The 72,089-nt window shown below is 44.8% G+C and overlaps 3 protein-coding genes and 1 pseudogene across 3 annotated transcripts; 3 read left to right on the top strand and 1 right to left on the bottom strand.

Moving 5' to 3' along the window:
* Positions 1 to 30,467: 30,467 nt before the first annotated feature.
* LOC136449909 (serine/arginine-rich splicing factor SR30-like) lies at positions 30,468 to 39,078 on the bottom strand (annotated as a pseudogene).
* A 16,066-nt stretch (positions 39,079 to 55,144) lies between these two features.
* On the top strand, positions 55,145 to 60,356 carry LOC136452102 (uncharacterized). Its single transcript, XM_066452743.1, has 2 exons — positions 55,145 to 55,799; positions 59,989 to 60,356. The coding sequence occupies exons 1-2, from the start codon at positions 55,145 to 55,147 to the stop codon at positions 60,096 to 60,098; spliced, it is 765 nt and encodes a 254-aa protein (XP_066308840.1). The 3' UTR covers positions 60,099 to 60,356.
* A 3,358-nt stretch (positions 60,357 to 63,714) lies between these two features.
* LOC136454594 (uncharacterized) lies at positions 63,715 to 64,089 on the top strand. Its single transcript, XM_066454967.1, has one exon. The coding sequence runs from the start codon at positions 63,715 to 63,717 to the stop codon at positions 64,087 to 64,089; it is 375 nt and encodes a 124-aa protein (XP_066311064.1).
* A 774-nt stretch (positions 64,090 to 64,863) lies between these two features.
* LOC136454593 (uncharacterized) lies at positions 64,864 to 65,394 on the top strand. The gene has a single exon (XM_066454966.1). It carries the CDS (start codon positions 64,864 to 64,866, stop codon positions 65,392 to 65,394), a length of 531 nt encoding a protein of 176 aa, XP_066311063.1.
* Positions 65,395 to 72,089: the final 6,695 nt, after the last annotated feature.

Here is a 72,089-nt window from a genome sequence, read left to right as displayed (position 1 = left end):
AGACTTGGGACCTTCCCCTCTCTCGACCGTTTATACCCCCTACTGTGAACCTTTTTTGGTACTAATAACATGAGCAGCAGTAGACTGGATATAGGGACATTCAGCCCAAACTAGTATAAACCTTGTGTCCTTTAGTGCACCATCCGGGCCTAACACGCAACAATTATAAATTTACTAGCCGGTGTTTGTTCGAAACACCAATAGTTGGCGTGCCAGGTAGGGGCCTTTGCGTGTTCCAAATCAAGCCTCGGATGGCTAGCCACACAATCAGCTAGGTCCTAGGCACACGCGTGTTTTTTAGTGACCTAGACTTCATCATCATGGTGGGAGGAGAGTTGGCGTTGGCTCACGCCGCCATCCAGTCTCTCCCCTCAGTCAACTTCAACTATGGGAGGCTTGAGTGCTAGCCCGGCATCTCCCCTAGACCCCAGCCATCTAGGGAGGACCCACACCCCCTCACCCCCTCTCTGGAACACTCTACACAGAGTGCCTCGACGACACTTCCATTTGGTCTCCGCAACACCACAGCGACCGTTAGCCACCTTATGCACATCGCACGATCCCATCCCCCGCGAACAATGAGTTCATGGGGATGATCAAAAGCATCACGAAATCCCTCCACAGCCTCCTCAGGAAGGGACCAAGGTTGGACTCTGGCTCTAACTCCAGCAGGGGGAACCATCACCCTTCCTGGGAATATTTCATGGTGGGTACCCCTGAGGGACATGTTGAGATCGTCTCCACGAATGATGCTACCCTGACAGGCAACCTCGGTGATGGATCCAAAGGGGGACAGTGGCCCCACCTCACATAGGGGTGGAGCAACTGAGAGCCTAAAAGTAGGAGATAGATGAAGCCAGACAACAACTTGTTCAGGAGTACGCGGAGGTCGATCGAGAGATCGAACGCTGCAGAGACGGTGGGCGTGCACGCGCTGTGGCCCGCAACGTGAACCGAAGGATCATCGCTGATGATGAAACCCTTCCTCACTTCACTTGGGCAAGCCAGAACATCGCCACCATGATGACTTTGCTCCATGGCCTTCTAGAGGCTACAATGCCTGAGGATCGTTGGGCCCACCGCAAAATTCGCACGTTGCTTGAGCGTGCGGCAGCGCAGCAGACATAAAGCTCATTGTCTCAACGAGGTGAGCCTAACACCAGCCAGCGTACGCTCTCGATGTGTCCCGCCAGGGACACATCAGTCCACCAAGCACCACAAGGCGCCAGGCAGCGCACTATGATCCTAGTACATCAACGTCTCGGCCACAACCACGATGCACACAGCACCGTCGACGCGCGTAGATGCACCTATAGTGACCCAAGGAAAGGAGCCCACCACAGCTATCATCCTCGATGTGGCGGATGCTACGACAGCAGTGAGGACCAGAGCCTGAGCCCTAACCTACTAGGGCCTTAGGCCTTCAGCCAGCACATCCACAATGCTGCATTCCCACCAAGGTATCAACCACCTACCAATATCCCTAAATACTCTGGGGAGACAAACCCCCGGACTTTGGCTTGAAGACTATCGGCTTGCCTATCAAGCCGGTGGTGTGCCCAATCCGAGCGCCTTTCCATGGCATCATGCCCGAGAAGCAGGCCATGCCACTTGGGTAGATCGATCTACCTATTACCTTTGGGGACTAGTTCAATTATAGGACTGAAACCCTCACCTTCGAGGTAGTTGGGTTCCCCAGAACCTTCCACACGATCCTAGGATGACCATGCTACGCAAAGTTCATGGCTGTCCCCAACTACACATACCTCAAGCTCAAGATGTTGGGCTCCCATGGGGTCATCACCATCAGCACCTCCTTCTAGCGGGCCTACGAGTGCGAGGTCGAGTGCTACGGCCATGCCACAACAATCGTCGCCTCCGGGGAACTCGCCGCCCTCAAGGAGGAGGTCGCTGAAGAAGTGCCCGACACAAAGAAGTCGATCAGTTCATTTGAATCGGTAGAGGGCTCCAAGGAGGTCCTCATAGATCCAAGCAGCTCTAAGGGTAAAATGGTACACATTGGTATCACACTCTCCTCCAAATAGGAAAGCGCGCTCATCGACTTCCTCCATCACAACAAAGACATCTTTGCATGGAAACCCTCAGATATGCTAGGCATTCCGAGGGAGGTCACCAAGCATACCTTGAAAATCCATCTAGGCTCCAAGCCGGTGAAGCAATGCCTATGTCACTTCGACGAGGAAAAGCACAGGGCCATCGGTGAAGAGATAGCAAAACTATCGGCCGCTAGATTCATTAGTTAAGTACACCACCCAGTGTGGTTAGCTAATCCCATTCTTGTACGAAAGAAGAGTGGGAAATGGAGGATGTGTGTTGACTATATAGGTCTCAACAAAGCATGCCCAAAGGATCCATTTTGTTTACCGCGCATAGACCAAATAGTCAACTCTACCTCGGGGTGCGAACCCCTCTGCTTCCTTCATGCGTACTCCGGCTACCATCAAATCGTGATGAAAGAAGGGCGCCGGCGTGGGGCTAGTCTTCATATCACCCCTCGGGGTCCACATGAGGTACATGGTTCATCTCTATTTCCCCTCATCAAATAATGTGGCTGAGTATGAAGCGCTCATCAATGGTCAACGAATTGCCATCGAGCTGGGCATCCGACGCCTCGACATCTAGGGCGACTCCTAGCTGATCGTCAACCAAGTCATGAAGGAGTCAAGCTGCCACGACGCCAAGATGGCTACATACTACCAAGAGGTCTGATGGCTGGAGGATAGATTTGACAGCCTCGAACTCAATCACATCCCAAGGTGCCTCAATGAGGTGGCCGACGCACTTGCAAAAGCAGCGTCCGATCAAGAACCAGTGCTGATCGGTGTCTTCGCCAGTGACCAACACAAACCCTTAGTGTGCTATGAAGGGTTAGAGTGGGCCAACGATGGCCCATCTGATCTAGCCATGGGGGCTGACCAACCGATGGCTCCGCCTAGCCTCGGTGTCATGGAGCCTGAAGAGGATCCAGCGACAGAGCCCGACCCTCTAAACGACTGGAGAACACTCTACCTTGACTACCTCCTTCGTGACATGCTACCAACGGATAAGATGGAAGCTTGATGGCTCGCATGTCGTGCCAAGTCCTTCGTTCTTGTAGAAAGCGAACTCTACAAACGGAGCCACACCAGGATCTTGCAGCTCTGTATCCCCGCCAAACAGGGGAAGCTTCTACTAAGCGACATCTAGGGTGGGGTCTGCGGTCTCCACGCCGCGCCTAGGACCTTGGTTGGGAATGCATTCCGATAGGGCTTCTACTGGCCCACTGTAGTAGCCGACGCTGAGCAAATCGTACGCACCTATGAAGGGTGCCAGTACTACGCTCGGCAAACTCACCTCCCGGCCTAGGTACTCCAAATGATCCCCATCACGTGGACCCTCATGGTCTGGGGCCTCGATCTGGTTGGGCCTCTCAAAAGGCGCCCGGGGGCTACACCCACCTGCTTGTCACCTGGCGTGGTCTGCCATGTCAGCAGGGTAGGCTCAAGGGAAAAGGAAGACCCAGCGCCCTCAAAGGACGTTCTCTGCCTTTGGTTTTTTCGTCTTTCTCTCATCTATAACCCTTGCTCCCCCCTTGGTCTATAAAAGGGGGGGCAGGACACCCCACGAAAAGGAGATCAGTTCGACACATCACACACAGAGCCAAGTAGCGACTGAGCTCTTGGCATCCTTTCAACCATTCCATCAAAGACTTGGGACCTTCCCCTCTCTCGACCATTTGTACCCCCTACTGCGAACCTTTTTTGGTACTAATAACACGAGCAGCAGTAGACTAGACATAGGGACATTCAGCCTGAACCAGTATAAACCTTGTGTCCTTTAGTGCACCATCCGGGCCTAACATGCAACAATTATAAATTTACTAGCCGATGTTTGTTTGAAACACCGACACTACTAGTCCATACCCCCTTAATAGTACGGCCAAAGGAAAAACAAAGTCCTAAACTACTCTAAGTGTCTCTTCAACACCAAACGACACTTAGAACTAGTCCATCCTTAACCTTGTTGTCCATCCTTTGAAAACTAAAATGATTTTCGTCATAGGGGCATGACAACCATGATTGCCCAATCAATTGCCATTACCATGACCTAACTTAATTGCCTCTACAAAACACATGTTAGTCATAATAATTACGTATTGTCATTAATCACCAAAACCCAACTAGGGGCCTAGATGCTTTCATTCTCCCCCTTTTTGGTGATTGATGACAATACAACCACGAGTATGTAAAAGAGATGAGGTTTTCAACATGCTTGGTTCATATAAGCTTTTGACAATAAGAACAAAAGAGTTAGGCAAGCTTATATGACCCAAGCCAACATGATGTACTCAACAGATATGAAATAAGCAAGAGTACAAGAAATAAAGCTCATTTGCATTGGAGTAAAACACGGAAGCAAGGCAAATGAGCATAACCAAGTGACATGACATATATAAAGATCAAAGTAGAGAGCACACATGTCACATATCACATAAATATCATGATCACACGTATGTAGTTCAATGCATGAAAGTAAACATGAATGCAAAATAATGTATCACACATAAGAAGCCAATTGTAATAAATAAGCCCCCTAGAGATAACGCTCCCCCTATGTCTATCATACTCGATCCCTCTCCCCCTTTGGTGTCAAGCACCAAAATCTAAGGGTCTATCAGTGGGGCAGCAGCGGATGAGTCGGACGCTAAGGTGTGATGAGTGATTTGGAACTGGGTAGCATCATCCTCTGATCTAGAGCTCTAAGTTGTCTGACCCTCTATCGTTGGAAGTGATGCTAAAGCGGTCTATGTTTGCTCTAGAACTGCTGTGACCTGTGACTTTACAGGTATCACTGTAGCAAATGGCTCTAATGATGCAACTGATGATGGGAGCGTCTCTATAGTCCTAGTAACTGGAGCAACGATGGAAGGTCTAGGGACACATAGCTCTAGTGGTGTAGGCTACCCATGTAAACTCACTGAAAGTAGCACCAAGGCTCCTAGAAATTGGGGTGTCTATCACAAGCTTCGATGAACTCTGAGCCAGTGTGAAGCCCATATGTAGAGGTGTGAAGGAAAGACCTTGGACTAGCAATGGTGAAGCAAACCACTGGGACACCTGCTCTGTAGGTGAAGCAAACATGGTAGCTGGCTATCCCTGACTATGAAGCCCACTGGCCTAAAAACCTAAAGTCATTGTAGTGGTGGCAGGCTGGCCGAGCTGAGGTGTAAGCTATGGCGGTGGAGCCCCAATGGTAGTAATGACATGCTGCATGAAAAAAGTAACTACTGCTGAATGAGGAGCTGCTGCTGCTGCATGGCCTGCTGTTGCTACTGGATAGCCTACTGCTATTGCTGGAACTCGGCCTATCAAGCCTAAACCTATGCAAGGGCAGCAGCTGTCTCCTAGGCCTAGCGAGCATGATCTTGCCTCATCTACTCAAGAATAGCAAGTAGAGCGGGGTTAGTCTGTGGTGCCCGTGGAGCTAGGCTAGAGCCACTGGCCTCACCATCATGTCATTATGGAGGCATCTTAGGAATAGCCTAATAATCATCATATGAGCTATCACTAGGATCACTCTCAACCATACCCTCCTGCTGTGCATCTAGCTCCTCCTCCTCTATCACTGCAATGCCCCTAATAAGCTCATCCTACTAGGCTACAGACTTTGACACCTCTAGGCGATGGCTTGGCTGACTAGGTGTCCTCACTCTACTATGACAAAGCATCTGAGTCATGTTATAAGCTAGAAACTCGGTAGTAGCACCAGAATACTCTGCCAACATCTTAGGAGGCCTCACTATGACTGCCCTGTGAATCAGAAAAGTGATCCAGTGAGCATACGATAGCTGCCTATGACCTCTGAATCCCTCTGCAAGTGTATCCTCCATCTTAGGAAGAATGACATCCCATATATCAAACATTGTCTGCTGCACCAGATAGTTCAGTAGCCATAGCTAAATGTGAGTCAATCCCTCATGATATCCCATCCTCGGAAGTAAGGTCCTCCTCATGATAACATCAAGCAGTCTATCTATAGGAGTAAGATCCCTGGGTGTGTTGCTCAACCCCTTGCCAAATAGCTCTGTGAAGCAAGGTCGAATGAGATCTATGGGAGGCACAAGACCACCATGAGGGCGTCTAGGAGGCTCTGTGTGTCCATAGCAAACCACGTGAAGGCATATGGGTGACTCCTGTAACCTAAGGATCTCTCTAACTCTGTAGCTCATTAGCATGTAGTCACGGCCTCTGAAAGCAAAGTGTATGAACCTATGAGCTAGGTCAATCCAAAGTGTAGCGTAGAACTCACGGACCCAAGATGGAACATATCTGCATGTCCATCCAAGTAAGTCTGTTAGCCCTAGCAAGTAAGAGAGATGAGGGCAGATCTACTCTCTAGCTACTGCAATAATGGCCTCAATAGAGCATACTCTCTAAGATCTAAAAACCACACCACTATTTAGATAAGCATTATAGAAATCCTTCTACAGTGGTGTATAGAAACCCTCTAAAGCACGTTCATCCCTCGTCGGTAGAAACCAGTCCTCGAACTACACAAACCTGAGCTACTGCACCTGCTTGGCCATGGTGGCCCTCAAATCTAGGTGAGTCACTGGAGGCAAACCCTATGGTCTAGGAGGCAGACGAGAACCCCTCCTCTGTATCTCTAGCCTCGGTGTCACCTAGGTACAAGTTTGACTAGAGTAGCGTAACTTTGGCTAAGGTGCCTTCTCTATCTCCTTGGTCTGCTCTACCTCCTAAGTCTGCTCTACGAGCTGAGTCTACTGCTGTGGCTCCCCCTGAGGCTGACTCTCCTCCAAAATGACACATCATCCCTCAAGCATGACATTCCTAGCTAGACTACCATGACGACCCTCTACCGCCTCGACAGCGGCCCTCTGTGCTAGTGAGAGCTGATCTACAATGACAACACCACTCCAGGCACCTTCTCTCTCTGCACGCTCTACGATGGCTGCCACTACTGCTGCTCTCGCTGTATCAGCATCTGCAATCTTTTGCTTCTTTGATGTAGTCTTCTTCGTCACCTTGCCTTTCACCTCAGTAGGCAAGTGAGGTGGAACCTCGAATCCTCATCACCTAGACCACCTCTGGCGTTCTTGACATGTGCCATTGCTAGAGCTGAAAAGAACAACTACCACTAACAAGAATCAACTACCAACTATCACTTCCGAGGCTTGGCCTCGATCCATACTCATGAGCTTGGCCCCGAGTTGACTGACAATAGCCAAAGTGACCTCAAACACACCGACTCGCTGATGAACCGGTGACCAAAGAGAAGAGGAATGGATCACGGGCACCACCAGAATCGATAATTAGGGTTAGGGTTGTGATTCAATGCAGCTCTAGATGGGCCGTGGAGATGCAGGGCAGTGAGCAATGTGGCTCAGGTGCATGGAGCAGAGGCACGTGCATGGTGGCACTAGGGCACAGCGGCAAGTTGCGGGCATGACCATGTGAGCATAGGCGGCGGTGCTGGCGCTAGGCACGATGGCGTGGGGCGTGCAAGATTGCGCGGGCATGGGAGCGTGCGGTGGCACGAGACACACGACGGTGCGGGTGAGATTCGGTGGTGCAGGAGTGGCGCTAGCATGGCGAAGCTTAGGGCACAAGCGCATAGGTAGGCGACGTGAGCAGGAAACATGGCGGCTTAGGCGAGCAACGACAAAGTCGGTGGATTAGGGTAAACGCGAGCACAACGATTTGGGTTATATGGTGGCCCCTCATGACATAAGAGAAAAGGAAAGGAATAGAGTCCTAGATCCGCACATCTTCTACTGACTGGACGCTCTAGTGGTAATGACCAGACGCTGTCACCTAGAGTCTGGTCGACTCTAGAGATGTCCAAATCCCCTTGAGTCATGATTGGACGTGTCCGGTTAACCCTGACCAAACACAGCCAGAGTCCAGTCCACTTGGTGAAAATCTTCTTTGCTTGACCAGACGTAGGAAGGCCATCTAACCGGACACATGAAAGGTATAGTTTTAGTGTCCGGTCACTCCTTCACAGCAACGGTTCACCTCCTGTGAATTGATCGGACGCTGGACTTCAAAGTCCGGTGTAGCGTCCGGTCACTCTTTTTTAGCAAACCTTCAAAGTTCCTTCGCGCTGCCTATTCCCAATCAAGTCCCAACTTCAATAAGACCCAAATAAATACCAATTGGGACTAATGTAAGTGACCTCTCTCAAACCCTCAAAATTTTCAAAGTATTTTGCCTTAGGCTATAATTCTTTTTAAGAAAATAGGCAATACAAGGGTGATTGAAGAGAAACGACAAAACAACATACATACATATGCAATGCAATACTTGAAAGTAATTCTAGTTGCTTGTCAAGTTTGATCCAAGGTTAAGCTTATTCACACGCTTTTCAGTGGTTATCTTAACCATGTTAGACAAGCCCTAAATGCATTACCAAAAGTTAAACATGTTGTATATTACAATGCAATGCAAGGGACAACACAAGCTCATTTTCTAGTGAAGTTGATAAAATCAAGAACATTGAGCTCATTCCTCAACCAACAAAATGTAGCCTTATCTAGTGGTTTAGTGAAGATATTCATCAATTGATCCTCGGTCTTTACACCTTCTAGTGATATATCATTTTTAGCAACATGATCTCTAAGAAAGTGATGGCAGATATCTATGTGCTTGGTGCGAGAGTGTTGAACCAGATTATTAGCAAGCTTTACCGCACTCTCATTGTCACACAAAAGAGGTACTTTTTCTAGAACTGCACCATAGTCTAGCAAAGTTTGCTTCATGTAAAGTATTTGTGCACAACAAGCACCCGCAGCAATGTATTCCGCTTCGGCGATGGACAAAGCCACACTATTTTGCTTCTTGGAGGACCAAGACACAAGTGATCTACCAAGCAAATGGCACCCTTCGGATGAGCTTTTCCTATCTACTTTGGAACCAGCATAATTCGAATCGGAATAGCCAACTAATTCAAATCTAGCTCCTTTGGGATACCAAAGGCCAATGCTTGGTGTGTGCATAAGGTACCTAAGGATTCTTTTAACGGCAATCAAATGAGCTTCCTTAGGATTAGCTTGAAATCTAGCACACATACACACACTAAACATGATGTTGGGCCTAGATGCGGTTAAATATAACAAGCTACCAATCATAGAGCGGTAGAGAGTTTGATCAACCATTTTACCTCCCTTATCTAGGTCGAGATGTCCATTAGATGGCATTGGTGTCTTGATTGACTTACATTCATCCATATTGAACCTCTTGAGAAGATCCTTGGTATATTTTTCTTGAGAGATGAAAAACCCTTCTCTCATTTGCTTGACTTGAAAACCAAGAAAGAATGTAAGCTCTCCAATCATAGACATCTCAAACTTCTTCGACATCAATTCAGCAAACTCTTTGCAAGAATCTTCATTTGATGATCCAAAGATGATATCATCAACATATACTTGACAAATGAAGATCTCTCCATCAAGCTTCCTAATGGTGAAGCCCTTCTCAATGAGGAAATCCCAAAGGCGTTCATACCATGCTCTTAGGGCTTGCTTAAGCCCATATAGCGCCTTGGACAACCTATAAACATGATTAGGATATCTAGGGTCTTCAAACCCGGGAGGTTGATCAACATAGACTACTTCATTTATGAATCCATTTAAAAATACACTTTTAACATCCATTTGATATAGTTTCATTTCATGATGCGATGCATATGCAAGGAGGATACGAATGGCTTCTAGTCTTGCAACCGGTGCAAAGGTCTCTCCAAAATCCAATCCTTCAACTTGAGAGAACCCCTTTGCAACTAGTCTTGCCTTGTTCCTCACAACAATGCCTTGATCATCTTGCTTGTTGTGGAACACCCACTTTGTTCCAATGACTCTTGCACCTTGTGGTCACTCTTCAAGAGTCCAAACTTCATTGTGGGTGAAGTTGTTCAACTCTTCATGCATGACATTTATCCAATCGGAATCTTGAAGAGCTTCTTCTACATTCTTAGGTTCAACACAAGAGACAAAAGAGTGATGTTCAATAAAAGAAGCAAGTTTTTGAGATTGAGTCATTACACCCTTTGATGGACTCCCTATGATGAGATCTTGTGGATGAGCTTGTAGTAGAGGTGAATTTCTTCTATCAACCACTTGAGGGGGAGGTTGTGGAGCATCAACATCTTGTGCTTGTGCCACCATTTGATCATGAGAGACATGAATATCTTCATTTTCTACTCTCCCATCTTTATCACCATCTTGTGGCACATTTGATGAAGAAGGTGGATCAATCACTTGTACATCATCTTCATCATCTTTAGGCTTAATGTCTCCAACTGGAATGTTCTTCATAGCCTCCCTCAATGGTTCATCACCTACATCATCAAGATTCTCATGTGCTCCTTGGGAGCCGTTAGATTCATCAAATTCCACATCATATGTTTCTTCAACCAAGCCGGTGGCATGATTAAATACTCGATATGCTTTGGACTTTGATGAGTAACCAACAAGAAAACCAATATCACATCTTTGAAACTTTCCTAGGTATTGCCGCTTCTTGTAGATGTAGCATTTGCAACCAAACACCCTAAAGAAGGAGACGCCTGGCTTCTTCCCATTGAGCAACTCATAAAGTGTCTTGCCAAGAAACTTTTGAAGGAATAGGCAGTTTGATGCATAGCATGCGGTGTTGATAGCTTCCGCCCATAGAGCTTCGGGTGTGTTGTACTCATCAAGCATTATTCTTGCAAGTGTAATAAGTGTTCGGTTCTTTCTCTCTACTACACCATTTTGTTGAGGAGTGTATGTTGCGGAGACCTCATGCTTGATTCCAACTTCATCACAATAGGCTTCAATGTTTGTGTTGTCAAACTCTTTACCATTATCACTTCTAATCTTCTTGAGCTTCACTTTAAACTCATTTTGTGCTCTCTTGGCAAACTTCTTAAAGCATGAAGCAACCTCGGTCTTGTCATGAAGGAAGAACACCCATGTATATCTTGAGTAGTCATCAACAATCACAAGACAATAGAGATTTCCTATCAAACTCTTGTAGGTTGTTGGTCCAAATAAGTCTATGTGAAGGAGCTCTAGCACTCTTGTTGTTGACATGAAAGCTTTTGTAGGATGAGTGTTTGCAACTTGTTTGCCGGCTTGACATGCACTACAAAGCTTGTCCTTCTCAAATTTCACATCCTTCAACCCTCTCACCAGTTCATTCTTCATAAGATTCTTGAGTGAACTCATTCCAACATGAGCAAGTCTTCTATGCCATAGCCACCCAAGTGATGTTTTGGTGAATAGGCATGTCTTCAAGTTAGCATCTTCGGAGGTGAAATCCACTAGATATAGGTTGTTGTATCTAAAACCCTTGAATATAATTTGATCATCATCTTTCTTAGATACAACCACTTCCTTCTCGGTAAACAAGCATTAAAAGCCAAGATCACACAATTATCCAATGGATAGCAAGTTGAAACTCAAGGAAGCAACATATAGCACATTTGAGATAGAATGATCATTTGATATTGCCACTTTGCCCAATCCTTTGACTTTGCCCTTTGAATTATCTCCAAATGTAATTCTTTCTTGGCCATCTACTTCTTCATCTAGTGTGGTGAACATATGAGGATCACCGGTCATATGTTGTGTGCAACCACTATCAATTACCCAATGACTTCCACTGGTCTTGTAGTTCACCTACACATAAGAGATCAAGCTTGTTTAGGGACCCAAACTTGTTGAGGGCCCTTACTTTCTCTACATGTGACTTTGCAACCCAAATTTTCTTAAGCCTATTCTTGTTGAGAGGTCCTAAGAAAATAACTTTCATTTTTCCATTAGAGTCCTTTCTAAGCATGCAATGAACATTGAAAGCAAAGGGTCTAGCATGCTTGGGCAAGGGTTGTGGTGGTGGAGTTTGACACTCATGGGCAAAGTGGCCTTTTTGTCCACACTCAAAACACCTCTTTGGCTTTGGCTTTGACATTGTATTGTTGTTGTTGAGCTTGAGCCTTCTTCTCTTGATTTGCCAAGTATCCAATTCCACTTCTATCCATCTTTATGATGGTGTTTATGAGTAGCTCACTTTGAAGATGTTGTCCTCTTGTAAACTTGCTCAACCCAGTCTTGAGATGCTCTTTTTCTAGCTTGAGCTTCTTGTTCTCTTCTTTGAGCTCATCATGATTCTTCTCCTTCTTGAGTCTCTTGTTTTCTTCTTTAAGCTTCTCATTCTCAAGAGCTAGGTCACTATCATGGTCAAGGTTCTCTATCATGATGGTGTTGGTGGTTGATATCTTCTCAAGATCTTTCTTTAGCTTCTCATTTTCATTCTTGATCTTGACATACTCATTAGTCATCAGACTCAACCACTTACTTGCCTTTGCTACTAGAACCTTGCTCAATGCTCTCAATAATCAAATCATCACATGATGTAGCTATATCAATCTTAACAACATCATTAGTAGCATCATGTGGCTCATTGGATAAAAACTCATGAGAGATAACAAGATTATCATGATTAACCTTGAGGTTGGTATACTCTTCTTTTAGCATGTTGTAGCTAGTGATGAGCTCATTGTGTATCCCCTCAAGTTTATCATGTTTATCTTTAAGCTCTTTCTTAGAAGATTTGAGCTCCTTGAGTTTGGATGACATAGCATCATTTGCTTCTCTAAGCTCAACACTAGCCTTTTCTGCTATGTCACATTTAGCTAAAAGAGAATCATTCTTAAGTTCTAGCTTTTCATTCTTAGCTCTTGACTTTCTAATGATCTTAGTGTATTGATTTAGCAATTTGACAAGATCATCATATGAAGGTGATTCAAATTCATCATCATCACTATCACTATCATCATTGCAAGCATTTTCATCACCACTACTTTCATCATCATTTGATACCTTTCGTTCACCCTTGGCCATAAGGCATAGGTGTGTAGAGGATGATGGCAGTGGTATTGGTGAAGATGATGAAGAGTCAATCACAATAGCGGCCACCTTCTCATTCTCACTATCATCATCGGATGAGCAACTTGATGAATCAATATCCATGAGCCAATCACCAACGATATATGCCTTGCCATTCTTCTTCTTCTTGTGGAAGTCCTTCTTGTCATTCTTCTTCTTGTATGGCTTGTTTTTCTTCTTCTCATCTTCATCTTCATTACTTGAGTCATCTTTCTTGCCCTTGTACTTATCTTTCTTGGGCTTGGGGCATTGATGAGCTAGATGACTAAGTTCTCCACAATTGTAGCAATCCATCTCTGAGATTGGCTTTCTTCTATTGCTAGTGAAGAACTTCTTTTTCTTGCCATCAAACTTGACGCCATTCTTGTTTAGCTTCTTAAGCATCTTGGTGGTTCTTCTCACCATGAGAGCACGACTTGCATCATCAATTTCATCATCACTTGAGCTCTCATACTCAATTCTTGCTTTGCCCTTCTCTTGGCTAGCCTTGAATGCCAAGTCTTTGTCTTTCTTCTTGGTAGAGGATGAGCCACCTTTTTGGTGTGATGTGCATGGACATCTCATGAGCGTTGATATTTCCCAAGATTTGAGTTGGTGTAGCGGTGGAAAGATCACCTTGATGAAGCACGGTCACAATATGCCCATATTTGTCAATGGGGAGGACACTCAAGATTTTTCTTATAACATCAGATGGTTGCATTTGAGTGAGTCCAAGCCCATTGACTTCCTCTACAAGAACATTTAAGCGTGAGTACATTTCATTAGCACTTTCTTTTGGAAGCATCTCAAATGAATTAAGCTTTCATAACAAGATGATATCGTTCCTCATGCTCGCTCTTAGTTCCCTCATGGAGCATAGAAATATCCAACCATAGTGCACGAGCGTCTTTGTGGTTCCTCATCTGGTTAAACACATCTTTGCAAAGGCCTCTAAAGATGGTGTTTCTAGCCTTTGCATTCCATTTTTCATAATTCACTTCATCACCTTGAAGGTGTGTGGGATCCCTAGGTTTTGGAAAACCTTGAGAGGCGGCTCTAAGAATTTCAACATCTAGAGCTTCTAAATATGCCTCCATGCAGATTTTCCAATAAAGAAAATCATCTCCCTCAAAGATAGGAGGAGGTCCATCCCCGTGAGACATCTTTCTCTAGGCTGTTAAGCCTAAATACATGAGCACAAGGCTCTGATACCAATTGAAAGGATCAAGATGCCCAAGAGGAAGAGGTGGATTGGGCTAATTCTAAAATTCTTTGCAATAATTAAACCCTACACTTAGTCCACTTCACCCCTTGTGCCTAGAAAGTGATTCTAATGATCTACCGCATAAAAGTTTAGCACCCTAAGTTCCAATCCTACTCTAGCATGGCAATTCTAAGAATGTAAAGACAAGTATTGAATTGCTCAAAAGTAAATGCTCAAAGTAAAGAGAGGAGAAGGAATGCGGCGATATTTTGTCGAGGTATCGGAGAGTCGTCACTCCCCATTAGTCCTCGTTGGAGCACCCACGCAAGGGTGTAGCTCCCCCTTGATCCATGCAAGGATCAAGCGCTCTCTATGGGTTGATTCTTCGACACTCCATCGCGGTGAATCACCCACAACTGCTCACAACTTGAGTTGGGTCATCCACAAGCTCCGTCGGATGATCACCAAACTCCCAATCACCACCAAGCCATCTAGGTAATGGCGATCACCAAGAGTAACAAGCACGAACTCTCACTTGACCACAACAAGCCTAATGAGAAGGGTGGATGCACACTTGCTACTCTCCTTTTACTAGTGAGGCCTTGACCTTGGATTCTCAAATCTCAATCACCTCACTAGGCTCTTGCTCTCCTAAGCACTCTCAATGGTGTTTCTTAGCTGTTGAAAAGGGCAAGAGTTACTCCCTTGAATGAATAGAGGAAGTATTTATAACCCCTCATTTAAAACAAATCATTATGTGCTTGAGTCAGCACTCTATAGGGTGACCGAACGCTCTGGTCAAGGTCACCAGATGCTCTGGTCAGTTCTCCCTGCCACGGAGCCGTTAAGTTGTGACCAGACTTTGACCAGCGTCCGATCATGAAAACTGCTCTCTAGAACCTTACTCGAGTTGACCGAACTCTGGCACCCAACGTCTGGTCACTTTTCTCTTAGCGTCCGGTCACAACCAGATGACTTCACCTTGATCAAATGAACTGACCAGACTCTGCACCAGTGTCCGGTCACACCGGAACCAGCGTCCGATCAACATTTGACCCTCCATTCACTTCCAACTCGAAATCATATGTGAATGAAGTTGCTCCAATTGATCTTAGGGCTACTTAGGAGCTACCTAGTGCTAGATTTGACAAGTGTGCACCACACCTAACCCACTAGACTCACCTTGGTCAAGCTACTAGTCCATACCCCCTTAATAGTATGACCAAAGGAAAAACAAAGTTCTAAACTACTCTAAGTGTCTCTTCAACACCAAACGACACTTAGAACTAGTCCATACTTAACCTTGTCGTCCATCCTTTGAAAACCAAAATGATTTCCATCGTAGGGGCATGACAACCATGATTGCCCAATCAATTGTCATTACCATGACCTAACTTAATTGTTTATGCAAAACACACGTTAGTCATAGTAATTACGTATTATCATTAATGACCGAAACCCAACTAGGGGACTAGATGCTTTCAATAAGCTATCACACGTCCATCCTGCATAAGCACACATCCCAACCTCGTCTTAGAGGTGTCACAATATACATCAAAAGGTCTATCAATATCCTATTGGGCAAGAACAGGAGCAGTGGTAAGGAAATGCTTCAGAGCTTGGAAAGCTTCCTCGCACGCCGGACTCCATACAAACTTGACGTCTTTCTAGAGTAACTTAGTCATTGGTTGGGCTATTTTGGAGAAGTCAGGAATGAAACACCGATAATAACCAGTAAGACCAAGGAACTAACGAATCTGGTGCACTGACTTGGGAGATTTCCAATTTAACACATCCCGCACCTTGCTTGGGTCTATAGAGATACCTTCAAATTTCATAACATGTCCCAAAAATTGTACTCGATCCAACCAAAACTCACATTTGCTAAATTTGGCATACAACCTATGTTCCCTTAATTGAGGCAGTACTATCTGAAGATGTTGTGCACATTCTTCTTGGTTCTTAGAGTATATCAAAATATCATCAATGAACACCACTACAAACTTATCCAACTCCATCATAAAGACTAAATTCATGAGATACATGAATAATGTAGGAGCATTGGTGAGACTAAAAGACATGACTAGGTATTCATATAGTCCATACCTAGTAGAGAAAGTTGTCTTTGGTATATCTTGTGGCCGGATCTTAATTTGATGATACCTAGAATGAAGATCAATCTTTGAAAATACTTTGGCACCAGCCAACTGATCGAACAAAGTATCAATACAAGGTAAAGGATACTTGTTCTTAATGGTTACCGCATTGAGAGGGTGATAATCCATAGACATCCGTAGAGTACCATCCTTCTTCTTCACAAAAATAGCTGGACAACCCCATGGGGAAGAACTAGGACGGATAAATCCCTTCTTCAATAATTCCTCTAACTGCTTCTTCATTTCAGCTAGTTCTTTAGGAGCCATGTGGTAGGGACACTGATAAATAGGAGCACTGCTAGGTTCTAACTCAATGAAAAACTCCACATCTCTATCTGGTGGTAACCCAAGTAGATCTTTAGGGAAGACATCCAAAAACTTATAGACTAGAGGAATAGAGGCAAGATCAGGAGAAGCTTCAACATGAGCAGCAACTGGTAAGGCTGGATCTAAGGGCATAAGAAGAGACATCTTATCCTTAGAAGAAGGAAATCATAACTCAACAACTCTCTACTTATGGTCCAAGACTACCCCATAAACTCACAACCAGTTCATGCCTAGAATTGCATCTATGCCTTGCCCAGGAAGCACCATGAACTGGAGGCGATAAATGTGAGTGGCTAACACTAATCCGACTATGTTCATCTGAGTATTAACGCATAACTATGCACCCAAAGTATTGATTCTATAGGCAATAGGAATAGCCATAAGAGATATATTGTGCCTCTATGCAAACCCCATGCTCATGAATGAATGTGATGCACCAGAATCAAACAACACATATGCTAGATGGGAATCAATGGTAAACATACCAGCTATCATAGGTTTGTTCTACAAGATCTCCTCAGCCTCAGAGAAGTTGATTTGTCCAGAGCGGCTTATGGGCACCTTCTTCTTGATAATCGTCCTCTTAACTAGATGGGAGTTCACTGAAGGCTGGGAAGACTATATAGGATGGTTCTGTGGACACTTCCAAGCATAGTGGCCCTCCTTGCCACACTTGAAACAAGCACTCGGCTTGTTCCCCTACCCCTGATGAGGCGAAACCTGTTGTCCCTGAGGCTATGGTTGCACCTACTAAGTACGTGCATGGTACTAAGTGGGAGGTGCCTGGTAGGTATGCTGAGGCTGACGAAATGACTGCCCACCCGAAGACTGATAGGGAACCCATCTAACAACCTATACCTTCTGAGCCTGGGGGTGACTAGAAGACCTAATAATCACCTACTTCTGCTTCCACTCAGCCTAAGAGTCATGCTGAAGTCCCTCCATGGCAATAGCAGCATTCATCATAGCACCAAAAGTCTAGTAGTTCCCTGTGTATAGCTCCTTCTGCAGACTACAAGAGAGGCCACGATAGAAATGGTCCCTCTTCTTCCCATTAGTATCGACGTAGATCCTAGCATACTGTGCTAGATGGTTGAACTTATTCATATAATCCAAATTATATGTGTAGGGGGAGTTTAGTTTAAGCAAGATTCTCCTTTCATGATGCATGCATTGGCCTACCCGTTCACTCAAGCCGGAATATAGCGGCATTCGCAAAATTTTTCAGCACATCGTGTAACACCCCATGTGTTTGTCACTAGTTAAGCAATGGATTTGAGCTCAAACGTGACATGTTAAGTGGTGATGAAGGTGTCAAGATCAAATCTACAAGAGTGAGCTCCAACTTAAACTTGGGCAACACACCTTTGCTTGCATATTGGCCCTTTTCAGATATACACCTAGGTAATGTTGAGGGTGCTTCTTTCATGTGCCTCACATCAATTTTCCACCCACATGGATGATTTGAAAAGTTTCATGAAGTTTGGAATCAAGAAGTTACATGAAATGATAAGTTATAATCTTTCTTGGATTGCTTTATTAAGTGAATGGAATTATAGGTCATAAACCAAACCTTGCTACTTTGCCCAAGTGACTCTAATTGAACTCTACAACAAAATTCATGAAGGGTTCGTATTGAGCAAAGGTCAAGAAAATGCCTCAATCGGTCTAAAACTTTGATTTAAGCTTTACCGTGATGCTAGTTTGACCTATGTTGACCAATCACTTACATTGCTTGCATGGAGTTGCACCTTAAATCAAAGTTGAAGCTTGAGTGGAGTATAACAAACTTTGTTTTTGGACTAAGAGCTAGATCAACTCAGAACTAAGTCAAATCGAGGCTCAAACTTTGAATCGCAGCTATTTTTGGTACTTAGAATTTTTCTAAGTCTGGAATTCATCGTCGACTCATCGTCGACATTGGCATCTCGTGTTCTCATAATTTTGTTAAACAATGTGATCAGGTCCCAAAATAAAAGTTGGAGTATACATGATGGAGATGAGCATGTATAAAGATGGCACTTGTTGGACTTCATTTTCACCATCAATTTGGGCTTTTGTTCATCGCTGTCAATGCGCTGACGCTATTATCTTGGAGATTAATTACCCACTGTTTTGTTGCTCAAATGACCAGAGTGCCTTAATGAAAAATGTAGAGCAGGCAGAGGTGAACAAACTTCATTTTTGGCCCAAGGTCTGATTCGGCCTGGAAGCAGCCCAAATCGGCTCCCCACCTCGCCCACACCGACACGTGCCAGGTGTTCGGCAGTAGGTTGACGCGTCGCCCATGCAACAGAGCATGCCCTCCATTGTTGCTGCATGTCCCACCTCCGTGCCACGCATCCTTGCTGCTCCCTCTCACATTTGGTGAAGCCCGATGCCCTCCCCGCTCGCTCAGCACTCTCTCTCACTCGCCCCTTCTTGCTCTCCCCCTCTGTAACGCTATGTGCGGTCACGTCCACAATGGCCGGCAGGCCGAGCTCGCCGCCACCACGTCCCCACTGTCTCCAATCTCCCTCGTGTCCTACTGAGTGCACCATCACCTTCACCGTCGTGCGCCGCCCCTCCTGCACCCCTTTTCCGGTCACCAGAGCCATCGTAGTGCCGTCGTAGTGTCGTCGCCGTCGGAGCAGCCGCCGGTGTCCTGCCTGCTCGCGTGGCCAGTAGGCTATAGGCCACCTCTGGCCATGATGCGGTCACCTAGAGGTGCACCTAGATCCGCCTCAGCCGAAGCCTATAGCAGCACGCCGCCGGCGCCACCTCAGCCGGCCGGAGCCACGAGTCCGGCCACTCCCTGTGCTGTCGTCGTGAAGAAGAAGGAGGACCAGGCGCATGAATATGATATTCTATAGGGGGTTAAGTGAAGAATCAGTGACTCAAATAAATAGTGCAGTAAAGGATCTGTTTGTTTGGTTTTAATTTGTGAAAACAGCAGGGTCCCCAATGTAAGATTTACATTTCCTTTTCTCTGGTTTTTACAGATTTGAATGATCATTTTGAAAATTCGTAGTAATTAGTAGAAAAATCATAAAATAGTAAATGAGGACTTTTTGGAATCCTTGTGAAATTATATATATAGTAGATCTATAATATGGCATATTTTGGTTTAAATATTTTTCTGTAAAAATAGATTTATGTAGTTAGGTTCTTAATACTAGTTATGTCTTGTCTTTTTCATAACTACAGTGGTGGTGCTCAAATAAATGTGAAATTTTGATGGAGTGTTACACATGTGATGTTTGATGTCTAGTAAAAATTTCAGTATTTAGGCTTGATAGTTTAAGATCTATAAAAATAACAAATGCACTGTGTTGCTTTGCTCCTATTCTAAATAGTCCTCCATGTTTGAATTAATTGGCTTAGTTAAGTTATGAATCATGACTTTATGATAATACATGAGTTGTATTACTTTTTGTAAGCTTTTTAAAAATCTAAATATCATGATTTTTGGTTAAGTAGATCTTGAGTTATAGTTGCTTAAATCTCTGTGGTTGTTTCTGCATGAACCCAGACAGGATTGCTTTTTGGTACTATGGACCTTTTTAATAGTAGAGTTAGCTTTAGGTGTTTATAACAAAGTTGTTTAGAATTTGCTAAGATTTCTAAAAAGTCTAGAACCACATTTATTGGACATGTATAACTCTAGTTATAGCTGTTTAAAGTGGTATGTCAGTTTCTATCTATGTTTTAGACAGATGCAATTATTAGATTAATTGACCTTGATAACTGTATAATCATCTTAAGATGAGAATAAGAAAGTTGTAGGTAACTTCCTAAGATTTTCAAAAAGTTATGATTCATGTTTGTTGGAGGTCTAGAACTCCAGTTATGCTTCTATGAAGTTCCTATCAATTTTCTGTACCACTGCTATTTGGATTGCATGTGCAGTTTTGCTTGTGCAATCATTTTCGTGGTGGAAATGATGTTTGCTATGGTTGTAGTGAATACCAAAGTTGTAGATAATTTCATAATCTGGTTTGTGATAAATGCTCATGACCATAGGCCAGATAATTTAGGAGCTATAGATTTTGTAAGTTCATTGCCAGATTTTGCATGGTCTCTGTACAGATCTGAATGATGGTGTTGTTTGACTTAGCTATGCTTTGAATCATGTCTTGGAGATAATATAAGAAGTGTATTTATTTTCATGAGCTCTCTAAATTGTTAAATATCACTCCTTTTGGTGGTCTAAATCTCCCGTTATAAACTTATGAAGTTGCATGGTAGAATCTGTCCAAGTCTGGACAGAGGTGCTCAATTGTGCTTGATTGACAATGTTAATTAAGGAATCACTTTGTGATGTTAATAAACATGTTTTAGATAATTTAATAAGCTTTCTAGAAAGTCTAGAATAACCTTCTTTAGATGTCTAGATCTCTAGTTATGGATAAAACAAGTGACTACTATGCTGCTGTCTAGATTTCTATACATGTGCTTAATGATTGCTTTAGCTTGTTGTTGTTTGGCTAAACATGTTGGTTAGTTCTTGATTGATGCATGTGTGCAATATCTGAACTTAAGTTCAATTGTGTGCCATACCTAATATGCTTGCTATCCCTCTATAATAGGTTGTGTGATGTTTAGTTAAATAACTCTAGATGCCTATGTCTTGCATGATCTTATGTTTGCCTTGAATGCTATTATGTGATGCATCTCCTATTACCATTCTTTATATTCATGCACTTGCATCTTGCATTTCATCTAGGTATGCTAGATGAACCACGTGAAGGCCATGATGTTAGAGCCAAACCTGAGGATGGTGTATGATGGACCTATCCTGAAGGTGGAAGGACTGGACAAGTGCTAGGACGGAAGATGCTTGCCAAGCGAGTGTCATCTAATAAACACTAACCTAGTGTTGGATCACAGGCAAACCCCAAAGCATTCTAAGCCTCATATGTTTTTACAAATATCACTTGAGTTCTTTATGTTTGATGCATTAGGTTATAAGAGTTGGTTGGAACCACTTGATGCATATAAATTTCCTTGTCTAGAAATATACTTTTAACCCTATGTAGGTCTAGGATCGAACTTGTGCTTAGCCATGCTTAGACCGGTAGAAGTTGGGTGATTTCCTATCACCTGTGAGATATAGGTGGATACCGAAGCACGGTTGGCTATATTTGCTATCGTAGAAAAGAACCATGGGGTAATGTAAATGGAGACCGGGCGAGATGTCGATAGAGAAGCAACAAGACATAGAGGTCTTGGGTGTGGATCTATCCTCGTCTATGTCGATTAAGGACCGTACCATTGTTGGCGCTTTTGATAATATTGAACGCTTGCCTATCACTTAGCTGGCCGGATAACTCGTTCTGACCGTGAAGCCGAGTAGCTCAACTTAGGCCAGGCCCCGCTCTATAAGAGTGCGCACTTTGGATGGTAGTAAGGATGTGCGGGGAGCTAGATATGAGCCCAAGGTAGGCTGGGCCTAAACGTCCTGGCAGTTGGTTGTCCCTGATTGTGTGGCGCTGGGCGAACCCACGAAATGTGTACCTGAGTTGTACCAAAGGTGACCTAAGACTACCTTGGCGCAGATATTGATGAGGACATGACACCCATGCATATTACCATGTTTGGCACATGGTATGGAGGGGTAGGAGGCCAGAAAGGGTGTCCAAGTCAATAAGGAGGTCTGAGGCTAATTCGGTTCGAGTCCCCGAGGTGGAGGCCCAAAGCAACTCAAGTTCGAGTCTGCCTTGGCCTCTAGGATCAGTCTGCATTAAACTGGTCACCCAAGACGCATCTGAACTCTGTTTTCGATGATCCACATATGGTTCGAAAGCTAATTTGATAAGTAAGCCAATCCAAGTGGTCTCATGTCAAAAGACCTTAGGAATCAACGGGAATCGTCGAAACAAGTCAGCGTCCAAAATCTACCAGGGTGCTACGACACCGTCTTTTGGTCCATTGGACCGTGTATCGTGTTTGGGCCCATTAAGGGGCGCATCCAGGGGGGTGACACCCAAGATTCTATAAATAGTAGTCGTCGCTCTCCTTAGGGTTTGGGTTTTGTTTAGTTTTTTATTTCCTCATGAAACAGAAATCGTTTTACTGCAACTATGCCACCAAGGCTGCTTGCTGTGAACCAGGGCCCCAGTTCTTGATCTTGTTCACCTGTGGCGATTAGTTCTTTCGAATAAAGACTTGAACTCCTTCTCGTTATCATAAGCCTCATATTTATTTGCAATTTTAGATTGCGTTCATCTCGTTCTTGCTTGTGTTCTCGATTCGTTTGTAGGAAAGCCTTCTCGGCGAGGTCAATCGTGTTCGCGTGGTTGATAACCAATGGAGCAGTGGTGTAACGGTTGCGGAGGTCCGAATCAGTCTTGGTTTGAAGCCTAGATCATGAACATCGAGTCTCCACTAATCGACGCTATCATACCTTTCGGAAGATCGGGCCTAGTCTACATCAAGTGGTATTAGAGCACCTTGTTGCCCGTTAGGTATAACTTTGTTTTCCCCTTAGATTGTTACTATTTTTGCATTACCTATAGTCCACAAAAAGCCAAAAAAATATACATCATCACATATTCCCTGTCCTCATTAGGTATATCTAGGTTTGTGTTAGGAATAAATTCCTAGCTGGTTGAAATCGATTCGAATCGCCGTCTCTCTCGGATAGTGAGAAACTTGGCTAGTCCCAACATCATAGTAATTATATTATGGAATGTGATGGTTCGGATAAACATGGAATTACTACACCAGCTATGGTTACTATTGTATGCTATTAAATAATATACCACATGTTTGGCATAGGTTAGTTGCTATTCTAGAGATGAATAGCTATAATTAACTTGATGACCAAAGAATAATTGTACAACTGAATTAGTCGCTTTTTATGCAAAATATTGTCAAGCTAGCTCCACCTATAAAACCTTGTATGATCCTTGGAGTCATTTTATTTCTTGTTTATGATGGGTAAGTCTAGCTGAGTACATTTGAGTACTCAGGGTTTATCCCACCATGTTGCAGGTGAAGTTCTTGGCCTGCTGAAGATGGTGGCTAACCACCGATGGGCTCGGTGACTCTATAGTTATTTCTCATCTATATGCTTTTATCAGAGGATGGCACTTATGCTAGCAATGTATTTGGAACTTATATTAATGTAATCATTTGAATGCTATGTTGTTTTCACTAATTAGTTTTGAAACCCAAACTTGTACTATTATTTATGAACCCATTAGTAATATTATTTTCGCTGCAACTTTGTGTATATGATGTGTATTTGCTTAATCACGTGATCTTGGTTGTGATGTTGATTTACCGAGGTCCTGCGTGACACTCGGCGGACTACCGGGTTTATATAAGTGAAAGTATACGCGTGTCAACGTGCTAGCGGGGACAGCCGTACTTGATCTTGTATAAATTGGGTGGTTCTGTCACACATCGCACACTCACTTTCCGCTTGCTAAATGATTCTTATGCAGCGCAAGTTAGTATACCTGCAGAAACTTGATTAGATAAAACCAGTGCCGCTATCCTAGATAGACCATATTGCTAGGGCTTATACTTATTTACATAATTTTATCGCATCCTACTTTTCGCAAAACTTTTGTTGATCAAATTTTAGGTTTTGAAAAGAGTTATGAAACTTGTAGACTCATTATTGTCTCTAATTCAACCTGTGGCAGAGCCGGCCAAAATAACACACCTTTGGAGGTGATCATCTTCCACCAGACACTAAGCACCTCGAAAGCAAGCTACATCGGACGGATTCCATCTAGCACACCCTAAGGGAGAACTCAAATAATCCATGTTTTTCCTCTAGATCCAATAATGAGAATGAGTTTACAATACTTAGTCCATTTCATACAATAAGAGTTCTTAGAAATACACTATTATAGTACCAAGTTCAAAGTGTAGAATTTAAACAACGGAATTACAATAAACATCTAATGGTAGAATACAAGGATCCGTCTGTGCCCACCAGAAGAATTCTCCACACAATAGCTACCCTTCAAGCTACACCTACAACAGGGTAAATAAACCCTAAGTACACAATGTACTCGCAAGACTTATCCAACTAGTGGGAATAATTTCCTGACTCCAAAGGATATAATAAGCTTTATGGTTTGCTGGGTTTCCTTTTTGCGGAAAGCAATACTAGTAGTGAATCCTTATGTATGTTTCTTATTAGAAGTCATGATTAGTTCATTATCTAACCATTCTAGGTAAGCACCTGTTCTACTTTCAAGCAGGAGTTGAGCAAACAGATCCATTTCACCATCTTTCATCTTCCAGTTCTTACTATGATGCTAGATCATAGACAAGTCGTACTAGATTACTCGACGATTCATAAATCAATGTGCCCAGCTAGGTACCCCGAAACACATACCCCACTTGTACCCCAGGCACAAGAAGGACCAACCCATCACTCTCCTATCAAGGGGTCCAGGTCCCCGTCCAAACTTGGACTCTAAGCCCCCACACCTAAGTCCTAGACTCAGTGTGGTGCTTAGACCTCCACCATCCCCGCCTCCAATCAGTTGGTACATAAAGAGTCAGAACCCACGACAAGAGAGCAACGAGACTTCCCTACTCCCATAAACAAGTATGTGCTCAGGATAATAAGTCTATGACCTAACTAGAATCCAATGCAATGGCCGGTCCATAACTGACATGGACAGGGAAAATAGTGTGACCAAGCTATGCCACATTGGCCGTGAGACACAACCCCTTACACCCACCAATACCTATACCATATCCCTACCCGGTCTTCATTTCCTTCCACCATTTTATCATAAGTGATAATAATAATCACCCATTGTGAGTAACGGTAGGTTACTCACGCTACCGATAGACTAAGCATAGCAGCTACTCGACCTATGCTAGTAGGACTCATAGGTAGGTTATCTATGCATGTAGTTTTCATAAAATGCCTATAACGTAAATGCACATCACACACACACACACACACACACACACACACACACACACACACACACACATATATATATATATATCCAGTGATCATTCAAAACAAGGGTTATGCACCGGGGCTTGCCTTGGGTAGGCGCGGTGTCAGCTCAGTTAGTCCATGGTGGCTCCAGGACCTCCTTCTACACGAGGACCTCCTCCTCGTACTCTTCAATCACCTCTTCGTACTCCTGCTCGCCCTTGGTCATGAACTCCACCAACTCGTTCTCTACATGCATGCAATGATGATGCAACACTCAATATTAAGGCAACAATAGTTCTTAAAATAAGAATACATATACTAAGCCACTAAGCTAGCTTTAATGACAAAGACACTGAGCTAACCATCATTCTCATCAAACCAGCAGGGTTTCACCTACACGTGCTACTTAGCAACTAAAATATATTCTTCCTCTTATTAACGATTTCCTATATACTACAAGGAGTACTTAGCTACCATATTTCTCGACCTATTCCATGGCTACAAAAATTAGAGTAAGCACATAATACTACAATGAATCTACTATAAAAAAATTCATGGTCAAAGCGATTACCAATTTGCCACAAAAAATCCTACAAATACTAACCTAAATAATACTAAACACTCACAAATGATTTAATAGCTGCTGGTATCATCAAATGTATATATATATATATATGAACTAAATACGCTAATAGATAGAGCACAATTTTAGGAACCTAACAAAATTGGTTTCACAATTTTTGGATACCTATATGATTTTATATGATTTACCAAAGTTTAGCTCAGAACTACAAATGAAAAGCTATTTATATTTTTCACGAAAAAATAAACTCAATTTGGCCCATGCGGCCCACGCGCAACGGCCCATAGGCGAGGGGCGACCCACAGTGGGGAGCCCGCGCGTGCTGGCACATATGCAAAAACACCCTTGATCTATTGGCAATTAAAGCCGAGGTCCATAGCACTATTCCTACAGAGTGCTCCTATGCAAATAAGCCCTTCCCCTACTCTCTTTTACAATGGTCCGGTCCTCCGGCCACCCACGCACGTGCTGGCATAGCGGCGATGGCATTGGATGGCCATGCCAGTCGGCTAAGACCCATGCTGGCTCCACTAACGAGCCGACCCCCATCTACAACCCTAGCGCCTACACTAGCCTAGATTACAGGAGCGGCGGAGCTCATGGAAGTGGTGACCACGACATGTGGCCATGCGTGACAGCGGCGTGACCATGCCAGTCACCCTAAGCCACTGTGGGGTGAACTAGCTAGCTTTATAGTATCACTATCATACCCTGGTTGCGGCTGCGGTGGTGGTTTGGCCGGAGGTTCCCCGAACAGGGCTAGCCACATGTGGGTGGTGGAATGCGGCGGCGCTCTGAGACGGTGCGGCCACGTTAGTGGCTACGGCGAGGCGGTAGAGGTGCAAGTGAGGTGCGCAAGGTGAAGTAGAGGTGGAGGCTAAACTAGAGGCATAGCTAGATTGGACCGGAAAGGTGAGCTAGAGGTTGCCCCTGGCCATGGCCTTACGTGGCCTAAAATGGCGCGGCGGAGAGGAAACTCCCAAATTGGGGCTCGTCGTGATGCAATTCAAAGTGGTGAGGTGGCGGTTGAGACGCTGGTGATCGGGCGCACCCACAAGTGTGAGGAATTGAGGCTGGTGCCCACACTCGGGGCCTCGGTGGCCGTGATGTGACTGCGGTGGGCAGGGTGCAGCAGGGAAAAAATACGGCGGTGGCAGTGGTGCGGCTGTGTGCCCTGGCGAGACGTGTATGTCGTGATCGAGTGCTTCTATCCAAAGCACAAATGATGAGCGCGCCCTCCACAACCGGCCACATGCGCGCACGAGACGGCAGGCATGGCCTAGCCCGCGCGGCCGTAGTGCCATTAAGGCGAGGCGATGACTCGAGCGCAACGGGAGCACCCCACGTGCACGCTGGCAAAACATGGCAGTGACGCAGCGAGGAGCGATGAGGTGGCCCATAGCACAACATGATGTGCAACAGTGAGGCAGAGCAGCCATAGCGGTAGCAACACAACAGTGCGCAGGGCCGCCAGCAGCGCGGCATGGCCGCATGGCACCAGCGGCGGCCTCACACGGCAGCGCCCAAGGCTAATCCCATGGGACATGGCCAGTCCAGCATGGCAACACGTGGGCGCGTGCGAGGCACACTGACACGACGATGACAACCACTGACGCGCGGTGACCTCGCCCACATGAGGGAAACAAACCAGAAACATGTTGTGCATGGATTTTAAAGCTTCTACCGCGACCAACCCGTTACTCCCAAACATAAACGGTCTTCACTACACTCCAGATGGCATATGAGGCTACTTAAGCAAGCTATAGCACTACATTGCTCTTTAACCCAATTCCGTAGAATAGTTTGCTAAACATAGCAATGTCTAACTGCCAACAAACTTTGAATTTTTTCTAAGTTTTGAGTTGAACTCTATTTCAAATTGCATTTCTAAGCTATTGGAAATCTTAGCTAGTAATATTATTTTCCGACCGCCGGTATTTCATTATCATCTACAAAGTTTGTACTTCAAACTTTATTTAAGTATCACATACATGTTCTATAGCATTTTTGCTAAAAAAATTGGTTTTAAACCCTAAGTGATATAACATGACTATTGAATTAACTTTCATTTCGCATTTCCATTGATCGTTTTGAGTTACGGAAATTGATCTACACTCTTTATTACAGGCATTAACACATAAACATGATGCTCATGACATGTTTTAGTAAATGATTTACAGTGTAACACATGCATTAACACATAAACATGATGCTCATGACATGTTTTAGTAAATAATTTATAGTGTAACACCGAGGGTGTTACACTAGTTAGGCTAGGTCTAGAGGGAGGCAAGCAGGCTTCGCTTGGATTTCTGATCGTGTCAAGAGAGTGGTTTGGTACAATCTTTGTACCCCCTCTCTTTTGTACCTCCATTATTTTTATATGCTAGTTACAATTGTTATGACAATATTAGTATTCATCTTATTCATGTTCTTTGTTATAATGTTCAACGTCTACTTTGATTATATACTTAGTATAGCTAGTTTATCATTATGTTTATGCATAAGTTCGTATAGCGTTCACTCTAAAGTATATGGGGTGGGTGGTCGACATTGTGTAAGCATAGTGCTTATACGTTGTTTATCTATGGATACACCTTATATTCTAGGTCATGTGGTAGATCACAGATGTGACACTCCCGTTGAGTTCTTTGTAGTCCACTCCCCGAATATAGGTGCAAGTAGAGTTCGGTTACGAAGGAAGAACAAGCTCTATTCTTAATCTTCCTTAGTAATATCCCTTATGTGTAGATATAAAGATAACCTTAGCCAGTGTAATTGCACTATGGATGACAACCTAGTAAAGTAATGTTAGGAGATATAGGTTTATAATAGGTGGCTACTAAACAAGATAATAAGTACCAACAAGTATTTCTGGCGCCGTTGCCAGGGAAGGTAGCTAGGTAAAGGAAGTTTTGATAAACTTATACTTATTGATGTGATCGAGAAAAATCATTGACCTCTGCTCAAACAGGCTTACCCTTATTTTGTCTACTTGTGTATCTTATGCAGGGTAATGTATGACAGGTTTTGACCTTTCGACAAACTACGTCGAAGATCTAGAAGCATTAATCAGGAGGACTAGAGCTAAACTCAAGAAAGTTCTAGCTTTATAGTCAGAAGACAACCATATAAGGCAAAGCTTAACACATGAATTTGAAGCCATAGCTAACATGACTCTCCGTGAATTCTCTGCTCTAACTACAGCCAACATCCGTACTAGACCAACAGTCAATGTCGAAGATAATGGATTTGAGCTCAAGCCAACCCTCATCAACATGGTGCAAGCAAGCCAGTTTTGTGGAAAGGCACATAAAGATACGAGTGCATATCTCCAATACTTCCTAAAGATCAGTAACACTTTCATCATCAAAGGAGTGACCTAAGATGCCATATTACTTCGCCTCTTCCCATTCTCACTTTTGGGGAAGGCGAAGCAATGGTTCTACACCAACAAAGATAGAAATACTACATGGGATAACTGCTCTACTGTCTTCCTAGCAAAGTTCTTTCACATAAGAGTCTTGTAAGTAGGAGAGAATAAGAGACGAAGGATATGAACAGAAATTGTAAAACAATTTTAAGCACTCTATTATTGTTGTTCTTCCTATTTTTTCCCCTTTCTTCCCCAAAGCACAGCTCCGGTGCCAACTCACGGGGGACTGATACAAAGATGCTAAAAAACAAGGGTACAAAACGATATAAAAAATAAACATTTGTTCTTTCACTCACCTTGTCGTGCCAGCGGAGACCATTACTACCGGCAACCTCATTGGCTAGGGGTCTACCCACCAGCAGCAGGGCGAAGGAGAGGAGGATATCCATTGTCCTTGACATAGCACTAAGTAAAGCTGAAGCTACAAACTTACTTGGAACTAATCTAGAAGACGGGAGGCCCGGCTACCTCTCTCTCACCACCGCCAAGGCTGCCGGAGGACGGAACGGAGGGGGGCAGAACCAGAGCGCATTTGAGAGCTTTGGAAGGGGAGGGAGTTTAGAGAGTCGTGTCTTGTCTTAGAGTGATGTTCTGACAAAATGTACTTTAATCAGGTATCCTATAACCTATGCGTACATAATGATCGAATAATGGTAAAACCTAATGCATACACAATGGTTGATTATTGATAAATTAAGACCCAACAGCATGTTTGATTTCTTTTAGACCATGTTAGTTGGGTTAGACTTGTAGCTAGACTTTTTTCCCGAATGCAACACACGGACATATTTACCAATCCACAGACAGACATATCTGTTAGTTTTACTTGAAATCCAACCAATTTCAAACTCAAAATGATACGGAGTCGGCACACTGTCATCAGCAAACTCTTTGCACACCCACTTCGGCTCAATAGGGCAAGGAACAAAACTACCAGAATTCAGCCAAATCTGATCGAAGTTGCACAACGATGCTACATGTTCCAAAGAATCTCAAATTTGGAACATTGTAACACCACACCATGGAACCAAACAGCTCTGCGTACATGCATCCAGGTTTACATGCAACCAATTGAACATAGACGCATACGGCATACCCGTACTACATCTATAGGTTTTACTATGGGTACAATGATAAAACCAGAGTCTTGTAAAAAAAATTGATAAAACATTGAGTTCCAGGAGCCAATAACACGAGGACAGAAAAGTTCAGTCTACACCGGTATGCTACGCATAATAAGTCTCTCTTTAGCAATATAATGTAATTATTAAATGCTCCGTCTAAATAAGAGGAGACCTCCCAAATGTGGGGGAGCACTGGCAACAACATAATCACTCGGACCATTGTGATGGCACGGCATGTTCTCAAGTTCCTTTCTTCTCCCTGGAGCTGCTCACTGCTTCAAGGGCTCCCAAGTTCAATCGGATCTCACCTGCCAGCAAGAACATACTAAATATAAGCATGAAAGTTAATATAGCAACATAATAAGTGATTGTTTTGGAAGCTTGCAATTACAGGAGACCGAGAACGCGATGTGCTTCTGCTCCTAGGGCTTCTGCTCGCAGATCTTGCATGAGAAGGCTGCAAAAGAGTTAAACCAATTGCATTGAACAAGACAATTATGACAAACTCGGTTATAATGAGCTTGGGATACTTACAGAAGAAACTGGGGATCGAGATCTCGATAGCGATCTGCAAAAGGTACCAGAAACAAATTCCATTACTTAATGATGCGTTAATAGCACTCTGATCTGTATATAAAATTGCGATCAAAACTAAACTGGCAACTTGAGATGTGCATAAAGAGGCAACGTTCCACAACATATGAATGAACTGAAACAGGAGGGAAGCTGCAATGTAAGTACACATTTTGGTGTTTATGCTTAATACTCCCAGAAAAATAATATAGTTTTGAGCCTATCAGGTAATTTGGTCATAACTGGAATGCAAATAAGCAAACAAAGCAAGGTGTATATTGAATTTTGTTGTTAATGCCAACTTCTTTGGCTAGTGCGAACCTTGACAAGGAAATGGCTACAGAGAGCCATAATGCAAAAGGCACCATAGGAATTTTTACTAAGATGGCAGCGTTAGTTAAACAAAAACGCAAACTTACAAATTAAGGTTCATTTATATGGAGTCATTGAACTTAATAGTAGACATTTGTTTTAATAACACCACAAGATTCACTTCACATTTTCTTACTGTCAGTCCTATCTTGCTCCTAGGACTGGTCGTAGCCCACTTGTCATACATGCATCACAATCCAGCTCTACTATCCAAAGTCCCAAACCATCCACTCCGATTCTCAAAACATCCAATATTATATCAATGCAGTCCCCAGATCGCCGCATGGCCAAATCTAGGAAAAACAAAAGCAAACCTTGAACAGTGGAGGTTAGCCAACAAGCTCTGTATGTTTAATCATTGAACCACAGAGAATTCAAGTCATACTAATTTAAAGAGAAGTCAGTACATCACAAAAAGTTATGCTAATTTAAAGAGAAACGGTACACCAAGAAAACATATCACAGGTGATTTCAGGAGGTGTTCCAAAGTATATCAAGTTAAAATTCTGGCACCGAACTTTGTTTCTTCTTCTTGCTTTAACAAAAAGCAGAAAAAATATTTTATTTTGAAATATGTTATTATTATTAAAATCTGAGGTGAATATATGTGAATTTTATCTGTAGTCTTTTTCTACTTTTAAGATATAAAGCAGGAAAAATGTGTTGTTATAATCAGAAAAAAAGAGCTCTGGGTTAATGATGTATGAAGTTGATAAATAAGGAGAGGGCTGAAGCTTTTCCATGAGGAAAAAGAAACAAAGAGGTTCTGCCACGCTATGGAGATGACTGGTACAGCAGGAAAAGGTGACAAAAGTATTGTTTCAAAAGAAGGTAAAATTCTGGTAACACCTCTTTCTATACCCTCTCAATTTGACATGCTTCTGAAGGATCCAATACTCCCTGCTACAACATTGAAAGATTTATCTAGAAGTTTGTGATAGAGCCAAACCTTCAGCATGTTCTATATGGTTAGGCTAGAGCACATGCTTAAAAATTCAGAGCTGCATTTGCAGAAGTATGTACAATGCAGTCTCTCAGCTCGGGCATTTTGTTTGTTCGACAAGAGTATATCAGATAGTAGGAAATAATTAAGTTAATGTGGCACTCTCCTATCAGTTGTTACTATTGGCCCACAGGATCACCGGCTCAGGTGAGTGAACCACTCACCAGTCTTGCCGAGCACCCGCTAGCCGTGCCGACCACGAACAGGCGTTGTCCGTCCCCACACGCTATGGCTGGAGCTAGAAGAAGAAGGGAGAATAGAGCATGCACGCACAATACAAGACACCAGCGTTGGCCGAAGCCCTGTCTATGAGATGGCAAATCTGAACTCTTTTTACTGAGTTGCTGTTGTAGTCTATTTATGCAACTCTATTCATCTAGTCCTAGTACAGCTCACATGCTGTAACAGTAACTAGATAACATACAGGGCTGACTCTGCGCCGGCCACTACATGGCTACAGTGTTGCAGGTGAGCCGTGCGGCGCCTGCACCTGCAGCGGCTACAGTATCACAGCAGGGGGTCTTTCGGCGGCGCCTTCCCTTACTGTGTTCACATAAGGAAAACAGTAGTTTATTCTAACAATTCTTTCCCCAAACCTACTACTATCCCTTATACCCCCTTCATGTCGATCATCTCCTTCAGCTCCATGAGTCGAAGACGTCCGAGCGGCTTGGTGAGGACGTCCGTGAGTTGCCGACCAGTTTCGACGAACTCGATGACGATCTGCCCTCCATCGACACAGTCCCTGAGGAAGTGGAACTTCATGTCGATGTGTTTGCTCCGGTCGTGCAGAACCAGATTCTTCACGAGGGCGATGGCGGGCTGGTTGTCCACCATCAGTGCTGGTGGGTGAGCTTCCACGTTGATCAGCTCGCCCAGCAGCCGGCGTAGCCACACAACTTGGCACGCCGCTGTGTCCGCCGCTACGTATTCTGCCTCGCACGTAGATAGCGCCACCACCTTCTGTTTCAGCGATAGCCATGAAATTGGGGCCGACCCAAGGAAGACGAGCATGCCAGAGGTGCTCCGTCGTCCGTCGATGTCCCCCGCCATGTCTGCATCGCTAAACACAGTGAGCTGCAGCCTACTTCCGCCAGTGTTGGGAAAGATGATCCCTTGATCCACCGTTCCCTTGACGTAGCGCAGTAGCCGCTTCACCGCAGCCCAGTGATCTTTGGGATCCTCCATGAAGCGACTGACGTAGCCCACGGCGAACGCAATGTCCGGCCTCGTGTGGACTAGGTAGCGCAGACCGCCGACGATACTCCGGTAGAGTGTTGCATCCACCTTCGCTGCGGTGCTGGCCTTCGTCAGCTTCAGTCGCTCCTCCATCGGAGTTACGCATGGCTTGCACTCAGCCATGCCGCTCCGCTCCAACAGCTTGAAGGCAAACGCGCTCTGACCGAACGTGAGTTTCTCCTTCCCCTGTCTCACCTTGATGCCGAGGTAGTAGGAGAGTGTGCCGAGATCGCTCATTCGAAAACGAGCCGCCATCTCGCGCTTGAAGCTGTTGATGTCCTCCGTGCGCGCGCCGGTGACGATCTAAGTCGTCCACATACACGCCAACGACGAGCTCCTCCTTCCCCCGTCGCCGCGTGTAGAGCGCGTGCTCGGTTGTGCACCGTTGAAACTCAAGCTCGCCCAACGTGGTGTCAAGCTTGGCGTTCCAGGCTCGTGGGGTCTGCCGTAGCCCGTAGAGCGCCTTGTGCAGTCGGAGCACCCTGTGTTCCTCTCCCTTGACAGCGAAACCTGGAGGTTGCCTGACGAAGACCATCTCCGCCATCTCGCCGTTGAGGAAGGCCGATTTTACGTCCAAGTGATGGATGCGCCAGTCCTTTGCTGTTGGTAAGGCAAGTAGCAAACAGACCGACTCCATGCACGCTACTAGCGCAAAGACCTCCTCGAAGTCTATGCCCTCGCGCTGAACAAAGCCTCGGGCGACGAGGCGCGCCTTGTGCTTGACAATGGCGTCGAGCTCGTCCCGCTTGACCTTGTACACCCACTTCAGGCTGATCGGACGGCATCCTGGAGGAGGATCGACGAGCTGCCATGTCTCGTTTTCCTCGATCGCCTTCATCTCCTCCAGCATCGCCCGTCGCCCATCTCTGAACCGCCCGTCATCGCCAGCGGTTAGTCTGGCGACGGCGTTTGTACGGCTCCGATACCACTTGTTGACACACAGGATCACCGGCTCAGGTGGGTGAACCACTCACCAGTCTTGCCGAGCATCCGCTAGTGTTGCTGAGCACCCACTAGCTATGCCGACCACGAACAGACGTTGTCCGTCCCCACACGCTATGGCTGGAGCTAGAGGAAGAAGGGAGACCAGAGCATGCACGCATAATACAAGACACCAGCGTTGGCCGAAGCCCTGTCTGTGAGATGACAAATTTGAACTCTCTTTACTGAGTTGCCATGTTAGTCTATTTATACAACTCTATCCATCTAGTCCTAGTACAGCCCACATGCTGTAACAGTAACTAGATAACATACAGGACTGACTCTGCGCCGGCCACTGCATGGCTACAGTGCTGCAGGTGAGCCGTGCAGCGCCTGCACCTGCAGCGGCTACAGTATCACAGCAGGGGGCTTTTCGGCGCTGGCTTGCCTTGCTGTGTTCACACAAGGAAAACAATAGTTTATTCTAACAGTTACATGCGCCCTGGCCCTGCTTCAAGCTAGTCTACAAAATGATGACATGTAAGTCAGGTTTCAATATTTTTGAGCACCACAGGTGTACTGCAGAATACGTTAAAGATGATTCAGGACAAGATCTGATTGGTTTCACCATTTATTTGACAATCTGTTTTCTTCAAACAATATTAGCACTTTCAGTTTCACAAATGTACATTTCTTGTTGACATAGATTCATGTACCTTTCATCCACAGGTGAGGGTGACCGAGAAAGAGATCTAAGTAAGTAACAACAAATAATAATTAGTGCTGCCATAAGACTTGGATATCAAATTTGTCAGCATGTATGCATAGTTACATACTTTGGACTCCTGCTCCTGCTGTAACTGGGGCTTCTTGAGTACGAGTGGCTACGGCTTCTGCTTCGTGATCTAGCATCATACTCCCTCACCTATAATACAAGAAGAATCAACATAATTCATAATCAAACAGACATGATCTAAGGCATTGTAACAATTTCCAAAACTAAACTGGGGCAAACACGAGAATACATACCCTGATATACGCCCTTGAAAATGCATTCCTGAACTGTGAGTCATCAAGCTTCCTAATCTACACGATGGCAAGAGGAAATGCATGAGTAAAATCATGACACATGAAACAGGAAAGAACAGACATTTAATTAGAGCACTCTCTTCAACAGTAAAACAGACCCTCTGAAACAGTAATAGATGAGAGAAAATGGTTTAGTTCACATTAGAAGAAAAGAAATGAGTAAACGACATGCTAAACCCACCGCGTATTTCATATCTTCATAATTTGTATAATCCACAATTCCAATAGTTTCTGCAGCACAAGAAAGAAGAAGGAGCAGATATCATCAATATGTAAAATTCAGGATAAAGCCTGAATATTTCATACTTCAAAGGGGCAGTGAAGCAATAAGTTAGGAAACATAATTACAAAATCAGGGATTACGTTTACAACCATATGCTGAAATGAGATAGCAGAAAATGTGTTCAGGAGTGCTCAAACAACTAACCTCCAGCCTCACGGTATACATCAGAGAAACAGACATCGCCGGCGCGCCGCATGTGGTCCTGAAATGTAGTAAATGAGTTCTTTCTAGCAGAAGTCCTGGAAGAAGTGAATTATAAAGAAATTACCTTCAGATCTTGCCACGATGCCGATGAAGGTAAACCAGTGACCATAACTGCACGATTCAGGAAATGAAACTTGAGAGTCTGTGTGAGGAGCTAGGAAACTTTCTTATATAACAAAAGTACCAACCACGGAAATCAGAGCGCCTAGAAAACACCTCCACGGTGTGCACTGCTATAGCTGCTTGAACGATCATAAGAATAAGACTGACCTCTGCCACCATGAGCTAATTCAACCTGAGTAGAAAATGGATTTTCAGCAAATGCAAGAAAACCCAAACCAGTCCTCTCTTCTGGGAGAATCATTAAATAAAAGCTTGTTATACATACCCGCAACCTGTAGCCATCAAAGTTATACCCATCACGGCCATAAATTGCATCATCAGCATCACGTGGATCCTCAAACTATAAAAGCATCATTTTTTTTGTTAGCACCAAATGTTTGGTGACATCAAAACAAATTATATTAGTCAGTTTGATTTGAATGGTTAAAGCATGATCTAAAATAGGTTTTAAAACTGAACAGAGTAATAGCGCAGTTGTACGTATTTAAAAGCAGGCCCCATAAAAGAATACTATTCTTACAGAATCAGACCATAGCAAAATATGCTCACCTCAACAAAAGCATATCCAGGGGGTCTTGGAGGTATTTTCAAGTCGATATCCAAAATACGACCATACTGCACAATCATACATTGAAGGGGAAAAAAGTCAAAGGCATTGTCATAACGGTTCAATAAAAGCATAGGTGATGCAGAGACAAAATAAAAGGTATCGGACGTCATTGCAAAACAGATAATATTGTTTACTTCAGACAAAGAGAACTACATATAAGACATTTCTTTAGTTGATATAACTCAATAAAAAACATGTATTGAACTCAAACAAAATTCCAACCAAATTTCAGATAATATACTACTACTCTGATGGTCCATTTGGACTTTGGCACAAGATTAATGTAAGGAGTACAATGACCCTGTTGCCATGCAGTTAAGGTAGATAACAAGTGTACTGCATTGATTAGGCGCCTTTAAGCAGGTGTAGACATGGAAGAATGAGAGTAAAAGATGTCACGAAGTTGTGATGGACTTATATTTGGTGATCTAAGAGAATACTAGATGGACTTATATTTTGGAATCGGAAGAAGTAGTTAATGTCATAAATAAAAAATGTAAACATTCAGCTCCATACTACATTCTCACATTAATAGGATACTGAAATTGCTGTCATGCTGAGACACAAAATGTTATTGACTGGGCAGGAATTAGCATATGCCCTGACCAATCTAAGGTGGTGTTTGGATCCAGTGACTAAAATGTAGGAGGTGTGTCGGGAGGATGATGCATGGAGTGTTCGGATACTAATAAAAAAAAACAAATTACATAATCCGTCAGTATTCCACGAGACGAATTTTTTAAGCCTGATTAATCCGTCATTAGCGCATGTTTACTGTAGGACCACATTGTCAACTCATGGACTAATTAGGCTTAAAAGATTCGTCTCGCAAATTAGTAGCAAACTATGCAATTAGTTTCGTAATTAGCCTATATTTAATACGCAATGCATGTGTCCAAACATTCGATGGGACAACGACTAAAATTTAGGAGGGGCAACCAAACATCACCTTAACACTTGCTTGGAAAATGAAAAGTCAGACAAAGGTATACATGTAAAACAATTGCAACCCACCTTGTAGAAGAGATCCTCAACCTCCCTCTCACGGATGTCCCCAGGGAGATTGCCTACATAGATGGTACGGCTGTTGCGTCTGCTCATTGTTTTCTGCAGTCCAACACGGATAAGTACATCATTATCTCATAAATGGGAAAAATGTTGGGGCAAAGCACAAAGCAATTTTACCATGCAAAAGATCGTAGGGTCACAAAAGAATATAGTTCTCCACGAATGTGTCTTTCACCTAAAACCCTACACCAATTTTCTAAGGAGACTGGTAATATCAAGAGAGATAATTTTATTTAAAAACATCCTAGTCGAAAGTCGAAACGACAGGAAGAACATGGTGGGCCATAACTATATGCTGAGCATTATCAAAAAAATGAAAATGAAGTAGCAGCATCCTTGACCAAGAAAGGAATGATGCTTCATCGGAAAATGTAACAAAGAGCACTATGAGTCTATAACATGTTCTCTATCTCCCTTTTTGTTTCTTTTTTGAACACTCCTTTATTTATTTATTTATTACTCTTATTTCAAAAGGCACTGTACCGTGTGTTTAAACCGTTAATCTTGTACCGTGTTCAATCATGTTTCTATGGTTTCAGTATCATTGCAGCTCCACCCTTACAACACACTAACATGGCCGCATGGGGCGCCGTGGCGAACTTTAGCAAAGAGCGCCCCGGAGGTGGTTCGGTTAAACAATTTAGCCAGAATGGCAGCTGGAAAAGATGATAAAAAACCTAATCGAACCATGCAAGGGTGGATTGCCACGAGTCTACTCAAGTACTCCCGCAACGAACTGAACGGCTACATAAAGAGAGATTTTGACTTGAGATCCCTCGCAAATCAAAAGAAAGGTAGGGACGAGACGACGAGAGGAACGGGCGGCGATTACCATCGAAACAAAATCGGAGCAAACAGGGAAGAAAAGCCAGTAGTGGGGCGTGTGGGGATTAGTCGTGCGCACCTCCTGGAGCGAGGGGAGAGGGAGGGAGAGAGGGGGCCTCGACCTCGAGAAGGTTCGGGATTCGGGAGGCGACGCCGCGTGGTGGAATACTCGAACCTGCGACAGGACAGGAGCCAGCCCGTGGTGATATAGCTGGCGGTGGCGGCTGGCGAATGTGGCTGCGGGGTGCTTCGAGATTCGTGCGGTGGACCGCGACGTTGTGGGCGTGTTGTGGCCTCGTGGGCTGCCGTGGGTTTCAGCAGTGCTGGTCTGATGGACCGTTTTTGTTTAGCCTTTGCAAAAACAAAAGAAAAAACAGCTATCTGACCTACACCTCTCTAATAGGAGATCTATTGTGGAACCAAAATCCAAAATAAGTCTCTAATATAATATCTATGGCTTCCAACTGAGTACCTATATAGAAGACCCATTTTAGGTGCTAGGAGAGGCATAACCCAAATTTGAGTATCATTTCTCTTGGAGACCTATTTGCAGAAAGGGTTATCTTTTGGGTCCAAAAATAAGTATTGAACCCTTTGCCTGTAGTGCTACCCAAAGGACAAATAGATCTTGTATTTTGAGTCGTGGTTGTTGGAGACAGTCTAAGACCCGTTTGGTAATTGGTAGGGAATTTTGGATGGCTTATGAGATTGATTTCTAGCTTCACCTACCAATTCGGCGATTTCTAAACAGTTTCACCTTAGAAGCCCCTGAAATTGCGTTCTCACTTGGAATGTATGCGGGAAGGAAACTTGAAAATAGTGGCTTATCCCCGTTTAATACCACTTCGGTGGGCCCTAGCACCGCTAGGGGCGGATTTGCCCCTAGGTCGGCAAAGGGAGTGCGAGGGGCAGGCGAGCGCTAAAGCCACTGCCACATCGGCATGTAGCCCCCCACTCGCGCTGGACGCGGGTGGCGGACAGGGTAGACGGGGTGATGCAAAGCTTGGGGGCGAGGCGGGGCGGGGCGACATAGGCAACATGGACCCAAGGTGGGCCGCTGCTGCATTGGGAGGACAAGGTCGGAGCAAGCCCAAGCACGAGCGCGAGTGCCCGTTGCCAGAGCAAGGACGGGGCGGAGGAGAGGAAGAAAGAGAGATGGAGACGAGGGAGCATTCAGATAAGAAAGAGAGACCGACATGGGAAAGAAAAGTAGAGGTGGAGGCTAAACTAGAGGCATAGCTAGATTGGACCGGAAAGGTGAGCTAGAGGTTGCCCCTGGCCATGGCCTTACGTGGCCTAAAATGGCGCGGCGGAGAGGAAACTCCCAAATTGGGGCTCGTCGTGATGCAATTCAAAGTGGTGAGGTGGCGGTTGAGACGCTGGTGATCGGGCGCACCCACAAGTGTGAGGAATTGAGGCTGGTGCCCACACTCGGGGCCTCGGTGGCCGTGATGTGACTGCGGTGGGCAGGGTGCAGCAGGGAAAAAATACGGCGGTGGCAGTGGTGCGGCTGTGTGCCCTGGCGAGACGTGTATGTCGTGATCGAGTGCTTCTATCCAAAGCACAAATGATGAGCGCGCCCTCCACAACCGGCCACATGCGCGCACGAGACGGCAGGCATGGCCTAGCCCGCGCGGCCGTAGTGCCATTAAGGCGAGGCGATGACTCGAGCGCAACGGGAGCACCCCACGTGCACGCTGGCAAAACATGGCAGTGACGCAGCGAGGAGCGATGAGGTGGCCCATAGCACAACATGATGTGCAACAGTGAGGCAGAGCAGCCATAGCGGTAGCAACACAACAGTGCGCAGGGCCGCCAGCAGCGCGGCATGGCCGCATGGCACCAGCGGCGGCCTCACACGGCAGCGCCCAAGGCTAATCCCATGGGACATGGCCAGTCCAGCATGGCAACACGTGGGCGCGTGCGAGGCACACTGACACGACGATGACAACCACTGACGCGCGGTGACCTCGCCCACATGAGGGAAACAAACCAGAAACATGTTGTGCATGGATTTTAAAGCTTCTACCGCGACCAACCCGTTACTCCCAAACATAAACGGTCTTCACTACACTCCAGATGGCATATGAGGCTACTTAAGCAAGCTATAGCACTACATTGCTCTTTAACCCAATTCCGTAGAATAGTTTGCTAAACATAGCAATGTCTAACTGCCAACAAACTTTGAATTTTTTCTAAGTTTTGAGTTGAACTCTATTTCAAATTGCATTTCTAAGCTATTGGAAATCTTAGCTAGTAATATTATTTTCCGACCGCCGGTATTTCATTATCATCTACAAAGTTTGTACTTCAAACTTTATTTAAGTATCACATACATGTTCTATAGCATTTTTGCTAAAAAAATTGGTTTTAAACCCTAAGTGATATAACATGACTATTGAATTAACTTTCATTTCGCATTTCCATTGATCGTTTTGAGTTACGGAAATTGATCTACACTCTTTATTACAGGCATTAACACATAAACATGATGCTCATGACATGTTTTAGTAAATGATTTACAGTGTAACACATGCATTAACACATAAACATGATGCTCATGACATGTTTTAGTAAATAATTTATAGTGTAACACCGAGGGTGTTACACTAGTTAGGCTAGGTCTAGAGGGAGGCAAGCAGGCTTCGCTTGGATTTCTGATCGTGTCAAGAGAGTGGTTTGGTACAATCTTTGTACCCCCTCTCTTTTGTACCTCCATTATTTTTATATGCTAGTTACAATTGTTATGACAATATTAGTATTCATCTTATTCATGTTCTTTGTTATAATGTTCAACGTCTACTTTGATTATATACTTAGTATAGCTAGTTTATCATTATGTTTATGCATAAGTTCGTATAGCGTTCACTCTAAAGTATATGGGGTGGGTGGTCGACATTGTGTAAGCATAGTGCTTATACGTTGTTTATCTATGGATACACCTTATATTCTAGGTCATGTGGTAGATCACAGATGTGACACTCCCGTTGAGTTCTTTGTAGTCCACTCCCCGAATATAGGTGCAAGTAGAGTTCGGTTACGAAGGAAGAACAAGCTCTATTCTTAATCTTCCTTAGTAATATCCCTTATGTGTAGATATAAAGATAACCTTAGCCAGTGTAATTGCACTATGGATGACAACCTAGTAAAGTAATGTTAGGAGATATAGGTTTATAATAGGTGGCTACTAAACAAGATAATAAGTACCAACAAGTATTTCTGGCGCCGTTGCCAGGGAAGGTAGCTAGGTAAAGGAAGTTTTGATAAACTTATACTTATTGATGTGATCGAGAAAAATCATTGACCTCTGCTCAAACAGGCTTACCCTTATTTTGTCTACTTGTGTATCTTATGCAGGGTAATGTATGACAGGTTTTGACCTTTCGACAAACTACGTCGAAGATCTAGAAGCATTAATCAGGAGGACTAGAGCTAAACTCAAGAAAGTTCTAGCTTTATAGTCAGAAGACAACCATATAAGGCAAAGCTTAACACATGAATTTGAAGCCATAGCTAACATGACTCTCCGTGAATTCTCTGCTCTAACTACAGCCAACATCCGTACTAGACCAACAGTCAATGTCGAAGATAATGGATTTGAGCTCAAGCCAACCCTCATCAACATGGTGCAAGCAAGCCAGTTTTGTGGAAAGGCACATAAAGATACGAGTGCATATCTCCAATACTTCCTAAAGATCAGTAACACTTTCATCATCAAAGGAGTGACCTAAGATGCCATATTACTTCGCCTCTTCCCATTCTCACTTTTGGGGAAGGCGAAGCAATGGTTCTACACCAACAAAGATAGAAATACTACATGGGATAACTGCTCTACTGTCTTCCTAGCAAAGTTCTTTCACATAAGAGTCTTGTAAGTAGGAGAGAATAAGAGACGAAGGATATGAACAGAAATTGTAAAACAATTTTAAGCACTCTATTATTGTTGTTCTTCCTATTTTTTCCCCTTTCTTCCCCAAAGCACAGCTCCGGTGCCAACTCACGGGGGACTGATACAAAGATGCTAAAAAACAAGGGTACAAAACGATATAAAAAATAAACATTTGTTCTTTCACTCACCTTGTCGTGCCAGCGGAGACCATTACTACCGGCAACCTCATTGGCTAGGGGTCTACCCACCAGCAGCAGGGCGAAGGAGAGGAGGATATCCATTGTCCTTGACATAGCACTAAGTAAAGCTGAAGCTACAAACTTACTTGGAACTAATCTAGAAGACGGGAGGCCCGGCTACCTCTCTCTCACCACCGCCAAGGCTGCCGGAGGACGGAACGGAGGGGGGCAGAACCAGAGCGCATTTGAGAGCTTTGGAAGGGGAGGGAGTTTAGAGAGTCGTGTCTTGTCTTAGAGTGATGTTCTGACAAAATGTACTTTAATCAGGTATCCTATAACCTATGCGTACATAATGATCGAATAATGGTAAAACCTAATGCATACACAATGGTTGATTATTGATAAATTAAGACCCAACAGCATGTTTGATTTCTTTTAGACCATGTTAGTTGGGTTAGACTTGTAGCTAGACTTTTTTCCCGAATGCAACACACGGACATATTTACCAATCCACAGACAGACATATCTGTTAGTTTTACTTGAAATCCAACCAATTTCAAACTCAAAATGATACGGAGTCGGCACACTGTCATCAGCAAACTCTTTGCACACCCACTTCGGCTCAATAGGGCAAGGAACAAAACTACCAGAATTCAGCCAAATCTGATCGAAGTTGCACAACGATGCTACATGTTCCAAAGAATCTCAAATTTGGAACATTGTAACACCACACCATGGAACCAAACAGCTCTGCGTACATGCATCCAGGTTTACATGCAACCAATTGAACATAGACGCATACGGCATACCCGTACTACATCTATAGGTTTTACTATGGGTACAATGATAAAACCAGAGTCTTGTAAAAAAAATTGATAAAACATTGAGTTCCAGGAGCCAATAACACGAGGACAGAAAAGTTCAGTCTACACCGGTATGCTACGCATAATAAGTCTCTCTTTAGCAATATAATGTAATTATTAAATGCTCCGTCTAAATAAGAGGAGACCTCCCAAATGTGGGGGAGCACTGGCAACAACATAATCACTCGGACCATTGTGATGGCACGGCATGTTCTCAAGTTCCTTTCTTCTCCCTGGAGCTGCTCACTGCTTCAAGGGCTCCCAAGTTCAATCGGATCTCACCTGCCAGCAAGAACATACTAAATATAAGCATGAAAGTTAATATAGCAACATAATAAGTGATTGTTTTGGAAGCTTGCAATTACAGGAGACCGAGAACGCGATGTGCTTCTGCTCCTAGGGCTTCTGCTCGCAGATCTTGCATGAGAAGGCTGCAAAAGAGTTAAACCAATTGCATTGAACAAGACAATTATGACAAACTCGGTTATAATGAGCTTGGGATACTTACAGAAGAAACTGGGGATCGAGATCTCGATAGCGATCTGCAAAAGGTACCAGAAACAAATTCCATTACTTAATGATGCGTTAATAGCACTCTGATCTGTATATAAAATTGCGATCAAAACTAAACTGGCAACTTGAGATGTGCATAAAGAGGCAACGTTCCACAACATATGAATGAACTGAAACAGGAGGGAAGCTGCAATGTAAGTACACATTTTGGTGTTTATGCTTAATACTCCCAGAAAAATAATATAGTTTTGAGCCTATCAGGTAATTTGGTCATAACTGGAATGCAAATAAGCAAACAAAGCAAGGTGTATATTGAATTTTGTTGTTAATGCCAACTTCTTTGGCTAGTGCGAACCTTGACAAGGAAATGGCTACAGAGAGCCATAATGCAAAAGGCACCATAGGAATTTTTACTAAGATGGCAGCGTTAGTTAAACAAAAACGCAAACTTACAAATTAAGGTTCATTTATATGGAGTCATTGAACTTAATAGTAGACATTTGTTTTAATAACACCACAAGATTCACTTCACATTTTCTTACTGTCAGTCCTATCTTGCTCCTAGGACTGGTCGTAGCCCACTTGTCATACATGCATCACAATCCAGCTCTACTATCCAAAGTCCCAAACCATCCACTCCGATTCTCAAAACATCCAATATTATATCAATGCAGTCCCCAGATCGCCGCATGGCCAAATCTAGGAAAAACAAAAGCAAACCTTGAACAGTGGAGGTTAGCCAACAAGCTCTGTATGTTTAATCATTGAACCACAGAGAATTCAAGTCATACTAATTTAAAGAGAAGTCAGTACATCACAAAAAGTTATGCTAATTTAAAGAGAAACGGTACACCAAGAAAACATATCACAGGTGATTTCAGGAGGTGTTCCAAAGTATATCAAGTTAAAATTCTGGCACCGAACTTTGTTTCTTCTTCTTGCTTTAACAAAAAGCAGAAAAAATATTTTATTTTGAAATATGTTATTATTATTAAAATCTGAGGTGAATATATGTGAATTTTATCTGTAGTCTTTTTCTACTTTTAAGATATAAAGCAGGAAAAATGTGTTGTTATAATCAGAAAAAAAGAGCTCTGGGTTAATGATGTATGAAGTTGATAAATAAGGAGAGGGCTGAAGCTTTTCCATGAGGAAAAAGAAACAAAGAGGTTCTGCCACGCTATGGAGATGACTGGTACAGCAGGAAAAGGTGACAAAAGTATTGTTTCAAAAGAAGGTAAAATTCTGGTAACACCTCTTTCTATACCCTCTCAATTTGACATGCTTCTGAAGGATCCAATACTCCCTGCTACAACATTGAAAGATTTATCTAGAAGTTTGTGATAGAGCCAAACCTTCAGCATGTTCTATATGGTTAGGCTAGAGCACATGCTTAAAAATTCAGAGCTGCATTTGCAGAAGTATGTACAATGCAGTCTCTCAGCTCGGGCATTTTGTTTGTTCGACAAGAGTATATCAGATAGTAGGAAATAATTAAGTTAATGTGGCACTCTCCTATCAGTTGTTACTATTGGCCCACAGGATCACCGGCTCAGGTGAGTGAACCACTCACCAGTCTTGCCGAGCACCCGCTAGCCGTGCCGACCACGAACAGGCGTTGTCCGTCCCCACACGCTATGGCTGGAGCTAGAAGAAGAAGGGAGAATAGAGCATGCACGCACAATACAAGACACCAGCGTTGGCCGAAGCCCTGTCTATGAGATGGCAAATCTGAACTCTTTTTACTGAGTTGCTGTTGTAGTCTATTTATGCAACTCTATTCATCTAGTCCTAGTACAGCTCACATGCTGTAACAGTAACTAGATAACATACAGGGCTGACTCTGCGCCGGCCACTACATGGCTACAGTGTTGCAGGTGAGCCGTGCGGCGCCTGCACCTGCAGCGGCTACAGTATCACAGCAGGGGGTCTTTCGGCGGCGCCTTCCCTTACTGTGTTCACATAAGGAAAACAGTAGTTTATTCTAACAATTCTTTCCCCAAACCTACTACTATCCCTTATACCCCCTTCATGTCGATCATCTCCTTCAGCTCCATGAGTCGAAGACGTCCGAGCGGCTTGGTGAGGACGTCCGTGAGTTGCCGACCAGTTTCGACGAACTCGATGACGATCTGCCCTCCATCGACACAGTCCCTGAGGAAGTGGAACTTCATGTCGATGTGTTTGCTCCGGTCGTGCAGAACCAGATTCTTCACGAGGGCGATGGCGGGCTGGTTGTCCACCATCAGTGCTGGTGGGTGAGCTTCCACGTTGATCAGCTCGCCCAGCAGCCGGCGTAGCCACACAACTTGGCACGCCGCTGTGTCCGCCGCTACGTATTCTGCCTCGCACGTAGATAGCGCCACCACCTTCTGTTTCAGCGATAGCCATGAAATTGGGGCCGACCCAAGGAAGACGAGCATGCCAGAGGTGCTCCGTCGTCCGTCGATGTCCCCCGCCATGTCTGCATCGCTAAACACAGTGAGCTGCAGCCTACTTCCGCCAGTGTTGGGAAAGATGATCCCTTGATCCACCGTTCCCTTGACGTAGCGCAGTAGCCGCTTCACCGCAGCCCAGTGATCTTTGGGATCCTCCATGAAGCGACTGACGTAGCCCACGGCGAACGCAATGTCCGGCCTCGTGTGGACTAGGTAGCGCAGACCGCCGACGATACTCCGGTAGAGTGTTGCATCCACCTTCGCTGCGGTGCTGGCCTTCGTCAGCTTCAGTCGCTCCTCCATCGGAGTTACGCATGGCTTGCACTCAGCCATGCCGCTCCGCTCCAACAGCTTGAAGGCAAACGCGCTCTGACCGAACGTGAGTTTCTCCTTCCCCTGTCTCACCTTGATGCCGAGGTAGTAGGAGAGTGTGCCGAGATCGCTCATTCGAAAACGAGCCGCCATCTCGCGCTTGAAGCTGTTGATGTCCTCCGTGCGCGCGCCGGTGACGATCTAAGTCGTCCACATACACGCCAACGACGAGCTCCTCCTTCCCCCGTCGCCGCGTGTAGAGCGCGTGCTCGGTTGTGCACCGTTGAAACTCAAGCTCGCCCAACGTGGTGTCAAGCTTGGCGTTCCAGGCTCGTGGGGTCTGCCGTAGCCCGTAGAGCGCCTTGTGCAGTCGGAGCACCCTGTGTTCCTCTCCCTTGACAGCGAAACCTGGAGGTTGCCTGACGAAGACCATCTCCGCCATCTCGCCGTTGAGGAAGGCCGATTTTACGTCCAAGTGATGGATGCGCCAGTCCTTTGCTGTTGGTAAGGCAAGTAGCAAACAGACCGACTCCATGCACGCTACTAGCGCAAAGACCTCCTCGAAGTCTATGCCCTCGCGCTGAACAAAGCCTCGGGCGACGAGGCGCGCCTTGTGCTTGACAATGGCGTCGAGCTCGTCCCGCTTGACCTTGTACACCCACTTCAGGCTGATCGGACGGCATCCTGGAGGAGGATCGACGAGCTGCCATGTCTCGTTTTCCTCGATCGCCTTCATCTCCTCCAGCATCGCCCGTCGCCCATCTCTGAACCGCCCGTCATCGCCAGCGGTTAGTCTGGCGACGGCGTTTGTACGGCTCCGATACCACTTGTTGACACACAGGATCACCGGCTCAGGTGGGTGAACCACTCACCAGTCTTGCCGAGCATCCGCTAGTGTTGCTGAGCACCCACTAGCTATGCCGACCACGAACAGACGTTGTCCGTCCCCACACGCTATGGCTGGAGCTAGAGGAAGAAGGGAGACCAGAGCATGCACGCATAATACAAGACACCAGCGTTGGCCGAAGCCCTGTCTGTGAGATGACAAATTTGAACTCTCTTTACTGAGTTGCCATGTTAGTCTATTTATACAACTCTATCCATCTAGTCCTAGTACAGCCCACATGCTGTAACAGTAACTAGATAACATACAGGACTGACTCTGCGCCGGCCACTGCATGGCTACAGTGCTGCAGGTGAGCCGTGCAGCGCCTGCACCTGCAGCGGCTACAGTATCACAGCAGGGGGCTTTTCGGCGCTGGCTTGCCTTGCTGTGTTCACACAAGGAAAACAATAGTTTATTCTAACAGTTACATGCGCCCTGGCCCTGCTTCAAGCTAGTCTACAAAATGATGACATGTAAGTCAGGTTTCAATATTTTTGAGCACCACAGGTGTACTGCAGAATACGTTAAAGATGATTCAGGACAAGATCTGATTGGTTTCACCATTTATTTGACAATCTGTTTTCTTCAAACAATATTAGCACTTTCAGTTTCACAAATGTACATTTCTTGTTGACATAGATTCATGTACCTTTCATCCACAGGTGAGGGTGACCGAGAAAGAGATCTAAGTAAGTAACAACAAATAATAATTAGTGCTGCCATAAGACTTGGATATCAAATTTGTCAGCATGTATGCATAGTTACATACTTTGGACTCCTGCTCCTGCTGTAACTGGGGCTTCTTGAGTACGAGTGGCTACGGCTTCTGCTTCGTGATCTAGCATCATACTCCCTCACCTATAATACAAGAAGAATCAACATAATTCATAATCAAACAGACATGATCTAAGGCATTGTAACAATTTCCAAAACTAAACTGGGGCAAACACGAGAATACATACCCTGATATACGCCCTTGAAAATGCATTCCTGAACTGTGAGTCATCAAGCTTCCTAATCTACACGATGGCAAGAGGAAATGCATGAGTAAAATCATGACACATGAAACAGGAAAGAACAGACATTTAATTAGAGCACTCTCTTCAACAGTAAAACAGACCCTCTGAAACAGTAATAGATGAGAGAAAATGGTTTAGTTCACATTAGAAGAAAAGAAATGAGTAAACGACATGCTAAACCCACCGCGTATTTCATATCTTCATAATTTGTATAATCCACAATTCCAATAGTTTCTGCAGCACAAGAAAGAAGAAGGAGCAGATATCATCAATATGTAAAATTCAGGATAAAGCCTGAATATTTCATACTTCAAAGGGGCAGTGAAGCAATAAGTTAGGAAACATAATTACAAAATCAGGGATTACGTTTACAACCATATGCTGAAATGAGATAGCAGAAAATGTGTTCAGGAGTGCTCAAACAACTAACCTCCAGCCTCACGGTATACATCAGAGAAACAGACATCGCCGGCGCGCCGCATGTGGTCCTGAAATGTAGTAAATGAGTTCTTTCTAGCAGAAGTCCTGGAAGAAGTGAATTATAAAGAAATTACCTTCAGATCTTGCCACGATGCCGATGAAGGTAAACCAGTGACCATAACTGCACGATTCAGGAAATGAAACTTGAGAGTCTGTGTGAGGAGCTAGGAAACTTTCTTATATAACAAAAGTACCAACCACGGAAATCAGAGCGCCTAGAAACACCTCCACGGTGTGCACTGCTATAGCTGCTTGAACGATCATAAGAATAAGACTGACCTCTGCCACCATGAGCTAATTCAACCTGAGTAGAAAATGGATTTTCAGCAAATGCAAGAAAACCCAAACCAGTCCTCTCTTCTGGGAGAATCATTAAATAAAAGCTTGTTATACATACCCGCAACCTGTAGCCATCAAAGTTATACCCATCACGGCCATAAATTGCATCATCAGCATCACGTGGATCCTCAAACTATAAAAGCATCATTTTTTTTGTTAGCACCAAATGTTTGGTGACATCAAAACAAATTATATTAGTCAGTTTGATTTGAATGGTTAAAGCATGATCTAAAATAGGTTTTAAAACTGAACAGAGTAATAGCGCAGTTGTACGTATTTAAAAGCAGGCCCCATAAAAGAATACTATTCTTACAGAATCAGACCATAGCAAAATATGCTCACCTCAACAAAAGCATATCCAGGGGGTCTTGGAGGTATTTTCAAGTCGATATCCAAAATACGACCATACTGCACAATCATACATTGAAGGGGAAAAAAGTCAAAGGCATTGTCATAACGGTTCAATAAAAGCATAGGTGATGCAGAGACAAAATAAAAGGTATCGGACGTCATTGCAAAACAGATAATATTGTTTACTTCAGACAAAGAGAACTACATATAAGACATTTCTTTAGTTGATATAACTCAATAAAAAACATGTATTGAACTCAAACAAAATTCCAACCAAATTTCAGATAATATACTACTACTCTGATGGTCCATTTGGACTTTGGCACAAGATTAATGTAAGGAGTACAATGACCCTGTTGCCATGCAGTTAAGGTAGATAACAAGTGTACTGCATTGATTAGGCGCCTTTAAGCAGGTGTAGACATGGAAGAATGAGAGTAAAAGATGTCACGAAGTTGTGATGGACTTATATTTGGTGATCTAAGAGAATACTAGATGGACTTATATTTTGGAATCGGAAGAAGTAGTTAATGTCATAAATAAAAAATGTAAACATTCAGCTCCATACTACATTCTCACATTAATAGGATACTGAAATTGCTGTCATGCTGAGACACAAAATGTTATTGACTGGGCAGGAATTAGCATATGCCCTGACCAATCTAAGGTGGTGTTTGGATCCAGTGACTAAAATGTAGGAGGTGTGTCGGGAGGATGATGCATGGAGTGTTCGGATACTAATAAAAAAAAACAAATTACATAATCCGTCAGTATTCCACGAGACGAATTTTTTAAGCCTGATTAATCCGTCATTAGCGCATGTTTACTGTAGGACCACATTGTCAACTCATGGACTAATTAGGCTTAAAAGATTCGTCTCGCAAATTAGTAGCAAACTATGCAATTAGTTTCGTAATTAGCCTATATTTAATACGCAATGCATGTGTCCAAACATTCGATGGGACAACGACTAAAATTTAGGAGGGGCAACCAAACATCACCTTAACACTTGCTTGGAAAATGAAAAGTCAGACAAAGGTATACATGTAAAACAATTGCAACCCACCTTGTAGAAGAGATCCTCAACCTCCCTCTCACGGATGTCCCCAGGGAGATTGCCTACATAGATGGTACGGCTGTTGCGTCTGCTCATTGTTTTCTGCAGTCCAACACGGATAAGTACATCATTATCTCATAAATGGGAAAAATGTTGGGGCAAAGCACAAAGCAATTTTACCATGCAAAAGATCGTAGGGTCACAAAAGAATATAGTTCTCCACGAATGTGTCTTTCACCTAAAACCCTACACCAATTTTCTAAGGAGACTGGTAATATCAAGAGAGATAATTTTATTTAAAAACATCCTAGTCGAAAGTCGAAACGACAGGAAGAACATGGTGGGCCATAACTATATGCTGAGCATTATCAAAAAAATGAAAATGAAGTAGCAGCATCCTTGACCAAGAAAGGAATGATGCTTCATCGGAAAATGTAACAAAGAGCACTATGAGTCTATAACATGTTCTCTATCTCCCTTTTTGTTTCTTTTTTGAACACTCCTTTATTTATTTATTTATTACTCTTATTTCAAAAGGCACTGTACCGTGTGTTTAAACCGTTAATCTTGTACCGTGTTCAATCATGTTTCTATGGTTTCAGTATCATTGCAGCTCCACCCTTACAACACACTAACATGGCCGCATGGGGCGCCGTGGCGAACTTTAGCAAAGAGCGCCCCGGAGGTGGTTCGGTTAAACAATTTAGCCAGAATGGCAGCTGGAAAAGATGATAAAAAACCTAATCGAACCATGCAAGGGTGGATTGCCACGAGTCTACTCAAGTACTCCCGCAACGAACTGAACGGCTACATAAAGAGAGATTTTGACTTGAGATCCCTCGCAAATCAAAAGAAAGGTAGGGACGAGACGACGAGAGGAACGGGCGGCGATTACCATCGAAACAAAATCGGAGCAAACAGGGAAGAAAAGCCAGTAGTGGGGCGTGTGGGGATTAGTCGTGCGCACCTCCTGGAGCGAGGGGAGAGGGAGGGAGAGAGGGGCCTCGACCTCGAGAAGGTTCGGGATTCGGGAGGCGACGCCGCGTGGTGGAATACTCGAACCTGCGACAGGACAGGAGCCAGCCCGTGGTGATATAGCTGGCGGTGGCGGCTGGCGAATGTGGCTGCGGGGTGCTTCGAGATTCGTGCGGTGGACCGCGACGTTGTGGGCGTGTTGTGGCCTCGTGGGCTGCCGTGGGTTTCAGCAGTGCTGGTCTGATGGACCGTTTTTGTTTAGCCTTTGCAAAAACAAAAGAAAAAACAGCTATCTGACCTACACCTCTCTAATAGGAGATCTATTGTGGAACCAAAATCCAAAATAAGTCTCTAATATAATATCTATGGCTTCCAACTGAGTACCTATATAGAAGACCCATTTTAGGTGCTAGGAGAGGCATAACCCAAATTTGAGTATCATTTCTCTTGGAGACCTATTTGCAGAAAGGGTTATCTTTTGGGTCCAAAAATAAGTATTGAACCCTTTGCCTGTAGTGCTACCCAAAGGACAAATAGATCTTGTATTTTGAGTCGTGGTTGTTGGAGACAGTCTAAGACCCGTTTGGTAATTGGTAGGGAATTTTGGATGGCTTATGAGATTGATTTCTAGCTTCACCTACCAATTCGGCGATTTCTAAACAGTTTCACCTTAGAAGCCCCTGAAATTGCGTTCTCACTTGGAATGTATGCGGGAAGAACTTGAAAATAGTGGCTTATCCCCGTTTAATACCACTTCGGTGGGCCCTAGCACCGCTAGGGGCGGATTTGCCCCTAGGTCGGCAAAGGGAGTGCGAGGGGCAGGCGAGCGCTAAAGCCACTGCCACATCGGCATGTAGCCCCCCACTCGCGCTGGACGCGGGTGGCGGACAGGGTAGACGGGGTGATGCAAAGCTTGGGGGCGAGGCGGGGCGGGGCGACATAGGCAACATGGACCCAAGGTGGGCCGCTGCTGCATTGGGAGGACAAGGTCGGAGCAAGCCCAAGCACGAGCGCGAGTGCCCGTTGCCAGAGCAAGGACGGGGCGGAGGAGAGGAAGAAAGAGAGATGGAGACGAGGGAGCATTCAGATAAGAAAGAGAGACCGACATGGGAAAGAAAGAGAAGAGGAGGAAAAGAAAAGGTAAAGAAAGAAAAAGATATTATGGCCATTTTATCCATTTGTCAATTATTGGGAGAAGTTGTTTTATCAAACGGTTCTCTAAAATAGTTCCAGCTTTACCGTAAAAGTTGTTTTCGAGCCAAAGCTAATAAAAACTGTTTCATCAGTGAATCTGAGCGGTACCAAATAGACATGATTATGAGTGACGAGTCAAACCTAGAGTATGCCTAAAAATCAATATATATAGCAATACTTCATTCCCAAAATAATTACGCATCTCACTTTTGAAAAGTTTTACTTAATTTATAGAAAATCTATATCTGTACTATTATCTATTTTTTATTATCTTAGAGCATCTACAAGAGCATCCTAAATGCCTTCCTAATCTTTGTTTTTTTAGTAAGATTGAAAAAAATCTCTCCCCAACAACTCCTAATATATCTTCCCAAATTTTTAGGACTTGGGAAAAATCATCCCAACCGGCGTAAAGTTACGCGCTGCTCCCGTCGCACGTATTCGTCCCCCGCGCGATTTCTCTCTTGCCGTCGTCATTTTGGCATGGCTTCTTGCTTCGCGCCATTTTGTGTCGCCGTGCAGAGAAGGTTTCCGTCGTCGACGAGCACACTGATGGAGGATATCGCAGTTGTCGGCGGCACCAAGGTGATCGGCGCCATCAGGGCAATGCGGGTGGTGTCGCTGGCCACGGTGCCCGTCATGGACGCCACCGCCGTTGGTAGCGGTACAAAGACCCTTCAATACGTGATTACTGCAAGCACCACTGATCCATACATGCCGACGACGCCATGTATCTCTTGCTGATCCCCAGTGTCGCCTGTTGCACTGCTGCAGGGTAGCGGGCAAAGGGCGATCGAGAAGTTCTCGACGACGGACCTGCGGGACTGCCCGGTGGCGCGGCTGAGCCGTGGCCGGGGATCAGAGTGACGGATTTCAAGAGGAAGGTGCCGAGTACCGGGATAGCAATAAGCTCGTGGTCCCCGGCGCCGACGCCACGGGCACTGACACCCCGATCGCCGAGTATGACGAGACCCCAGCGGCTGCCGTCGCCACTGATGAAGAGCAAAGCGAGCATCTCGTGTCGCCGTCGCCGATCGCTAGTGTTCGCCGCCCCTGATGCCGGGCTTCCTCGTCAACACTGGCATGGAGACCCGCTTCGTGCCCACCTCTGAGCCGATAGCGGCCATGAACCAGCGTGGAGATGATGTGGGCCTCAAATTTGATTTTTTAGATGCCATTTATTAAAAACTATGACTATCTTTTCCCCTTCCAATATCTTTTTAGGAGTTGCCAAATTACAAGTTTTTAGAAGAAAAAATTAGGGAACTCTCGGAGATGCTTTTACTCAATCTATTACAAATTATAAGTTATTTTAAGAATCTTAGAGAGTCCAGGTATCTCAAGTTTGATTAAAGTTATAGATGGAATTATAAAGATTCGTGACATCAAATAGTTATATTATGAAAATATAATTAATAAAGAGTCTAATGATACTTAGTTGGTTTCATAAATATTATTATCTTATATATAAATTTGATTAAACGTGAGATACTTTGACTCTCCAATATTCTTTGAATGACTTATAATTTGGAACAGAGGGAATATATATATATTTATTTATCGTTATATAGTACTCAGATTTTGCCTTCTTTTTTTAATATTTGATTTTTTTTATTTGAATAGCTGATATATTTCTAATTGAAAAAAAAAATGAAACATTCCTTCCCCGCCGAGACAAAATGAGATCACCATGCTCACTTCCCAACACCCATGCGTCCCCGCCTCCGGCGCCGATGGCACCGCGCGCCCCGCAGCTGCGGCCGCCGCAGCTCCTCCTCGCCGAGGCCGTCGCCTCCTGGCATCCCTTCCAGAAGAAGCCCTGTCTCTCAGACCGCTCCACTGCTTCCCCCTCCTCGGCCCACCTCCCTGATGCGGAGACTCCGACGCCTGCCCCCTCGGGGGGCGGTAGCGGCGGATCCTTCCGGTGGCTCGGGCTCCGCAAGCGCCGCCGCCGTGGCGCGGGCTCGCGGTCCGTGTCCGGTCGCAGCAGCGACCGCCGGAGATCCGGCACGTGTTCCGATTTCCATTTCACGTGCGGCGCCGGTGGCGGCGGCGCCACTGACTCCAGCGGGGAGATGTGGGCGTCGGATGTCGGGGAGGTGCGGATGAGGGACGTGCCGATGGCGACGGAGTTCGGCCCGGCTCCTGTTGCTGGGATTGGTGCCGCGAGCGGTGGGGTAGGCGCGGCAGCGGAGGCGACGGTCGCCGATTCTGGGTACGGGAGCGAACCTGGGTACCGTGGCGACGTGGAGCTGGGATACGGTGATGAGATCGACGAAGAGGAAGAGGAGGAGGATGGGAGGCAGCAGCTGTTCTGGGGCAGGGTTATTGGAGGTGATGAGCGTCCTTGAATTCATTTCTTTGGATAGTCACTGGTTTTAGCTTTTAGTATTCTCGACTCTCAACATAGATCTGAGCTATTGACAGCATTGCTGTGTGCACTTCGTTGATTTAGTATATGTTTGTTCGAACAACAACTTAGTTTGTTAACTTTGTAGATTGAGATTCTGGTGTTGATGGATATTATCAAATGATTATAGGGCATCGAGCTCCTCCATTCTTGGTTCTCGTAATGTGTCGTAAGTCTTGTTTGTTGCTGTTGATGTTTGATCATAAATATTTGCAGTGGATTAGTCGAGTCAAAATAGTTTTTAGGGGAAATGCATTTGTTTATCCATACAATATGCTTGTAGTGGTATGGCTAACAAAATGACCCTGCCTGATTAATATTCCTTTTTAGTTTTTACTCATTCCAATCACAAATATTTGTTTCCTTTTAAAACAAGATCACAAATATTTGTTGTTCATGACATTGATGTGGCCTACAAGATGGAACTTTGACTATAGGTATCTATAAAAATGTTGTTTCAAATATAAAGAGCTACTACCTCTATCCCAGAATGATAAGCGAGCGTATTTTGACCAGGGAAAGGTCATACAAAATAGATAATATGTTGTCATTTGCTAAAGAATCAATATCATCTCAGAGGCACTTTTTGATATATATTAATGCAAGTTTAATGTCCTAATCTTGTATATAACGCGACCAATTGTTGATCAAAGTTTGTAAAATCTGACTCTTCCCTGCACAAAATATGCTTATCATTCTGGGACGTAGTGAGTATATATTATGGGAATATTTTTCAAGTAGTAATAGCAATGTATTTTATCAGTCTATGATTTTTAGCTATGGATGGTTAAAGCTAAAAACGTTTGACTTGGGACAAACCGAAAAATGACTTATATTTACGATGAAGTATAATGTTACCTGGGATGATTTGGTCTGTTGAGGGGCATGCTTTCTATATGCATGCGTGTGAGTACATGTATAGTATCACACTATCGCTAGACTTCTTTTATATTCCAGCTATTTCGATTTTTAGATGAGATCTATAAGGAAGGGCAGGCCTGGTGCAGTGGTGAGAGCTGTCTCACTGAGTCACCAGGTCACGGGTTCGAAGCAGCCTCTCCGCAGATTTTGTGGGGGGAAGGCTTGCCTCGGTTTTTCCCTTCCCCAGACCCCACTCATGTGGGAGCCTTCGGCACTGGGTCTGCCCTTTAGATGAGATCTGTGAGCTTCAGATTGTACTAATGTAAACAAATCACAATGAATGTCCAAACATGATTTCTTGTTTAGTTCGGCTTGTACATTGTATGTCCTTAACATGCACATTTTTGTCCCTTTCCATCAAAATATCTGAGATTGATCCTGTGGTACTGCAACTGTAATCAGGTCAAAGCTAACCCTGTTTGGAACTGGTAGCATGGATACTCCTCATGGGTTTATGCAACCTGACCAAATATTCCTTTTGTGATATGGTTAATTTTGATATGGCTTTCTTATGTTGGGTGTCTTTTTGTTGATACTTTTCCCAATGTTTCCATTTCCATTTGTTTCTAGATTTAGCTTTGGTATGCATGGAATCTCATTTACATTTTAATTTTTGACATATCTCATCTACTACTTTGTTGCAAGTAACATTTAGCGAGCTGGCTTAGGGTAAGTATTGTTCATGGCAGATTCATCTGAAAGAGTGTGTCATAAAGTCTGGTTTCACGTTTCAGTTTGAATCCTCATGGATCCTTTTGTTTTATTTGTCCACTTATTTAGTTTCGGAACCACAGCCTTTGCTGAGGCTGCTAGACCATGAAACTTTCAGAAGAAATGGACCAACTTATTGCATGCACCAAAGATCTGTTAGGGTAATTGTGTGAAATTCAAGGTTTAAAGTCTGGACCACTGGCTCGGGTGGTGCTATGGTGGCAGCACAGCAAAGTCCAAGCACATGGCTGAGGAAGGGAGGTACCTTCAGGGGCGCCTGTAGGGCCTGGGCTGGGGGATGTGTGTGGGTTGGGGGGGGGGGGGGGGGGGGGGGGAGGTGCTGCAGCTCGGGTCCAGTCGAAGTAGCACTTAATATATATGTGTAGTGTTAGCCCATCGAAGGAGACCCAACCCTAGCTTAGCTTGTCCAGGCAAAGGCTCGTGCCCCTGCAGTTTCTTCGCACCAGCCATGCACCATAAGCCGTGCTCATCCTTCAGCTCACACAAAATCATGTTAACCGAAGGAGAAGCCCCCTCAAACACACAAGCATTTCTATGTTTCCATATAATCCAGGTGCCGAGAATAATTAGAGTGTTAACTCCTTTTTTGTGTTCCTTTTTAACTCTTCTCATTGTCTTGTGCTACCAATCTACAAAGCTCCTTTCATTTTGTCGGGGGACTAAATCTGTTAGGTCCAACGGATGGAGCAATCTGAACCATACTTGTCTTGCCACGACACACGTTGTTAACAAGTGTTGTATCGTCTCATCTTCTTGATCACATAGAGGGCATTTATCCGGATGAGAGACGCCCCTCTAAGCAAGCCTATCTGTTGTCCAACATCTGTTTCGGTTTGCCAACCACAGAAACATTTTGCATTTAACCGGGGCCTAGGTCTTCCATAACCGACGCCAATGCTCAAAGGTCACAGCACCAAGGAAATAGGCTTTATAGGCAGATTTGGAGGAGCCTCCAAATGTGACGATCCTCTTGGTCAGTCAAAACAATTTCTATGAGGCAGTCCCATAACTGTAGGAATTCTCTAATACCAGCCCAAGACAAGCCTCCTTGGATCTCCCTAGGCCATTCCCCATTGTTGAGAGCCTCAGCCACCGTCCGGTTCTTGCGTATTCTTGGAGGGACACATGCAAAGACTGTTGGTGCAAGATTTTCAATTGAGCAACCATGCAGCCAATGATCAGTCCAGAAAAGAGTGTTATTTCCATTTCCTACCTCCGTAGTGACTGCAATGGTAAAAAGGGCTATGGAGTTGGGATGCGAGGGAAGCTCAAGGTCAGTCCATGGCCGATCAGCTCTGGTCTTCTTAAACCATTGCCATCTGATTTGTAGCGCCCAGGCCATTACCTCCAAATTGGGGGTGGCTAAGCCTCCAAGATCCAACGGTCTCAAAACCTTCTCCTAAGCCACTAGACAACAAGTAGATGAGAAAGCAATTTCACGCAGAGCAACTGGGGTTGGATCAAATCGTTTTTGGTATTTTCCTACCCACAATCCACAAAGGTGTTCTAATAAATGTTGCTTGATCATTTTAGATTAATATTATTGGTTTTGTTCCTTGTTACATCTATTATACCATTTAGTTTAATGCTACTAAATTTTTGGCATTTCATTATTTAGCCTCCCCTTTACTCTGTTTTTGATCCGTTGTTCGATAGCTTGGCTAGTTCTTGATTGCCTAGTGAATGATAATGCCACGTTTTGTATACATGTGAAGCCATAACAATCAAATTTGACCTCCCTTTGAGGGAACATATTTAATTTTCCATGTGTTCCTAGTTTATTTTGAGGGAACAAGTAAGAAACAACTCTTCCACACCTGCGCAGAGACCAGGTCCTCATATATGTGATTCTGATCTGATATTGTCTGATTGTCAGCCCAACATGATGAGGTAGCATTACCCATGAGTGTACTGGCTATTGCTATACAGCTGTAGTACCTCCAGACTTGGAAGGGTTGCTGTAACACCTTTTTTACAATGTAAAATATTGGTGTTCCATGCATGTCTAATGTCTTATTGCATATACCTTGGTAACTCAATGTGCTTGACTGCTTGTACAGTAGAGTAGGAACTAAAAAAAAAATCAAAATTGCTATTTAAGGGAAAAAAACTTTTTGACCATACTTTCAGAATTGGAAATGTTGCCCGTTTGCAAAGATTAACTCGTCATTCGTTAACTTCATTGCCATCAAGTGGTGCTATTATGTGTGAACTTGATGGATGGGCAGTCTTTATTTTTGCTGCACTCAATTTATTGAAGATAGTTTTTATTATTAAAATTGGTGGTTGTCTGGTGCAACTGTGATCATTCCATCATGAACTCGTGGTCCTGGTATTGGTTTCCTGCAGCTACCACTACCGGAAATGTTCTTGGATGGTACTCTTATGTTGGAATGTATGCTCTTTATCTGTGTGCTCCTAGCTTTCCTGATGGTTCGTTCCCCCCCCCCTCCTTTGCAGATATGAATAAAATGAGAATCGTTGGTGACAATAACTTTAGGGAGCAAAAGAGCCATCACCGTTGCAGGCGCAAGAAGCATGATGTGAGGATGTTGGATTCCTTGAGGTGAAGAATTATGCAGTGCTGTAAGTGGTGAAGCGTGTATGTTGTAGTGTTGCTTCACTAGCAACAGCTGTTAATGGATAGCATGTCTTTGTTGTAGCGTTTGCTAATAGAGCAGGCAACTAGTTACCAGTGATTTGTTTTTTTTTTTGGGTATGGGCACAGATGTTTTATGATAGTAGTTCCCAAGTTTCTGGGCGAGAATTTTCCATGAGTTTATCAATGAAAACTTAAAAGAGTAACGAATGTGGCAATGTGCTAAGAACATCTGTGTCTTCTTGTTTGTTGGTACATTTGTTAACATGCAATCGGTGCTGGTCTGTCGTTCTTCATTTTGAGGTGACTGTGTGATCTGTACTAGGCATCAGTCAGGCACTCTCGCCGCTTCAAATTAAGTTGTTCTGGCTTTTTAATACATATATAGTGAGTAGCAAAAGCAATGTATTTACAAAAGCTAGAACGACTTATAATTTAGTACTCAGGTGTAGTGGTTAATGCTGCCACTGATTACACAAATTCTTTGTGTAGGAAAGTGCAGTGGTTAATGCTGCCTTTGATTACATGAATTCTTTGTGTTTTCCTACTTTGAACATCTGTTGTTCCTCTTTGGATCCGCTTCTCAATTGCTCCTGCTAACCTTTGGTGTCTTGCTAGTTTTCGGCCCCTAGATGCCTTATTTCGTCCTATATATAGTCGTGGTTCGATGATTCGGACCTCCCGTGCTTCTCTATAGTGATCCTTGGTTGGTGTCTAAATTTCTTGTTTACTAGTGAAAATATGGCCTTGTTCACTTTGCTGAAAAGACAAGTTGAAAAGTACTGCTGGCTGATTTGTTAGGAGAGAAAAATACTATTCCTTCGCTAAAAAAGTACAGTTCATAAGACAAATGTTGATGTTTGCAAATATATATGTGCATCGACTTGTTACGTGTGCATTACGATGGGAAGTTTAACATGTTGTACGGTTACTTAGATGACTTGCAGTTTAGAAATTTATTCAGTGATTAATTATGTCATGCATTTTAATTCATCTTTAGAGATTTATCAATTGTCACGTCAAGCTTTGGGACTAGATTCCTCATGATGTGTGAACACTCTATCTTGTATGGGTGCAGACCACCGAAACACTTTGTATTCCATTTTGTTTTAGAACTGAACTCTATACCGGGTGTCTCAATGCATCGATTAGTTAGCAGGCCGAGGGGCCCACGATAAACTAACTAGCGAAGGCCCAAACGATCGAGGCCCAGCTAAGTCAAGCGGACCAGGCTAGGCGTCAAGGACAAGGTCAGCCATGACCCCTCCCCTCTGCCTTAGCTGCACGCCGCACAAGGGTCCACGACTTGTCCGCGCGTCCCGATCCCTAGGAGGAACGGAGAGAGGTCGAGCCGCGCCAAGCACGCCTGCTCTGACAGGAGTGGACACGCTGCACTGACCCCACAAGGACCGAGGGGACAGTGGTCATCTCGGTCCGGTCAGACACCATCCTTGCGCCACGCAGCATAGACAAGACAACACCGCCCAGCGGTGACCGCTAGTACGGTGACCCGCCGTCCAAATACGACCCAACAAGACATATGTACGATTCTACCCACTACGGGTTGAGATCCACGTGGTGGTCTTGACTTAGAGGCCACCAAGCCGGCGGGAGCCACGACCCCAGAGCCCGGATCGTGGCCACCAACTCCATAAGCTAACCAGTCGATCGATGACCTGGGGAGGCTACCAACTCCTGTACGACGCCCCAGGAGACCAGGAGGCAATGACGAAGGCCACGGTAGAGACCACATCGCATAGGACGGCTGACAAACCACCACCGTGTCTGCAGTGCCACCACGGCCGGTACAGTAGCACCACACCACACCTTACCACGATGTGGGCACAAGACCATGACGACAACCACGCCATGGCATGCATCACAAGACGGCGTAGCTTGTAAGCCAAGTTAGCTAGGCCTCAGGCTCACGACCCTTCGGTCGGGAGAACCTACTTCTTTGTATATGCCCTGGCCCCGAACTCTATATAAGGGCAGCTAGGGCATCCTTCCGGAAACAATCTTCACATCCTCATATCTTCACATTCTTCATAACCTCCGGACTCATAAAGCTTCCCTTCAGGCAGTTCATCTCCTAGCTCTAGTTCTCCTACCTCTTCCACCATTCTTGCACTCCCTACTGTAAGAACTTTAGAGCATTCAAACGAGGAACACACACTCAATCATCTCTGAGACTAGACATAGGGCTCTGGCCTGAACCAGTATAAATCCTCATGTCTTTTGGATGCTACCATCGTCTTTCTAGAGCAGCGCGACAGTCGTATAAATTTACTAGTCTAGTTTATGAAACATCGGCAGTTGGTGCGCTAGGTAGGGGACAATCGCGCACTCTCGTTTGTTGAGAAGGAAGCGATGGCTCCTCACACCGTCAGTGGACTTGCTTGCAGAATGGCCCACAACGGCCACGTCCGCCATGAAAACCACGAGTTCATCGGCGTCGAAGGGATCTGGAGCCCGTGGACTACGGTGGACACACTCTTAGAACTGCCCTTAGTGGCAGCATCCCAGAGTTCACCTATATAGGGGGGGCTAGTACCCTCTCTCATCACTGGCCATGACTCATGGCAAGCTCACCCAGGGAATGGCCTCAACTGGCCACATCCTTTTGGGGAACCACGAGATTATCCGCACCAATGGATCAACGCCCATCACTAGCTTCTACCCTATCCAGGGCAACCACGTGGGAAGCCTTTCTCTCCAACGTCTCTCTCTTTCTTCTAAACCATTCAGTTCGTCCAAGAACATAAAAGTGCTCATCTCTCTCTCCTCCATTGGTGACCTTGAGCTCCCAAGCTTCTCCATTGATTTTCCCATCAATCCTTGAGAGAAAAAGGTTCCAAACTCGATTAGAGAGCAGATCCACTGATTCCCAAAGCCTAAAGAGCATTTGATTCATATTTTGGCTAGCAGTTGTGTTTGTTACTCTTGGAGCTTGGCTCCTAGCCAGCTAGAGCGTCGCCCGTGGAACTTGCCAACTTGTGTGGTAGCCTCGGGAGGTTTGTAATCATCTCTTGTAGCTAGTAAACTCACCTCTCATCTCAAGAGGTAACTCTCTTGACTTGAGAACAAAGAAGGGTTGCAAAGCCCTAGCCTTAGTGGCAACCTCAACAACATGGACTTATGCAAGTCTTGATGGCGAACTGAACCACAGGATAAATCATTGTGTCATCTTGTGCTTTGTTTACTTCACTTGCATTTCACATTGTTGTTGAGGTAGATTCTAAGGTTTGTGGCCGATCTACTTGTGTGTGGAGTTCCTACCACTTCTTGCTCTCGATCTGTGAACCTCATACCTGCAGGAAGCTAAGGAATTTCTCTAATCTAAGTTTCCATTCACTGATTTTGAACTATGACTCGAAGTTGTCTGTAGATGCGGTAGTGCCGCTGTTATAGCCCGGCGGTGCCGCTGTTTGGCAGTGCCACGAGGTCAGAGCAGCAGTGCCACGGGTGAAATTTGACATCTGCTTGAGTTTTGTTTTAACAGGCCTATTCACCCCCTCTAGGCTAACCAGAGATCCTACAAGTGGTATTAGAGCAGGTTACCTCATGTGCGCTTCACCGCGTGAGGTATGGAGCCCGGAGGAGGTACTAGTGGCGTGAAGCCAGTGGATGTTGATCCGGAGCAAGTTGAGCTGCATGACACTAACAACAGCGAGCTAAGTGCTTCTACAGCAAGCAATACCACACTCCCACAGCTTGAAGCTACCGATGCCGAGAAAGTTCAAAATGATGAAGAAAGAAGAAAAAGGAAGGAAGCTAGAAAAGCAAAAAGAGAAGCAAGAGAAAAGAAGGAGCAGCAAAGGCTTGAAGATAAGAAGCAAAGAAAAGAAGAAAGAAAGCTCAAGAGAGAAGGAAGAAGAAAAAGAAGAGAAACTAGGAAGAAGAAAGAAGAAGAAGAGAAGGCAACCAATGCATCATCAAGTGACATCTCAAGTAGTTCTTGATGAGGACATCCTCCACTATTAACCGCTGGCAAAGACGCAATAAATGGGCCAAGTGGCCTAGTTGTAGTCGGGCGGCGACCGTGTGAGCCTCTGAATAATCCCACCTTGCTTAGCTTGGGAGGAGGAAGCCACCTTAAAAGGGAGAGCCACCCTTCCCCTATTGGACTAGTCTTTTAGGGATATTGGGCCTTTCCCCGAGTGGGTGTGCCTGAGAACTGTTGGGGTCCGGGCAGCCTTAATTTATTGGGCCTCGGCCAACCCCACTTGGGCCGGATGCATCATTTGGTATCAGAGCTGGGCCCTTGTTTAAGGGGGTGGGAATGATGAGGACATCCTCCACTATTAACCGCTGGCAAAGACGCAATAAATGGGCCAAGTGGCCTAGTTGTAGTCGGGCGGCGACCGTGTGAGCCTCTGAATAATCCCACCTTGCTTAGCTTGGGAGGAGGAAGCCACCTTAAAAGGGAGAGCCACCCTTCCCCTATTGGACTAGTCTTTTAGGGATATTGGGCCTTTCCCCGAGTGGGTGTGCCTGAGAACTATTGGGGTCCGGGCAGCCTTAATTTATTGGGCCTCGGCCAACCCCACTTGGGCCGGATGCATCAGTTCTAAAGATGGAGATGATGATGAGTCCTACCAAGTGTCAAAGGGGGCAAGAAGGAAAAGAAAGGAAAGGACAAAGTCGACTCCAACAACAAATATGCCACCGTATCCTTTAACTATTCCTCTATGCCTATGACTAACCTTGATAAGAAGTCTTTCATCAATGTGCCCATGGGCAAGTTACCTCATTTCAATAGGACTAACTTTGCCAAGTGGAAGCACTTGATGACAGCCTATCTTATAGGTCTTCACCCTGACATTTGGAAGGTTGATTGCAATGGATTTGAGCCACCGGTTGATCCCAAGAATCCAACACTAGATGAAATGAGAATCATTCATCTCAATGGTCAAGCCACAAGTGTGTTGCTTAGTGCTTTGGATGGTGATGAGTACAATAGAGTCATTGGTGTTGATATTGCCAAGCAAATATGGGACACTTTGCACCTGGCACATGAAGGGATTGACAAAGTGAGGAAGGCAAGAATTGATTTGTTGATGGCAAAACTCAACAGGTTCATAACCATGGATGGAGAAGGGCCACAAGAAATGATTGATAGATTGATGACTATGGTGGGCAAGATTAGACGCTATGGTTGTGATGAGCTAGATGATCATAAGGTTGTGAAAATCATGTTGGAAGCCTACTCACCTAGAAATGAGACCATAGTGACTCTAATTAGAGACAAGAAGAAGTTTGAGTAGTTCACACCAAATGATGTACTTGGGAGGATCTTGACATTTGACATGCAAAGAGAAGAAGCAAATGAGAGGAAGAGGCTTGGTGAGTTACAAGCAAAGCTAGATGGCATAAAGATCAAGGATGTAGCTCTCAAGACCAACAAATCAAGCAAGCATAGCTCTACAAGCAAGTCCAAGATCAATAAGCAAGCTTCAACAAGCAAGCCCAAAGCAAGCTAGCAAGTCCAAGAGCAAGTAGAGACTACATCATCTTCAAGTGAGAGTGAAAATGATGATGATCAATATGAGAAGGTGGATGATGTTGCTCTCTTTATGAAGAGGTTTCAAAAGGGGCTAAAGAAGCAAGGTTACAAGGTAGTGAAGAAAAAGTTTCCAAACAAGAAGAAGAGGACATGCTATAATTGTGGTAGCACCAATCGCTTCATTGCCAAGTGTCCATATGAGATCAAAGACAAGTACAAGAAGGACAAGAAAGAGGACAAGACCGACCATAAAAAGAGCAAGAAGTACATGGAAGAGGCTCACATTGGGCATGAATGGGATTCAACTAGAGAGAGCACAAGTGAAGAGGATGAGAAGGTTGCAACCGTTGCTATTCACAAGTCATCCCCTACACTAAGGCTCCTCAACAACATGTCCGATGATGACTACTACTCCCCTCACATTTGTCTTATGGCAAAGGGTGAGAAGGTAAAACCAAAATCCAAGTCTCCACCTTCACCTCCTAGTGATATATCGAGTAGTGATATTAGTGATAGCTCTAGTGATGATGAATCTAGTGATGAAGAAATAAACATGATAACTAAAAATTTGGATGGAAAGACCAAATTGTTCATCACTAAACTAATGGAGGAGTTAGAGAGTGTCCAAGCCGAGCTAGAATCTAGAGAGGAAACTCTTATCCAATAAGAGGATCTCTACATTGCTAGCAAGGGAGCTCTTGCATTAGAGAGAAGTGAGGTGGAATCCTTGCGCAAGGCTTTGGCCAAAGAGAAAGAGGACCATGCTATCACAAAGAAAGCAAATAATGCACTCAAGAAAAAGTATTGTGACTTGGATGAAAAGCACAAAAAACTTGAGCTGCAATATGGCATTCTTTGGGAAAGCAACTCACATCCCTCTAAGACAAAGGAAGCCTCAACTCCCTCCACTAGTCAAGGTTGTGGAAAATGTTATAATCTTGATTTGAATTCCTATTCCACTAACCTTGCAAACATGGAGGCTATGAAAAAGGCGATTGCTAGGCTCAATGAAATCATTGGAAAAGGGTGCATGGGTAAGGCTCAATCCAATGACAAGAAGAAGGATGAATTAAAAGGGCTACAATTCAAGCAAGAAAGGCATCCCTCAATCAAGCATGGGCTTAGCCACACAAAAGGAGCCAAGAAAATGGAAGAAGGAAAGCGAATGGCTATGAGTGTGTGCAGTTTGAGGGGAAGGATAGAATTGGTGTAGAGCAGCCTACACAGACCACAACAGTGCAGCATCCTCGAGCACAGCGGTAGTGCCGCGGTGAAGGGCGGTAGTGCCGTGCCCCACAAAAATAGGAAGGCTACCAATTCTGTTCCTGATCATACTAAGCCCAAGAAAAAGGTGTTCCAGTAGAAATAGGTTTAGCAGAAGCTAAAGGAATTAGTGTGGGGCACTATGAACAAATATGCTTATCAACCAAGGGCCCATGCACCTCAACAAAGCTTGACCTGATGCTTTGTTTTGAAGAACAATAGTAGTAGAAAAGTGGTTGCTAAATATGTTGGAAATGAAACCAACATATATAGGAATACTTCTATTCGAGTTCCTAAGTTTTCTTGTGACTAACATGCAAGGCCCCAGGTCTAGTTGGGGACCTAAATCTAGCAACTAAACTTGTTTTGTAGGTATACTCCTCCGGTGGATCAAGTTAGGTGCTTGATAGTGGATGTACAAATCATATGACCGGAGAAAGGAGTATGTTTTCATCATATTCTCCGATGACACATTCAAATGAAAATATTGTCTTTGGAGATAATTCAAAGGGGGATGTGATTGGCCTTGGTAAAGTTGCTATAACTCTTGAGCATTCAATTACCAATGTATTACATGTTGATTCATTAAGTTACAATTTATTGTCCGTTTCTTAATTGTGTGAGATGGGCTATAATTATCTCTTTACAGATAACGATGTGGAAGTCTTTAGAAGGGAGGATTCCTCTATTGTCTTTATGGGTCGATTAAAGAATAAGATTTACCTAGTTGATTTCAACAAAAGTAAAGCTAATGTTAAGACTTGTTTAGTGGTAAAATCTAGCACAGGTTGGCTTTGGCATCGCCGACTAGCCCATGTCGGGATGAGGAACTTGGCCAAACTTTTAAAAGATGAACACATCCTTGGGCTAACAAATGTTCACTTTGAGAAATATAGGATTAGCGCTTGTCAAGCCAAAAAGCAAGTTGGCATGCCTCACCCACCAAAGAGCATCATGACCACCAAGCAACCATCGGAGCTAATGCACATGGAACTCTTTGGACCGGTCACCTACCTAAGTCTCGAGGGTAACAAATATGGTATTGTTATTGTTGATGACTATTCCCATTTCACTTGCGTATTTTTCTTGTATGACAAGTGCTAAGTTCAAGAAAAGGTGAAGACATTTGTTAGAAGAGCACAAAAGGAGTTCAGTCTCCCAATCTAGAAAGTGAGAAGTGATAATGGGACCGAATTCAAGAACACTCTAGTTGAGGAGTTCTTGATGAAGTGGGAATCAAGCATGAGTTTTCAACTCCATACACCCCTCAACAAAATAGTGTAGTAGAGAGGAAGAACTAAACACTCATTAACATGGCAAGGACAATGCTAGATGAGTACAAGACGCTGGACATCTTTTGATGTGACGCTGTCAACACCGCTTGCCATGCCATCAGTCGCCTCTACCTACACAAGAAGTTGAAGAAGACTTTATATGAGCTTCTAACCGGTAACAAGCCTAAGGTGTCATACTTTAGAGTATGTAGGTGGGTCTGCCGAGCGTAGTATTGACACCCTTCGTAGGTGTGCACAATCTATTTAGCATCGGCTACTGTGGTCGGCTAGTAGAAGCCCTATCAAAATGCATTTCTGACTAGGGTCCTAGGCACAGCATGGTGCCCATAGACCCCACCATAGATATCGCTCAGCAACTGCTTCCCTTGTTTGATGGGGATGCAGCGCTGTAGGATCCTGGTGTGGCTTCGCCTGTAGAGCTCACGCTCAATAAGGACAAAGGACTTGGCTCGATGCGTGAGCTGCTGAGCCTCCATTTTGTCCATCGGCAGTGCCTCATAGAGGAGGTAGTCGAGGTAAGACATCCTCCAGTCGCTTAGAGGGTCAGGCTTTGTTGTTGGATCCTCGTCAAGCTCCATGACTTCGAGGTCGGATGGAACCGATGGCCAGTTAGCCCCCAAGCCTAGGGTGGGCGGCGCATCACCAATCTATTTTGGCTCCTTGTAGCGGACTGATGGCTTGTACTGATCATTAGCGAAGATGCCTGTTGGCACCAGTTCTCGGCCAGATGCCGCTTTCGCTAGTGCGTCGGCCGCCTCATTGAGATGCCTCAGGATGTGATTGAGCTCGAGACCATCAAACTTGTCCTCCAGCTGCCAGACTTCTCGGCAATATGCAACCATCTTGGTGTTGTGGCAGCTTGATTCCTTTATGACTTGGTCGATGACCAGCTAGGAGTCGCCCTGGACATCAAGCCATTGGATACCTAGCTCGATGGCAATGCATAGGCTGTTGATGAGTGCCTCATACTCTGCCACATTGTTGGAGGAGGGGAAATGGATGCGAACCATGTACCTCATGCGTACCCCAAGGGGCGAAACAAAGACCAGCCCCACGCCGACACTGTTCTTCATTAGTGATCCATTGAAGTACATCATCCAGTACTCTTGGTCGATGATTGCTGGTAGCATTTGGATCTCGGTCCATTCTGCAACAAAATCAGCTAGCACTTGGGACATGATGGCCGTCTGGGGGCATATGAAGTGCCTTGACCCATCAGCTCGAATGCCCACTTGGCCATTCTTCCTGTGGCATCCCTGTTTTGGATGACCTCATCGAGAGGGAAGGATGTCACGACCATCACTAGATGTGACTTGAAGTAGTGATGCAACTTCCTCTTGGCAATGAGGATGGCATACAGGAGCTTCTAGATTTGGGGGTAGCAGGTCTTGGAATCAGAAGACCTCACTAATGAAGTATACAGGATGCTACACTTTGAGGCATGTCCCTCTTCTTCTCACTCTACCACTAGGGCGGTGCTAACCACTTGCATGGTGGCCACGATGTAGAGCAGAAGCAGTTCCCCATCGATCGGGGGGACCAGGATCAAGGCCTTCATTAGAAGGTGCTTGATCGTGTCAAGTGCCTCCTAGGCCTCGGTCGTCCATTCAAAATGGTCGGCCTTCTTTAGGAGCCAATAGAGGGGGAGACCTCATTCGCCGAGGCACGAGATAAAGCGACTAAGCGCAGTGAGGCACCCTATAACTTGATGTACCCCCTTTATGTTCTGAATTAGGCCATCCTCATGATGGTCGAGATTTTCTCTGGGTTGGCTTCGATGTCACGCTCAGAAATGATAAAACCCAGCAACATACCCCTTAGGACCCTAAAAACACACTTCTCGGGGTTGAGCTTGACGCCGTTTGCTCAGAGTTTCATGAAGGTCTGCTCTAGGTTGGCTATGACCTGGTTAGCCCATTTGGATTTGACCATGATGTCATCCACGTAGGCCTCAATGGTTCACCCAATGAGGTCCCAAAACACTTGAGCATACAATGCTGGTACGTAGCCCCTGCATTTTTAGACCAAACGACATTGTGACGTAGCAGAATGATCCGAATGGGGTGATGAAAGATGTCACGAGCTGGTCGGACTCTTTCATCATGATTTGATGGTACTCGGAGTATGCATCAAGGAAGCAAAGGGTTTCACACCTTGAGGTTGAGTCAACTACTTGGTCTATGCGTGGCAAAAGAAATGGATCCTTTGGATATGCTTTGTTGAGACCCGTGTAGTCAACACACATTCTCCATTTCCTACTCTTTTTTCGTACAAGAACGAGATTAGCTAACAACTTAGGGTGGTATACTTCCTTGATGAACCTGGCCACCAAAAGCTTCATAATCTCCTCACCGGTCGCCCTGCGTTTCTCCGCATCGAAGCAACATAGGCACTGCTTCACCAGCTTGGATCCTGGCCTAATCTTCAAGGTGTGCTCGATGATTTCTCTCAGAATGCCTGGCATGTCTGAGGGTCTCGACACAAAGATGTCTCTATTGGTGTGGAGGAAGTCGACGAGCGCTTTTTCCTATTCAGAGGAAAGTGTGGTGCCAATGCGCACCACTTTTCCCTTAGAGCTGCTAGGGTCTATGAGGACCTCCTTGGCACCCTCTATAGGCTCAAAAGACCTAGCTAACCGATTGGGGTCAGGTGCTTCTTTGGTGACCTCCTTCCTGATGGTCGTGAGCTCTTTGGAGGCGACAATTGCCGTGGCATGTTCGTAGCACTCGACCTCGCACTTGTGGCATGCTGGAAGGAGGTGCCGATGGTGATGACCCTACATGGACCTGACATCTTCAGCTTTAAATAGGTGTAGTTGGGGACGGCTATGAACTTCACGTAGCATGGACATCCTAGGATGGCGTGGTGGGTTCCATAGAACCCGACCACCTCGAAGGTAAGGGTATCCATCCTATAATTGGATGGATCCCCAAAGGTGATGGGAAAATCGATCTACCTGAGTGGCATGACCTGCTTTCTAGGCACAATATCGTGGAAAGGCGCCCTAGTCAACTGAACATGCGCTCAGTCGATGCCCATTGCATTGAGCGTTTCAGCGTACATGATGTTGAGGCTACTGCCTCTATCCATCAGTACCTTGGTGAGTCGCTTTGTGCAGATGATAGGGTCGACCATGAGCAGATATCATCCCAGCTGCGGGACGCTTTCTAGGTCGTTGGTCCAATCAAAGGTTATGGTAGACTCCTACCATTGGAGGAAGGTAGGCTCGGCCGGCTCGGCCATATAGATCTCACGGCACGCAAGCTTTTGGCGGCACTTGGAGTCATAGGCTGTCGACCCTCTGAAGATCATAAGGCATCCATCTAGTGTTGGAAAGCCACCGTCCTTCCCCTTGGTGTCATCCATGGCCGGCTTGGGGTCCTTCCTATGCTCCCCCTTGTTGGAGCCTCTAGACAAGAACTGCTTCATGAGGCCGCAGTCCTTGTATAGATGCTTGATGGGGAAAGCATGGTTCAATCATGGCCCTTTGAGTAGCTTCTCGAATTGGTCTGGAGTACCCTCAGCGGGCTTCTGACCCCCTTGCGGTCGGTGGTGGCCATGAGCAAGCCCTTGTGCCATTGCTTGTTCTTCTTCTTGTTGGGACGGTTGGAGGTGCCTTCGCCGGTGTCCTCATCCTGCTTTGCCTTGCCCTTGAGGCTATCGAAGATCGCTCTGACTGCCTCCTTACCTGAGGCGTGGCTGGTGGCGATGTCGAGGAGCTCCTTGGTGGTTTGTAGGCCCTTATGTCCTAGCTTATGGACTAGGGACTCGCAGGTGGTCCTAGACAAGAAGGCTGCTGTGACATCGGCGTCGATGATGTTGGGCAACTCGTTGCACTGCCGGGAGAAGAGCCGGATGTACCCACGAAGAGTTTCCTTAGCCTTCTGCTAATAGTTTT

The sequence above is a fragment of the Miscanthus floridulus genome, chromosome 5, assembly GCF_019320115.1.
Source record: "Miscanthus floridulus cultivar M001 chromosome 5, ASM1932011v1, whole genome shotgun sequence".
NCBI lineage: Eukaryota > Viridiplantae > Streptophyta > Magnoliopsida > Poales > Poaceae > Miscanthus > Miscanthus floridulus.
This window is presented reverse-complemented; position numbering and strand designations above follow the sequence as displayed.

Excerpts from the sequence above, each read along its gene's own strand:
- LOC136452102 (XM_066452743.1), top strand. The coding sequence starts at position 55,145 with ATGAGATCACCATGCTCACTTCCCAACACCCATGCGTCCCCGCCTCCG. Across the intron at positions 55,800-59,988 it reads CTGGGGCAGGGTTATTGGAG|ATATGAATAAAATGAGAATC; the intron begins GTGATGAGCGTC and ends CCTCCTTTGCAG.
- LOC136454594 (XM_066454967.1), top strand. The coding sequence starts at position 63,715 with ATGGAGCCCGGAGGAGGTACTAGTGGCGTGAAGCCAGTGGATGTTGAT.
- LOC136454593 (XM_066454966.1), top strand. The coding sequence starts at position 64,864 with ATGGGCAAGTTACCTCATTTCAATAGGACTAACTTTGCCAAGTGGAAG.